Source organism: Cupressus sempervirens, chromosome 2 (genome assembly GCF_028749045.1).
Source record: "Cupressus sempervirens isolate cs-2001-9-10 chromosome 2, ASM2874904v1, whole genome shotgun sequence".
In the NCBI taxonomy this organism is placed as follows: Eukaryota; Viridiplantae; Streptophyta; class Pinopsida; order Cupressales; family Cupressaceae; genus Cupressus; species Cupressus sempervirens.
Window position 1 is genome coordinate 258549178 of NC_143119.1, and position 72089 is coordinate 258621266.

Here is a 72089-nt window from a genome sequence, read left to right on the forward strand (position 1 = left end):
TGCTTACTGAGCTCACTTGGTCAACAAGACAATTTTCCTTGTCTACCAAGCATTCCTGAAGTTTACTCTACGAAGACAGTGTCTACCAAGCTCACTCGAGCGTCGAAGGAAATTATGGCAAAAAATAGTGTTAATTGAGTTCACATGGTTAACAAAGGAAAGTTGGACAAATTTAGTGCTAACCGAGTTCACTCGATTACCAAAGGATTTTTGCAAGTTCGTAGTGTTAACCGAGCTTATGTTGGTTAACATAGGAAATCATCTCAGAACCAATGTTTACCGAGTAGGGTCAACTAATAAAGGATTTTGTTGTTTTGGCATGAGAAGCTTAATTATTTTAAGTATTGGTTCTAGCCGACTGTGCTAATGATTAGTGATCATTCTAATTTGTATTGAGCTGACTTGACAATTTGGATGATATAAATATAAGGTCAAGTTGTGATTTTCAAGTGTGTGCAAGTGTGTTGATTGAATTAAGAAGGAAAGAGTGAGAGTGAACTTGAAGGATAAGCATATATCCTTGTGGAGTAGAAAAGTAATATTCAATCAGGAAGGATCAAGTTTTAAAGCTTAACAGAGATCTGGATTCAACAATTCAGTTGCATATCAAGTCATTTCATTGTTACTCTCTAACCATTGTAGCAGTGATCTAAAATCTCTTAACAGAGTTGGCTTAACATCCAATTGTAAATCCTCTAACAAGGTGGCAGCTCCATTGAATTGTTTTAAGACCCCTCACAAGGCCACTCCTAACAGGGTGATTAAATACTCTAACAAGTTCACACCTAATAGTGTGTTTTGTAACCTTTAACTGGGTTGGCTCCTAACAAGGCTCACTTCAGAAGAGTGAAAAATAGTAACTTGTTACATTGGTGATTTTTCCCAAATTAGGTTTCCACGTTAAATCTTGGTGTCTCACGTGTTCATTTTATTTTTGTTATGCTTGCAAATTAATTATTGTTAATGTTTTAAGATCTGCTAAATGTAATTGACACTCTGCATTTATCGAGTTACAACAATTTTTGTATGTTTACTGAGTTGTAGCAGTAATCAATTTTATCAATTTACTTTTGTTGACATCTAAGGTATCTGAGATTTTTTTTGTGGTAACTGATTCACCCCCCCCCCCTTAGTTACTCATATATTTCCAACAATTGGTATCAGAGCATTTGGTGCTTGCAGGAAAGGTTTCAAGGACCTAAGTTAAAGATCAAGATGTCTTACAAGAGAGAGATTCCAAAGCTAAACAGAGACAAATTTTCAACATGGTAGGGACTCATGAGACTTCATCATGCCACCAGTGTCAAGCTAAAAATACCTTGATGAAGAATAAAAAAATTACTACTGGTACATTATCTATTGGAGATCTTGCTGAGAAAAAGAACCATAACATCATGATGATTGATATTGCATCTGCTCTTAGCTATGATGAATTTGATGAGATCAAAGACTGCGAAACTGCTTTTGATATGTGGAACAAGATAAAGGATATCTATGGTGGTGATGACAATGTAAGGAGAGCCAAATCAGAAAGCCTTAGAGGACAGTTTGATCAGATGAGAATGAGAGAAGATGAAAATGTTGCCAAATATGTGGAAAGAATCAAAGCAAGTGTCAGTGCAATCAGAGTTTCTGGAGGAGAAATCAAGGAAGAAACTGTTGTAAGTAAAGTTCTTAGAACATTGCTTCCTATCTATGCAATTAGAGTATCTATTATTCAAGAAAAGAGGTGTGATCCAAATCACAAGTTAAGTTTGGATGCATTGGTAGGAAGATTGAAAGCTTTTGAGCTAGACAACTTTGACAATTATGTTCCAGCTTCCAAAAATATTGAATCTGCATTTGAGGCCAAACTTTCACTCAAAGAAAAAGGTAAGAAGATAAAGGAAAATTATTATGACAATGAAGAAGAAATCGAGGAAATCTCATATAGTGATCTTGAATTTGTTGAAGCTTTAATTGCAAAGAAATATTCTAGAGGTAGAGGAAAGTAAAAAGGTAAAGTTCCTTTAAGTGAAGAAATTGGTCATATTGTTGCCAAATTCCCAAATAGAGAAAGAAAGGATGAGAAGAAGAGCCACAAGTACAAAGGCAAGAAGGAATCCAAAAGTCACAAATCCTTCAAAGACAAAGGTAAGAAGACTTGTTTTATGGCTAAAGATTCTAATAACAGTGAAGATGAATCTGATAATGAAAGAGATAAGATGACACTTATCTCTCATGTTAGTAAAAATGATACATGGATCATAGATAGTGGATGTTCACATCATATGAATGGAGACAAAACAAAATTTGAACACTTTGAACACTATGATGGAGGTAGTGTAAGGTTTGGAAACAATGAACCTTGTTACATAAAAAGGAAAGGCCAAATCTCATTAACCAATGAACTTGTATGTGACAATGCCTATTGGGTTGAAGGACTGAAACATAATCTGCTAAGTGTGGCATAGCTAATCAACATTGGATTCAAGGTAGAATTCATGTATGGCAAGGCAAGACTGTTGGATGACAAAGGGAATTTGATTGAATCAGGCAAACAAACTAGAGGTAACATATTCTATCTTGATCTTGGTGATTGCTCATGGTTTATTGCTCAAATGGAAGAAATTTGGTTATGGCACAAAAGACTTTGTCATGTAAACTTTGATAATATTGTCAAGATAAGCAAATTCAGAAAATTAAGAGGTATCCCTAGTTTGAAGAAACCAGATGTTGGTTTATGCAAAAATTGTCAGATTGGCAAAATGGGAAAAGACTATTTTTAAGAGAAAAAACTATCAATCTGAAGATGTCTTGGACATTGTACATACTGACCTATGTGGACCCATTCAAATAGAAAGTTATAGTGGAGAAAAATTCTTTATTCTTTTTGTTGATGACTACTCTAGAATGATGATTGTTATGTATCTTAAAGAAAAGTCAGAAGCATTTGAGAAATTCAAATGGTATCTAGCAAGAGTAGAAAAAGAAACTGAAAAAAGATTGAAATGTTTAAGATTAGACAGAGGTGGTGAATTTATCTCTAATGAATTCAATAATTTCTACATTGAAAGAGGAATGAAAAGGCAAGTATCAACCCCTAGTACTCCTGAGTAGAATGGAATAGTTGAAAGAAGAAATAGATCCATCATAGATTGTGCAAGGACTCTAATGATTGAAAAGAATGTTGCTATCAAATACTGAAAGGAATCCATCAGCACTGCAATCCATACTTTGAACCGAGTTCAGTTGAAGAAGGATATTTTATATCTTGAAAGATTCTAGAAAAGGTAAGTTTGATGTAAAAGGTGATGAAGTTATATTTCTAGGATACTCCTACAAAAGCAAAGCATATAAATGTTTGAATTTGTCTACTCACAAAATCATAGAAAGTGCACATGTGAGAATTGATGAGTTTGCAGAAAAGACTGAAGAAGAAAGAAAAAGGGAACCAGAAGATTACAAAAGATTTGTTTATTTCAAACCTGATACATTGCCAGGCACATCTAATGATAAGGAGACTTCACCTCCCGAGTCTTCCACAACTATCGAGTTGCAAGATTGGAAGGTGTTCAAACCTTACTTGCATATGCAGCACACAAAGGATCCAAAGTATATCAGATGAATGTTAAATTTGCATTTCTCAATGGTATTCTTGATGAAGAAGTCTACATTGAACAATAAAAGGTTTTGTTGATCTAGACAAAAGGGACATGGTCTACAAATTACACAAAGCAATGTATGGTCTAAAACAAGCTCCTAGAGCATGGTATGAAAGATTACATAAGTACCTTATACAGATTGGTTTTCAGAGAACTAATGATAAAAGTAGTTTGTATATCAAGGAAGGACCAAATAAAAAGATTGTATTAGCAAAGATATTTGTGAATGATACTCTATTTACAGGGAATGATGATCTATGCAAAGAATTTTCAGAACAAATGAACAAAGAGTTTGAAATGTCCATGTTTGGTGAGATAAAATTCTTTGTTGGATTACAAATATAGTAGAACAAGAATGGTATCTACATTACTCAATCTAAGTATATCAAGGAGATACTCAAGAAGTTTGGAATGGAAGATTCAAAACTAGTTGGAACCCCCATGTGTACTGGACTAAAGCTTACAAAATATGATGAATCCAAAGAGGTAGATCAAACCTTATACAGATCAATGATTGGAAAATTATAGTATGTAGTTCATACAAGACCTGACATTGCCTTAGCAGTTGGAATAGTGGCAAGATTCTCGGCACATGATGGCAATCAAAAGAATCTTGAGATATTTGAAAGGCACTAAAGACTATGGTTTATGGTACAAACTTGGCAAAAACTTAGACTTAAAAGCATTCACTGATGCTGATTGGGCAGGAAATCTTGATGACATAAAAAGCACAACAAGCAAGAAGTAAAACTGCACATCCTAATCCACGGTAGAAGCAAAATATGTTGCAGCAACAACAAATTGTTCTAACATTGTTTGGTTTAAACAATTGTTGGAAGTCATGAAGATTGAGATCAAAAAACTAGTTGTCATGTTTTGTGATAACACCAGTGCAATTAACATATCAAAGAACCTAGTGATGCATTCCAAAACTAAGCACATTGCTATAAAATATCATTTTTCAAAGAATTGGTGCAAGACAAAGAAATCAGATTGGAATATGTTCATACAAAAGAATAGATTGCAAACATATTCACCAAGCCATTACCTAAGAATGCATTCCTGTATCTAAGAGGTAAGTTAGGGGTCATTCCCCTATCTGAAGCTAACTAAATGAAGTTTTAGTGATGCATCAACAGGAACCAAGTTAAAGATCAATCAATTGATGTAGCATAGTCAAGAGAATATTGTATATGAATCAGTACTCAAGGTACATTGATACTAATTTGGTATGTGTTGTCTTTGGCATGTGTTGTCAAAGAGGGATAAGATTACTGTCATATCTTTCTAAAATTTTCTTTTGTCATTTCAAGAGGGAGAAGTTATGTAATTCATTCACATAGAGAGATTATTGCATGAAAGAAGAAGTTTTTTTTGTGAAAAATCTAAGAGGGAGAAACTTTCTATCAGAGAAAGTCTTGTTCTCAAATTTTATTGTGCTATGACATGTTGTGTTGCCATCAATGCCAAAGAGGGAGATAGTTGGATACAATTGTCTAATTGTGTGTTGTCTTTGATCTCACACAAATGTCATATCAGTTGTCGGTTAGTGCTTACCAAGCTCACTTGGTTAGCAAGACAGTTTTCCTTGTCTACTGAGCATTTCTGAAGTTTACTCTGTGAAGACAGTGTCTACCAAGCTCACTAGGGTGTCGAAGGAAATTATGATAGAAAACATTGTTAATCGAGTTCACATGGTTAACAAAAGAAATTTGGACAAAGTTAGTGCTAACTGAGTTCACTCGGTTACCAAAGGATTTTTTCAAGTTCGCAATGTTAACCAAGCTCTTGTTGGTTAACACAGGAAATCATCTCAGAACCAGTGTTTACTGAGTAGGGTCGGCTAGTAAAGGATTTTGTTCTTTTGGCATGAGAAGCTTAATTATTTTAAGTATTGGTTATAGTCGACTATGGTAATGATTAGTGGTCATTTTAATTTGTATTGAGCCAACTTGACAATCTAGATGATATAAATATAAGGTCAAGTTGTGATTTTCAAGTGTGTGCAAGTGTGTTGATTGAATTAAGAAGGAAAGAGTGAGAATGAACTTGAAGGATAAGCAGATATCCTTGTGGAGCAGAAAAGTAATATTTGATTAGGAAAGATCAAGTTTTAAAGCTTAACAGAGATCTAGATTCAGCAATTTAGTTGCATCACAATCAAGTCATTTCATTGTTACTCTCTAACCATTGTAGCAGTGATCTAAAATCTTTTAACAGAGTTGGTTTAACAACCATTTGCAAATCCTCTAACAAGGTGACAGTTCCATTGAATTGTTTTAAGGCCTCTCACAAGGCCACTCCTAACAAGGTGATTAAATCCTCTAACAAGGTCACACCTAACAGTTTGTTTTGTAACCTTTACCTAGGTTGGCTCCTAATAGGGCTCACTTCAGAAGAGTGAAAAACAATAACTAGTTACATTGGTGGTTTTTCCCAAATTGGGTTTCCACGTTAAATCCTGGTGTCTCATTTGTTCATGGTATTTCTCTCATGCTTGAAAATTAATTACTGTTAATATTTTAAGATCTACTAAATGTAATTGACACTCTGCATTTACCGAGTTACAGTAATTTATGTATGTTTATCGAGCTATAGCAGTAATCAGTTTTATCAGTTTACTTTTGTTGACATCTAAGGGATCTAGGATTTATTTTTGTGGTAATTGATTCACCCCCCCTCTCAGTTACTCCTATATTTCCAACAATATCAATATAAATTTACCTTAAAAATAGATCCAAAATCTTTTTTTTTTTAAAGAGGGGTAAACGCTTTGACCTGGAGCTATGAACCAGTGAGGCCACAAACGGGGGACCTCATCCCCATGAGATTTGAACCTTGATGGCAAGGATAACAACGCAACAACTTAACCATCACAACATGCCACTATTGGCTAAATAGATCCAAAATCTTGATCTCATACATCTAAGAAATATTTTAGATTTATATGCCATGCAGCTAACAAAGATTCAAAATCTTAATAACATACATGAAATAAAGATCTCAAACTTTGATGTTACTATGTAAAGTATTTCACCTCAATGAACAACAATCTATGCAAGACATAAAAATTTCAAGACGAAAAAAATTAATTAAAATGTTTCAAACAAAAAAATACTAGTCAAATGGCAAAACTTTGAAAGAAGTAACATTCACTACACTTTTACCATTAGACAAATCTATCCTTCTTTTTAGGCAAAAAAGCAGGGACTCCAACTCCACCAGAGCTCTTGTTAATGATTGTTTATTTATTGATTTAGTTATTAGTTAATCAACTAAATCCACATATTGAATCACTTAGTCATTTCATTATATATATATATATATATATATATATATATATATATATATATATATGTACATATATATATGTATATATGTACATATATATATGTATATATGTACATATATATATATGTATATATGTACATATATATATATGTATATATGTACATATATATATGTATATATGTACATATATATATGTATATATGTACATATATATATGTGTATATATATACATATCTATACATATATATATATATATATATATATATATATACATATACATATGTATACATATGTATATGTACATATATATGTATATATATGTATATACATATATATATACATATATATGTACATATATATATATGTATATGTACATATACATATGTATATATATGTATATATGTGTGTGTGTGTGTGTGTGTGTGTGTGTGTGTGTGTATATATATATATATATATATATATAATTGACTTTTTAGTTAAATAGGGGAATCAATTAGATTTCATCATTAGAGGGGGATATTACAGGCACGCTCATCTTGGCAATTCAAGGCAATTTGCATAAAAGCCAAACATGTACATATGCATATATATCTAAACTAAACAAGCAATGGCAGAGAGTGGTACATCGTGTCAATCCCAACTAAAAGGTGACTACAACTCCCTCCCTCAACCACATCATAAATGTCAAACATAAAGAGTAAGACATACATGTACACCATACACATGCAAGTATGGGGTAAGTAACCATAGAAAACTGTATATAAATTGTCCATCTATAATCATGAAACAACTGAAATCACTATATGAGCATACAAAGAATCATCATCAAAAGAATAATCTTTAACACATGAAATAACCAAGTATCAAGTAGCCCATCAAATATATAAACTAAGTATGAAATAATGTCCAATCAAATCAGGCCGTAACCAAGTACCTCTAAATCATAAAACATAACCATAAAGTTGGCCTAAAAGAATTCGGCAATATCACATGAAAAGTAAACTAGGGGTAGGCATTACATACACACACACACATACACACACACACCCACACACACACACACACACACAGACACACACACACACACACACACACACATAATTATATGACTGATGATTTACTAATATATTCTTGATCTAAACTCACTTGATGATATCCCTATAAAGATCAGGCATCCTCAAGATTATCTAGAGTCTTGGAATGTTTGTATCATCTTATGTGTATATCATTGAGAACTTAACTAAACATTAGTTTGTTGTGATTACTTTGTATTTATGTCCATGTAGGGACATGACCCTACATGGAAATAGCCACATAGAGTCATGTCTCTACGTGAACATGACTCTTGCCTTCTTATAAATAGGGATAATTGTTGTAGAAGAAATCATCAATTAAAATGGCATGATAAGTATTCTCAACAACAAGTAATATAATATTGATATAGGCATTCAAACTAGAATTTGTATATTGTATTAAATCATAGTTCCATCTGAAGGTCGTTATATCAATATTAGTATAGTTTTGAATATTTCAAATTGTACAAATCAGTCACAAACATTATCAAATCTAAATTCACAATCTTACATATCAGAATTTCAGAATTATTCACTATGTCACTCTATCAAAGATCCTATAATCCTTTATAGACACCATGTCATCGTAGAAAAATGTGCTAAAAGAAAATCAATGCTACATTGGATGAACCAAGCAGTGAAAAGGAAGCACAGAAAGAGGCACAAAGTGCCATGCTCAAAGAACATTAGATTCCATGCACTTAGGCTAAGGATCAACGATGGGTCCACATTAAGATGCCAGTTGTGCATAACTTGAAACCATGAGCAGCATTTATTACTCTGCCAACAAAAAACTGGTACATAAAATAAAGCAATATTTCTGGTTGATGCAATATTTCTCATTGAACCAAGAAGCTCCTACATCAAAAACTTAGGGCAAATGAAGAATTGATGTCCACATCGAAAAACCCTAATGTTCTATTTTAAATCACAAAGATCCAACTTAGCTTGTGTTATCCATGAACTGTCTTCAACTTGTTTATCCTTCCACTAAACAAGATACTCTATGTAGTCTTTCCCTCTAGTGATCTTACTTGCTCTAGTATCCAAAACCTTCTCAATACCTTCAGTCTTCCTCTTGTGATAATCTAGTGTATCGTTTTATTCCTCATCTGATTAAAAGTACCCAAAGATGTCTGTAATATTGAATATTGGTGAAATATCCATGTCCTTTGGTAATCCAACTTCAAAAGCATTTCCACTATAAAATTTCTTCAAGATCTTACAAGTACCCAACTTCTTCATTTTCAATTTATTATAGGTACCAACTGCAAATTTGTTTTTCTTCAAGTAAACCATAACTTCATCTCCAACCTCAAAAGATTTATATCTTCTTCATTTATCTAACCTCTATTTATACTCTTGATTACAAACTTCTAGATTCTTCTTCACTTCTTCATGCAAATTTTTCATGAAATCCACAATTTTTCCTACTTCGACATTCCTATTCATTTCAGTACTCAAATCTCTCAACTTAGTAGTTTCTTTAGGGTGCATTTTATTTACCATCCCAAAAGGTGTCATCTTAGTACTCATATTTATAGAATTTTCATATAAAAACTCTACTTGTATTAGAATCAAGTCCCAATTAGTAGGATTATCTCCAACCAAACATCTTAGTAAGTTACCCAAACTCCTATTCACAACTTCAGTTTGTCCACTTGTCTGCAAGTGAAATCTAGAACTAAACTTAAGTTTAATATCCAAATTCTTCCAAAGTTTCTTCAAAAAATAACCAGTAAACTTAGTATCTCTATCAGAAACAATAGTCTTCAACAACCCATGGAATCTTACCACTTCCTTAAAGAATAATTTAGCCACATGTACTGTATCAAATGTCTTCTTACAACGTATGAAATGAGTCATCTTAGAAAATCTATCAACCACTAACATAATAGAATCATTAACTCTCTGAGTTCTAGGTAAGCCAAGCACAAAGTTCATATTGATATCTTCTGAAGGTTTATTCAGAATAGGCAATGGTGAATACAAACCCAAATTCTGACTAGTTCATTTTTTTGTTTGACAAGTTCTACAACTCTTAACTATCTTCTGAATATCTTTGTATATTTGAGGCCAATTATATCGTTCATAGATCAACTCCACTATTTTTTCAATTCCAAAATATCCAACAAGTCAGCCACTATGTTTCTCCTTCATGATGTTATCCCTCGTAGATCCTCTAGGTATATTGCACAATTGAATCCCCTTAAACAAAATGTCTTCGTGTATGAAACAATCAATCCACTTATAATGTGATTCTTATAATCCTTCCAAGGTTCTACAAAATTGGGATCAATTTCATACAAGTTTTTCATATCATAAAAACCAAGTACCTCAACTTTCATTTCTGTCAACAAATTCCTTCTTCTCAAAGCATCAGCTTCTTTGTTTGACTATCCACTTTTATGTTTTAACAAAAAATAAAAGCTCTTAAAATACTCTACCCACTTCATTGGTCTTTGATTCAACTTATTTTGACTTACCACATACTATAAAGCTTTATGATCAATGTACACTACAAAATCCTTAGGCATCAAATAATGTGTCTATTTTTTCAAATCTTTAACAATAGCATAAGAATAATTTAACCACATGTACTACATCAGATGTCTTCTTACAAGGAATGAAATGAGATATCTTAGAAAATCTATTGACCACTGACATAATAGAATCATTAACTCTATGAGTTCTAGGTAAGCCAAGCACAAAGTTCATATTGATATCTTTTGAAGGTTTATTCAGAATAGGAAATGGTGAATACAAACCCAAATTCTTACTAGTTTTTTTTTTTTTTTGACAAGTTCTGCAACCCTTAACCATCTTCTGAACATATTTGTATATTTGAGGCCAATTATATCGTTCATAGATCAACTTCACTATTTTTTCAATTCCAAAATATCCAACAAGTCAGCCACTATGTTTCTCCTTCATGATGTTATCCCTCATAGATCCTCTAGGTATATTGCACAATTGAATCCCCTTAAACAAAATGTCTTCCTGTATGAAATAATCAATCCACTTATAATGTGATTCTTATAATCCTTCCAAGGTTCTACAAAATTGGGATCAGTTTCATACAAGTTTTTCATATCATAAAAACCAAGTACCTCAACTTTCATTTCTGTCAACAAATTCCTTCTTCTCAAAGCATCATCTTCTTTGTTTGACTATCTACTTTTATGTTTTAACACAAAATAAAAGCTCTTAAAATACTCTACCCACTTCATGGGTCTTTGATTCAACTTATTTTGACTTACCAAATACTGTAAAGCTTTGTGATCAGTGTACACTACAAAATCCTTAGGCATCAAATAATGTGTCCATTTCTTCAAATCTTTAACAATAGCATAGAATTATTGATCATAAACCAAATACCTTTTCTTACCATCATTCAACTTCTTAATAAAGAAAGCTATAGATCTCCCTTCTTGACTTAAAAAAACTCCAATGGAACTTCCACAAGCATCACAATCAACCTAAAAAACCTTAATGAAATCAAGAAAAAAAAGTGTATGCAATTGTGCCACCTGTTGCTTCACTGTTTCAAAACTCTTATGTGATCCATGTGTCCATTTGAATCCTTTTTATCCTCTCTCATAGTCTTTGTCATGGCATTGCACACTGAACTGAAATGTTTGGTGAATTTCCTATAGAAACTTGTCAATCTATGAAATGATTTAACGCCCCCAATATTCTTAGGTGTAGGCCAATCAAGGATAACTTTTACCTTTTCAAGGTCCAACTTCAAACCACTGGCAGAAATCACAAAACCAAGGTACACAATCTCTTCCTTCAAGAATGAATATTTCTTCAAATTAATCAACAACTTTTCTTCTTTCAATCTTGGTAATACTTGTCTAATATGCTCAAGGTGTTCATCCTTAGTCTTAATAAATATTAGAATATCATCAAGATATACAATCAAAAACTTACCCGAGGATTTTTTATAAACTTCATTCATCAATCTTGTGAAAGTACTAGGTGCATTAGTTAAACCAAAAGGCATAATCAACCATTCATGCAAACCTTCATTTATCTTGAAAGCAGTTTTCTATTCATCTCCTTCTCCAATTCTGATCCGATGATGCCCAATTGTCAAATTAATCTTTGTGAAATATCTTGCTCCACTCAAACAATCCATTATGTCATCCATCCTAAGCAACGAAAACCTATACTTTACTGTTATATTTTTTATAGCTTTAGAATCAATGCATATTCTCCATTCTTTTTGGATGCTAATATAGCAGGTATAACACAATGGGTCCTTATTAAGATGTTGGCTATGCACAGATTAAAACTACAAGAAGCAATGACTACTCCATGAACAACCAATTGGTACAGAAAACAAAGCAATATTTTTGGTTGATGCAAGATTTCTCATTGATCAAAGAAGCTTTTGCATCAGTAGTCGTAGGTTCCAATGAGATCAAACATTAGTCTTATCAATTTAAGTTCCTCATGAGGACATTCATCCCACTCTAAGTCTATCAACTTGCATACCTTAATATCTTGTACACAATGGGCCTCGATGAAAATGAACTCCCTGTAATCTTTCTTCTTGTGTGTGATGTGCTCATAAATTTCATTTGATTGTCTATCTATATCCAACAATACCAACCTAACATGTGGATATCAAGGAAGCTTCTTCAGATTGAGTGTACATCTTGTCGCACTAGTGTATGTCAGAGTTCAAAGATGTATGTAATAATCCCCAATGACCCAGACATATGCAACTACCTCTTATGATAATCTTTTAGCATAACCACCCTCAAAAGATCAAATGATAGAAACAAAGAAAATTGACATTCACAGTCCAATGCTTTGAACTTGTTTCATTAAGTTTCTGCTTCTTTACCAATTCTGGATACACTGAGAATGGCTCTGCATTTGGATCTTGAAAATATCCCCTCTTTGTTAGCTCTAGGTACTCAACCTTTGCTGCAAGTAAATATACTATAAACAAGGTCACATAGAACTTTGAGTTGTCCTAAACCCCTAACTCAATTTATCATCAAGTAATCACTAATAATTATTTTCTAGACTAGCCTTGCCTTCCTATCTTGATACTCTTGATCATATGAACCATCCAAGGCTCTAGATTTTGTGTTGGAGGAAGACCATACACTCTGCTTGAAAGTGTAACTGCATTACCTATATCTTACCAAGTAACCTCTCCTCATATCAATATTTTCCAACCTATCCTATTTTAGTGGCTTGACCAAATACTTCTCATTTATCAATTTATAAGCATTGGCCATATTATCTTTGAACCAGTTGGTTCCTCTTTCTATGGAGATCAAATAAAGGTCTCCACTTGGGGATATGGAAGACTTCCTCTATGATATAAAACTTGAGGTCTAACAAAATGTCTCCAACTTATTTTTCATCACCTTCTCATGCCTCACATAATGGTTTGCTAATGTCATTATGAAATCTAGAGACACAACTAACACTTGATATCAAATCGGTCATGCACATTGTTGTAGAAATGCATCCTAGTCCACTTAGTCTATGTGACTAATGTATGTATAATTGATTTCACTATATCTATTCCCCATTTTGGAAAGGGGGGTTTTTGTGTACATGTACTCAACCAGTTGTGAGATAGACATCTTGATAATTTCTACATGTAAACATGGTTTTTAGTAACATTTTATTGAAAGCATAAGAATAAAACACTACTAATCTATCAAACCTATTTAAACTAGCAAAAATAAACCCAAAAAACTTAAAACACTAAGACAAAACACACAAAAAATGGCAAAAACACTAAGAGAATCCATTTTTTGGCATTTCAACGCTTCAGAATATTAAAGTCAAAAAATGGTCTTTAGATGCAATTGAGCTTCATGACAACTTAAAGGGATATTTTGTCTATAGTTCAGTGTTGTGATGTTTTGTGGTTTATTCCAAGTCTGAAACTCTAAAGATGTGATGTTGTAACCTTACATCTCATTCAAATTGTGTTTTAGCCTTTCAGAGTTCCATGGCATCAAAGAAGTGTGAAACACTAAAATGTCAAAGGATCTCATAGTTAAGTCTGCACTTTCATAGTAGGAAGGGGTTTCATAATTTTGGAGAATTTTAATTTTTAAACTCCAAAGGATCGCCACTTGATCGATCAATGAACTTTGAATCATAATCACAAACTAGAAACCCAGACTTGATAAAATGAATGGACAAAAAATGTCAAAGACGAAAAAAAAAAATCTACCTCAAAAGAAGAAAAAAGTTGATAAGATCTATGATAGAATGACTTGTGTACTCAAAATGACAACCATGTAGCAAGACATGTTGATAAATCAAAGCTTGCTACAAAGCTATAGAGTCCATACGCAAGAATTATCTCTCAAAGCTCACAACTTATCGATCAAAGAATAAAACCAAATTTCCCTTATGTAGCCAATCGGGGTGCATGACATTGGGACACACACATTGATTCTTTCAATTTTTAGACTTTAAAAGTCTTTTGAAGCTTCAACGGGTGACAAGTTACACACATGTTGATTCTTTCAATTTTTTAGATTGTGAAACTCTTTTGAAGCTTCAGCAGGTGGCAAGTTTCATACTTTTGAACCTAACAAAGTTTCAGACGTTAAGAGACCTCCAATATGCTCAAAGGATTAAAAAATGGGCAAAAGAGCCAAAGAGAACGGAAAATAAGGAAAAAAAAAATTAAAATTCTCAAAACATACTCTAGAACCAAAAGACTCAAAAGATTTCAAAGGCTACTAGAGACCACTAAAAACATATCTAACTATTAGAAGCACCAAGTGCCCACAATCTAACACATTAGGTATCTGATTCAACAAGACCTCAAAGACTCAAAACCATAAATAAAGCCAAAAGTCCTTAGCAAAAGGGGTTTGATTTTTCAAGCGTGTGTTGCAGAACATAACAAACAGCCCTAACAAAAGGAAGAAATGACCAAGGCATTTTTACATCAACAAAAATCATCCAAGCTATGTCTTGTGATAAACTGAATACAAGTGTCATTCATGGAAATGATATGTGACCAATTCTTAGATTTGAAATCCCTTGTTTTCATGCCCAGTGTATGTGCTTGTGTATTCATTTCTTTGATACTCGGATGAAGATCACCTGGATAAACAACACTAACTTAATCTTGTTGACACAATTTTCCAAAATCTCATTCTAACCTTGCTATATTGTCATCCAAATGTTCATAGCCCTGGTAGAGGTTTCCAAAGTCACCATCCCTATCTTCTAACAAGATTTGAGATCATTTTATTACTTGAAGCACTCTTTCAGAGTCAACATTATTTTCATGGAAGGTGACTTGCTTGATCTATTGTGCTCTGAATATGTCACTCCCTTGTCTTTATCTCATCATTTTTTATAAGCTAGTGCTATGCTTAGGCTATGCTCCCTTAGCACTTGCATTATTTATTTATTTATTTATTTTCAACTTTTCTCTTTTTTTATTCTTTCTTTTTAAAACCTAAGTAGTCATTAGATTGTATCACCATGCATTTGAAATTTGAATCATTCTTTCTTTACCTTATCTTGTATGTTCCTCCTTTTGAATTTGTCTCTTCAAGTAAAGATGGAGACATGCCTTTGAGATCTGAGGTCACCCATTACAACAAGCTCCAACGAACTCTAGTTGATACTTACCCAAGAAACCAACAATTCTAGTATCATACTTAAACTGTGTAATGTGTTTAGGATGATCAATTTTGAACTCCAACCTAATAGTCAACAACACGCATTCACATACCAAATTCTTGTTTACGCCTTCTTGTAAAAGATCCTTTTAGACATTTTGACTGAGAAATACATCTTTCTTCCATCGAAGACTAGTTGCGATGTAGACTACTTGGCACTACAGCCCCGAATATAACACAAACTTCCCAACACAAAAAACAAATGCAAAATAAAACAAACCAAACCAAAGACTAACTGTTGTGATACATGGGTGAAATTTTCACTATTCAGGATCCAAAGTAATGTTTGAAGAATTGACCATTGACTAGAACCAACTCTCCATCTAAGGAATTGTTCCTAAAATTGTTCTCTCCCAAGATTGTTGCTATCTGATACAGGTCAATCCATAACCATTTAAACTTGGTATGGTTGCTCAGTTTTTCATTTTCCTTGACCCATATGAGGACTAAGCTGTATATGTTGATAGGTTTGAAAATAGCTTGATTCTTGGACATCTGCTCTAAGACCATTGTCTCCTTGTTTAAATCAAGCAAATTCATTAACCTAACCTACAACATATCCTCGTCTTTGACATAACCTTTCATGAATCTCAACATAGGAATTTTAAGTCCATCAAGAAGACCAATTCTTAGCCATAAACTAACAAGTAAGGAAAGGTGCCTAAGGCATTTTTTAATCCTCACCCATGCATGCTAGTTTTATTTTATTATTTTATTTTTCATAATCATTTTATTAAAGCATGCACCTTTAACTTGTATAATTAATATTTGAATTAATAGTTAATAGTTTTAGCATGCTAATATTATACAAACTCATAATTAATTATTATTACTAGTTATACATTAAATTCCAAATTATTTTTATCATTTAATTAGATTCTCTAATTACATAATTTGACTCTTTAACTAAATCTCCAAATTACATATCTCTATATTTACTATCCAACAATTAATTTTATTATTTAATCATATAATCAATCTTAATTAATTTGTTGTTCTATTTAACATAAAAACCACATCAAACAACATGATACACAAGGAAAATCTATTGAAACACAAGGTGATGGGCTCACAAATTCACATCGCCTTGATGAATTTGAATTGCTAGTCAATTAGATATTGTTCCACTATTCCAAGACAACGAATAATTAAGTTAAGATTTGGATCTGAACATTGTCTCCCCTCTCTTACCATTGAGATATTGCGATAAGACATGCTCACCCTAACAATTCACGAAAGTCGATGTTTGATACCTACATTCCTACATGAAAAACAAGTATGTATGTTTGCATAGATATATTATAGACAATGACAGAACAATACACCAAGAGAGCAGTACATTGTGTAAATGAAAAACATACAAGATATCAATACACATAAGTATAGAGTTGGTAACCAATAAGTCCATATATATACATGACATCATAACATATAAATCTATCGCCATAAACATAACCAGAAATATCAACTAAAAGCATATAAATCCAATCATAAAGTAATGTCATACAACCATATCCTTTCAATAAAGCAACACACACACACGCACATGAAAACTAACCTAAAAGAATTTGGCAAATATGAATTGAAAAACAAACTACACGTCTGCACTACAAAACCCATATACAAGTCATAAATGTGTACTATTATTGAATTCCAAATACTACACATTGAAAATGGAACATACTGACTTGTGTCAAGGGCACGCCTAGTTTTCAAAATTAACAATTTCCATTTAAATTATGGTAGCATTGGGTGTTACATCAAGTGCCCTTTCATTTATTGATGAAGTTAGATTTTTTTATAAAAGCTTACTAAAAAGTCAGAACATCAATAGACTAGACAAAAAGAGGGGCATGTAGGCCCAAACCTAGCTCAAACAAAGCTCGCAAGCCAAAGCTCACCATTAAACTATTATTATAACAATGGCATGATGGTTGATATTAAACCATAAATGTTAATGAAGGGGGGCATCATGAGGAAGTGATGACTTCCAAATGATTATCACTTGTATCTACAAAAGTTATTGGAAGCTTGTCATCTTACAATAACTTAAATCATGATATTCATTTTATATAATGTTGAAACATATTGTGATAAATTATATCTTGTAAATCAACAACTAGGTGTTAAATGTCATTCACTTGATGATCTATGAGTTGTTTGATGGTATTATAATAAATATCATGTGTTGATATTCTACAGGCCATCACCTTATTGAATACTTCATGAATTGTTGAATACTTCATGAATATCATGTGTTGATATTTTGTAGACCATTAGTATTTGGTGATTATCATATGCTAATATTCATGACATCAAAATGGTGAGCATCTTCAGACTAAAGATGTCCTTAAAATTGTGTCATTCTTAATTTTACCAATGATGTAATATTTACCAAATTTTTTATCCTCGCTAGCTAAGAGTGAATATTAATTTTGATAGATTTTGTCAAATAAAACTTGAAACAATACTGGTGTGTGTGTGTGAGAGAGAGATATTATAACTATAATGAATACATACTATTACATTAGTTACATAAAATAGACATGTCTCTTCTGACTTATTCTCAATATATAAATTCAAGAATTTGTTGTCCTTGAAAAACACATTGTAAAGAGGCATTGTCATTACATTTGCAGCAGTACTTTAAAATCCATATTCTATGCTCAAAATTCTTATTTCCTATTGGCCTGTGGCCAAATTCCTTAGGAATTCAACGAGGTGTCAGAATTACAGACCTTTGCAATGCCATTAAAATAGATAAAAATGGGGAGTATCATATTAACAAAGTATTTGAAACAAATGTGAAGCGGGATTAAACCCTATTAAACATTAAGACTTTTCACTATGTAGTGAGGCAGACGTGTGCACAATCATGCAAGGCGTGTGAGCAGGCACACACAGAAGTCGCTTGCAAGACCAACCCCACCCATCCTTTCCTCACCTGCGTGGCCACCATACATTTGCAGACCCTCCGTTGCCAATGAAAGTGCCTCATTAAACCTAGAATCGCTCATTTACAGGTCAACAACTCAAAAAAAAATTCTAACCCCAATACAACGATAACCAAGTCTGATTCCAAAAGTAATCATACCCATACCTAGGTGACAAAAATGTTGGAATATTTATTGCAGATGTCCGTTTGTCCCCGGAGCCAAACGCCCACCTACCACCCTGAACGTTCAGAAAATTTATTACAGGCAGGTGAGTTTTTGAAATCGAAAATGAGAGGGAAAATAATTTTGCTGAGGACAAAAGGAATGTTTTATCATTCATTCGATCAGTTAGTTGAGACAGAGAAAGAGCTCAGAAGTTGCAGAGAAGAAAGAAGGAAAAGTGATCAACAGATCCATTGGTGCAGAGACAGGAGGAAGTGTTATTCGTGCCTGTAGTAGCACGTGCTCCTTTGTGTCATTCTGTAAGTTTATAGCTTATTGTTTTCATTCGTCTTGTTGAAGCAGTGATTGCTCCAGGCATTATTATAGGCAGCCATTAGAGCTGCAAGTTTAAAGTTTATGAAGTTTGAAGTTTTAGGGTTATATTAGGGTTTTTTTTGGTTGAAGCCGAATGCTCCCAGATTTGTAATATATTTTGAATCAGAGTTGAATAGAAAGTAAGCAGGCATACGTGATTCCATTGCTTCTTGTTCATTGTATTTGTGAATTTTATTGTTGAATATTTCAAGCTTTGGGTCTCTGGTTTTAATGGTGAAATCATTCACGTTGGAAGTCTATCACTCGGTTTGCTCTTTAGTTTGAGTTTTTAATTTTATAGTCTTTACCGAGTTTAGTCGGTGCCTTCATCTACCGAGCTCCTCTCTGCAGTGTCTACCGAGTTCACTCGTTTTCTTCATCTACCGAGCTCCACTCTCATGTGGCTACCGAGTTCACTTGGTAATCGCTTTGTTTACCGAGTTCACTCGGTAATCGCTTTGTTTACCGAGTTCACTTGGTAATCGCACCCTCTTTGGTTACCGAGTTGTGAGCTCTTCATTTACCAAGCTCGCTCGGTATCCTTTGGTTACTGAGTTGTGTGTTTACCAAGCTCACTCGGTAACCTCTCCTGCCATCTACTTTTCTTTGGTTACCGAGAAAAATTTTTGGCACTCGGTAATAGTTGCTCCTAAGCAGTTTTTAGGGTTAGGTTGTGAGTTTTGTTTTGTTTTAATATTTCCCACATGGTATCAGAGCTTTGAGGCCCCACATCCAAAGTGAGTTAGGGCATTTGTTTTCTTGGGATATTTATCACGACAGGAGATGCAGGAAAGATTTGTCAGCAACCACCATCATTTAATGGACAGAATTATGATACATTTGCAAAGAAGATGAAGATCATTATGGTTGCAAATGATTTGTGGGAGTTTGTAGTCAATGGATTCAATGATGTGACTGATCCAACTCAGTATGCTGCTCTCACAAATGCACAAAAGACTCATTTGAAAGAGTCAAGAAGGAAGGATGCTAAGGCATTAAGCCTTATTGAAGCAGCAATGACAGAGACGGTATTTCCAAAGATTGCAGCAGAAAATTATGCAAAGGAAGCATGGGATATCCTTGAGACAAACTTCAAGGGGACTGATAAAGTTCGTACAGTAAAGCTACAGAATATAAGGAGGGAGTTTGAGAACGTTCAGATGAAGGAGAATGAATCAGTTGCAGACTTCAGTTCAAGAACCTCCAATGTGATTAACCAGCTGAAATCAAATGGAGAAGACTATCAAGAGCAAAGGATAGTGGAAAAGATATTGAGGAGTTTACCTCATAAATATGACCATTTGGTCATGACAATAGAAGAGGCGAAAAACCTCACTATTTTGACAATGGATGAGTTGATGGGTTCTCTTCAAACCCATGAACATAGGATCAACAGATCTACTTCTTCTACTTCCCAAGAGCAAGCATTCAAGGCTCAATCAAATCCAAGAGGAAGGGGTGTTGAGATAATAGGTGTTGCACACATTGCATAATATTGTTATTTTATTATTTTATTTTATTATGTAATGTTGTGCCTAGATGGACGTGCAACATGTAAAGATTCCCATGGAATATTCTTGATGAGTTGTATTGTAACATTGTGATAATATTTTATGTAATTATTTAATATTGGGGAAAAGAATTAAATGCCCAATATTAAATGTGGGGTCAGTGGGTTAGGTAGCACATGGTTTTAGCACATGGTTTATGTAATACCACTTAGTGGTTTTGTGAGACTTGCTACTATATAAGCAGCCACAAGGGTAGTTGTTGTAGTGAGAGAGTGACAAGGAGAAGAGAAAGGTAATAGTCGAGCGGGACAAGGCTTGACAGGTTAGCCAAGGGAGTATTTGTGAAGGTTGAAAGCATGGCATGAGATGTGTGGATTCATGCTTGTTCACATAGTTTGCTCGGTTGTGGCTATGGCCATGAAGGCTTCCATAGTTGTATGGCAATGGTATTTTTTGCTGAATAATACATGGTGATGGATGCTTTTGGAGGCTGTGTTTTTCCCTCTATGAGGGTTTCTCAGGGTATATCTTGTGTCACATTTTGTGAGTATGTTGTCTATTCTCTTGCATGTGGATTTTAATTCCGTGTTTATTTCAGATCTATTATGGGTTATGTGGAAACGGTTATATTCTTTGTTGCCAAGTTTCCTTACAAGTGGTATCAGAGCTATGGTTTTATTATTGTAACCCTAGATTGAATCCATGGGAATGCATGAGAGGATTATGAAAAAAAATAAAAAATAAAAAAAATCGTACTAAAAATGGTAAAAGACTGTCTTAGTAAAACAGCCATAACTTTCTCTCAAAATATCAGATTTCAGAGTTCTTACAGGCGTTGGAAAGCTAATTCAGAGCACTACAAGATGGTGTAGGTTTGGTTCTATGATTTTGAAATTTTGTCAGGTTTTAAGAGCCCTAAAGTTAGACGTTATTTATTTTGAGCACGAATTGGGGCATAACTTGGGCATACGGAGTCGGATTTTGGACTTCGAGTAGTCAACGGAAAGCTCTTGGAGAGCTCTACACATTGGTTCATATTTGGTGCAGGTTTGGCATGATTTATTTGTTGATATATTGATCTGAACAGTTTATAGATATATTTCGACTATGGTAACATTGTGAGTTTATGGCATTGGAGATTTAAGTTTTGATGTCATTGTATACTCAGTTCATATTTCAGATTGGTCTCATGATGATATGGTTATCAGTGTTTGGTTTGGATATGCATGATGACTTGTTGGGTCTACAAGTTGTGCAGTGTTGTAAGCGGTCTATACTTACAAGTTGCATTTATAGCTTAGTTATGGGTTGTCTTTGCCCATTGATCTTTCATTATTGATGCATATTCAGATTGGTGGCTTGGATTTAAATTGTCTATGCCCTAAGTCACATGATTTACTATTTTCTTCATGTAGAAGGGTTGAGATGTTGTTACCAGGTACAATCATGGTGGAGGATTGTGGTTGACTATTTTATGCTGACAAGTTGGACATATTGAGAGCCTGATGCTCGGTTCATGGATGTGATCATGGTGTCATGGATTTTGGCATGACATGATTGGATATACATGTACATCTTTGATGTTCATTAGCTTGGATTTTCTGATTTAGTTATGGTGGTATATCTTCTTGGTTGATGATCGTGGTTATTTAGTTTTCTTTTGAGGAGCTCATGATGTGCACTTTGAGTTCTTTGATGGTTTGATGCCTTAGTTGATTCTCATGGTTAGAGGATAGGTTTTTCATCATGATGTCATGGATAGCTTGGATACATGGTTTAGTGGGAGTTTGTGACAGTGATGAGGTGACAGTGTAGGATTAGTTCCTAGTTTGGTTTATATCTTCTTGGTTTGGAGAGGATGGATTTTATGATGCCATAGGTGACTTGGTACCACAGTGGAGTGGGAGTTGTTGGCATTGATATATTTATTGAGTGTTTGCAGATGTTGGAGGTTTGTCTTAGATCCTATTGCTGCAGAAGCGTCTTTGACATTTGCATGGTGCACTTATTATCTTCATGGTGTGTGAAGATGGTTAGATCTTAAGGACTCATGGAGTTCTTGGTTATCTTTATGGTGTGTGGAGATGGTTCTTCATGGTATGTGGAGATGGTTTTCTTCATGGTGTGTGGAGATGGTTGCATCTTGAGGACTCACAGGGTTCTTGGTAAAAGTGTGGTTTATGTTTTTATTTGGCATGTTATCCTTGGTATGAGGATGGTTTCTTTATTATGTCATGGTATAGTCCTTATACGCATTTAGAGTTGTGAAATGTTATGGTGTGTTCATATGGAGCATGTTATCTCTTTGGTTGAGATGGTTTAGATCATGTTGTCATGTTTATGTTCCTGAGGCCATGGTTGGAGCTTTGACATTGATCTTGGTTTAGTTTCTTGGTATTGAGTACACTAATCATAAGCTGGATACTTCATGATATTGCTATGTTGCATTTGGAGTTGGCATGGATTGATTGGTTATAGGTGCTCATGGATACTTAGAGACGGTGGTGACGCTGATTTCTCTTGGATTAGAGAAGTATTTGTTGGGACGGTTGATGGTTTCAGCAGGAAGTCCGAGGGGCAGTCATCTGATATGGACTTGAGAGGAGATTGTTCTTAGATGAGTCTTGATTGGAGACTTGGGTATCTTGATGAGCATTCTCATTCCCCACTCTTGGTCTTCTCGGTGGTTTGCTACTTGAGAGGTATAGCCTATTGTTTCTCTCAATTGCATTATATTTATGCTTGTCTTTCATGGATATGGATCTTGAGCTATGGTACATGAGTTAGTTCTGGAGGGTTCATTTGAGAGATAGTTTAGCATTGGTTATCTCCATGTGCATATGTTGTTATGCTGGTTGAGTTTGGGAGATGGTTTTATATTGGGCATTTCCCTTGGATTAGGAATGGTTATTCGTTGGTTTAAGAATGGTTTTATTGAGTTTGATATTCTTATGAGAGGCTTACATCCATGATTAGTTATATGGTATGGTTTGGGTGTTGTTGAGGCTTCTTGTTGGGGTTTTATGGAGGAGATCATACTTACACAGTTTACATCTAAAGGTGTGTGTAGAAGGACATGATACAGGTTATGATTTGCATGGTTTCTCTGGTCTTGATTATCTTTCTGGATGTTCAATTTTTCCTACATTGGATTTGAGATTGGTCAGAAATTGTGATCACTAGTTTGTGCTCATGTATGTCATGTGAGAGATGACATGGTTATTTCTTTCTCTTTCCTTTGTTGGTTGTGGTGAACTTGGGAGAGCATTGGAGACTTGTTATGAGAGTTGTTCTTGCAGGATATCAGTTTATGTATTGTGGATGTTCTTGATACTACATGGATTCACTTCTTTGAGATGTTGTGAGTGGATTGGTTATAGATTTGACATTATCTTTTGCAGTGGGAGCTTCTTGGTATATAGGTGGCAGGTATTGCTCTTGAGGCTTGTGATTGCAGGTTGCAGATTGGATATGTCGGTGATATAAGATTCACTTGTTATACATTTGAGGTATGGATAGTTGGATGGGTTTGACACTTTGTTGTGGGTGCTATTTCAGCTATGGATATTTTGACAACTACGGATACATGTGATTACCTTTGGATCAGGTTTTTGTGCTTGAAATTTCAGTTGGTACAGGATTTTATGATCTTCTAATGCTACAGGTTGGGTGGTTTTCTCTTTGGATGGCTTCTATGTATGTCCAGTGGGAGTGGCATAATAGGAGGTGAGATCATTCATGTTCGAGATGCTAGATACTTTGATTTTGTTGCGGGTACCAGGATGGAGCACTTGGTGTATTTTGATCCATGATGGTGGATGTGCTGGGAGGGATTGTTCCCTTGTGCATTTATGTGGCTACGGATTGACTCTATGCAATGTATACAACAAGTGGGAGATTGTTGAGATAATGGGTGTTGCACACATTGCATAATATTGTTATTTTATTATTTTATTTTATTATGTAATGTTGTGCCTAGATGGATGTGCAACATGTAAAGATTCTCATAGAATATTCTCGATGAGTTGTATTGTAACATTGTGATAATATTTTATGTAATTATTTAATATTGGGGAAAAGAATTAAATGCCCAATATTAAATGTGGGGTCAGTGGGTTAGGTAGCACATGGTTTTAGCACATGGTTTATGTAATACCACTTAGTGGTTTTGTGGGACTTGCTACTATATAAGCAGCCGCAAAGGTAGTTGTAGTGAGAGAGTGACAAGGAGAAGAGAAAGGCAAGAGTCGAGCGGGACAAGGCTTGACAGGTTAGCCAAGGGAGCATTTGTGAAGGTTGGAAGCATGGCATGGGATGTGTGGATTCATGCTTGTTCACATAGTTTGCTCGGTTGTGGCTATGGCCATGAAGGCTTCCATAGTTGTATGACAATGGTATTTTTTGCTGAATAATACATGGTGATGGATGCTTTTGGAGGCTGGGTTTTTCCCTCAATGAGGGTTTCTCAGGGTATATCTTGTGTCACATTTTATGGGTATGTTGTCTATTCTCTTGCATGTGAATTTTAATTCCGTGTTTATTTCAGATCTATTATGGGTTATGTGGAAACGGTTATATTCTTTGTTGTCAAGTTTCCTTACAAGGGGGAGAGGAAGAAATGGCTCAGGCAAAAACTCCAGAGGTAGAGGCCGAGGTAATGGAGGACAAAAGAATGCTGCAGCAGAAAGCTCAGGAAGAGCAGATGGAGCAAGTAGCTCACAAAATTTTTCAAGAAGAGGTAAGAAAAACTACAACTCAAATAAGAGTAATGTAGAATGCTACTACTGTCATAAATATGGGCATTATGCAAATGAATGCTGGAAGAAGCAGAGTGATCAGTCAGGACAAACAAATGTGGCTGATGTGAATATGGGAAGTGGACTCAATGTTGCTGCCTTCATCATGTGTAACATTGGTGAAGAGGGAAGCCCTGAGGTTTGGTACCTCGATAGTGGATGTAGCAACCACATGAGTGGTAATGAAACCTTGTTTTCATTCATTGACAAGAGTTTCAAATCAGAAATTAATATGGGTAACAATGGAACCCTACCAGTTGTGGGCAAAGGATCTATTATGGTCTGCACCAAGAAAGGTGAGAAAAGGAAAATACAAAATGTGTATTTCGCCCTTGGTATGAAGCACAATTTGGTGAGCATTGGTCAGCTCATTCAAAATGGATACAAAGTGTTGATGGAGAATGACATGTGTGTCATTCAAGAAAAGGATGGGAGCAAGAATTTACTTGAAGCAGTTCAAATGACCAAGAACAGAATGTTTCCCTTGAGAATTGAGACATGTTTCTCATCTCAAGTTAGTGTTGCACCTCCCACACAATTAGCTCTAAGGAGTGTGATTGAAGACCCCTCACGGCTATGGCACCTCAGGTATGGTCATCTTGGCTATGTTGGTTTAAATTTGTTATCAAATAAAAGAATGGTAGAAGGTTTGCCACGTGTAGGAAATTCTTGTGACAAGTGTGAGGCTTGTATTTTGGGTAAGCAACATAGGCTTCCCTTTAATTCTGAAAATTCTAGGAGGGCTAGATATCCATTAGAGTTAGTGCATACTGACCTAGTCGGTCCTATGCAAGTTACTTCCATTGGGGGGAGTACTTATTTTATGACATTCATTGATGATTTCAGTCGTAGGACATGGGTGTATTTCTTAAAGAATAAATCTGAAGCATTTGATAAATTTGTAGAATTTAAAACCCAAGCTGAAAGAAAATGTGGACACTATATCAAAGTCCTAAGATCAGATAGAGGAGGGGAGTATACCTCCAATTCTTTTGTAAATTTTTGCAGGAAATATGGTATAAAGAAAGAGCTCACAGCCAGCTATACACCACAGCAGAATGGAGTGGCTGAAAGGAAGAACAGAACCATTGTTGAAATGGCAAGTAGCATGATGAAAGAGAAAGATCTCCCAACTGAATTTTGGGGAGAGGCTGTGGCTACAGCAGTTTACCTAATTAATAGGTGTCCTACAAAGGCAGTCCGTGACAGAATTCCAATGAAAGCATGGTTACGAAGAAGATGGACAGTTGAACACATAAGGGTGTTTGGATGTGTGGCATATGCACATGTGCCTAAAGAGCAAAGGCAACAATTTGATGACAAAGGTGTGAAATGCATTTTCACAGGGTACAGCCCAGAATCAAAGGCATACAAATTGTATGACCCATTGAACAACAAGATGATGCTTTCAAGAGATGTGAAATTTTTTGAAAATCAATCTTGGTATGGTTTAACTGATGAGTCACCGAGCACTTCAAGTAAAGTGTCAATTATGACTGAAGAGGATGCTAATGAACAGCAAAAAAGAGCAGATAGAAGAAAAGGCAAGCAGCCTCAGTCATTACCGAGCTCCTCTAGGCATGACCGAGTGTCAGGGCCAAGCAGCAGTAGTGAAGATTCTAATCCCACACTCTCCTCCCTGTTACCAAGAAAGACCAAGAGTCTTAGGGAGATATACCAAGATGAAAGGTACGAAGATTATGATGAGAGTGTTAATTTTGCATTATTTTCTCATAGTGATCCAATATATTTTGAAAAAGCTGTTAAGGAGAAGAAATGGTGTAAGGTCATGGATGAAGAAATAGATGCTATACAAAGGAATGAGACATAAGAGCTAACTGATTTGCCTCCCAAGAAGCAAGTGATTGGAGTGAAATGGGTTTACAAGACCAAATGTAATGCTGGAGGCAAGATTGATAGGCATAAGGCAAGGCTAGTAGTCAAGGGCTACAAACAACAGTATGGAAGAGACTATGATGAGACCTATGCCCCTGTTGCAAGAATGGAAACCGTGCGTGCTGTCATAGCAATTGCAGCTCAACACAAGTGGAAAGTATTTCAAATGAATGTGAAGTCCGCCTTCCTTAATGGTGTATTGAAAGAAGAAATGTATGTGGAGCAGCCACCTGGTTATGAAGTTGCAGGTGAAGAGAACAAGGTATATAGATTGAAGAGAGCTTTTTATGGGCTCAAGCAAGCTCCAAAAGCATGGTACAGCAGGATTGACTCATATTTGATGAGCAATGGCTTTAGCAAAAGCAATGGTGAGCCTACTCTCTACATCAAGGCATCAAATGAAAATGTGTTGATTGTTATCTTGTATGTAGATGACTTAATTTTTGCTGGAAATGACAAGGCTCTAATTGGTGAGTTCAAAGAGGTCATGAAAAGTGAATTTGAAATGACAGACCTAGGTCTCTTGAAGTACTTTCTAGGCATAGAAGTAAAACAAATGCATGATGGCATCTTCATCTCTCAAGAAAAGTATGCAGGGCAGATCTTGGAGAGATTCAAAATGCAGAACAGTAAGGCAACCCCCACACCAACAGCAGTAGGTCTGAAGTTGAGCAAGGAAGACTCTAGCAAGAGAGTGGATCCAACACTATACAAGAGTATGGTTGGAAGCCTAATGTATTTGACTGCAACTCAGCCAGACCTAATGCATGCAGTAAGTCTGATTTCCAGATTTATGGAAACCCCAAGGGATTCCCATTGGCAAGCGGGAAAAAGGATCCTAAGGTATGTGAAAGGTACGAAGGGATTTGGGATTTTGTATACTGCAAATGATGAATTCAAGTTGGTGGTGTTGGGTGATGCGATGTGCTCCCCTGCCCACAGGTGGTTAATTATGTGGTGTTCCATGTTCACTAACAATCATGGCTTTTGGTGCAACGGTAAATGGGCCCTACAAGTGGTATCAGAGCCTAGTTTTGGCCTGGTCATGGATTCAAATCTCCCCGATGCCTTCCCGATCTGCGTAAGCACCTGGTATGCGCGTCGAAGGGGAGATTGTTGGGTGATGCGACGCGCTCCCTTGCCCACAGGTGGTTAATTATGTGGTGTTCCATGTTCACTAACAATCATGGCTTTTGATGCAACGGTAAATGGGCCTTACAGGTGGGTTACACAGATAGTGATTGGGCTGGAAGTATAGATGATAGGAAGAGCACTTCCGGATACATGTTTCATATGGGATCAGGTGCAATTTCATGGGCATCCAAGAAGCAACCTATTGTTGCTCAATCTACAGCAGAGGCTGAATATATAGCAGCAAATGCAGCAGCATGTCAGGCTATTTGGCTAAGGAGGATCTTAACAGATTTGAATGAAAGGCAAAAGGATGGAACCACAATTTATTGTGACAACATCTCATCAATTGCATTGTCCAAGAATCCAGTCTTCCATGAGAGAAGCAAACACATAGAAATCAGATATCACTTCATCAGAGAGTTGGTGGAGAATGGGGATATCAAAATGAATTTTTGCAAGTCTGAGCAGCAGCTAGCAGACATTTTCACAAAGCCATTAGGCATTGAATCTTTTGTACACCTAAGAGAGTGTCTTGGTGTAGTTGATTTGGATCAGCTGTGATCCTTGTTTGTTTGGCTCAGGACAAAGGGGGAGTGTTGGAATATTTATTGCAGATGTCTGTTTGTCCCTAGAGCCAAACGCCCACCTACCACCCTAAACATTCAGAAAATTTATTACGAGCAGGTGAGTTTTTGAAATCGAAAATGAGAGGGAAAATAATTTTGCTGAAGACAAAATGAATGTTTTATCATTCATTCAATCAGCTAGTTGAGACAGAGAAAGAGCTCAGAAGTTGCAGAGAAGAAAGAAGGAAAAGTGATCAGCAGATCCATTGGTGCAGAAACAGGAAGAAGTGTTATTCGTGCCTGTAGTAGCACGTGCTCCTTTGTGTCATTCTGTAAGTTTATAGCTTATTGTTTTCATTCGTCCTGTTAAAGCAGTGATTGCTCCAGGTGTTATTGTAAGCAACCATTAGAGCTGCAAGTTTAAAATTTATAAAGTTTGAAGTTTTAGGGTTATATTAAAGTTTTTTTTGGTTGAAGCCGAATGCTCTCAAATTTGTAATATATTTTGAATCAGAGTTGAATAGAAAGCAGGCATACATGATTCCATTGCTTCTTGTTCATTGTATTTGTGAAGTTTATTGTTGAATATTTCAAGCTTTGGGTCTCTGGTTTTAATGGTGAAATCATTCACGTTGAAAGTCTGTCACTCGGTTTGCTCTTTAGTTTGAGTTTTTAATTTTATAGTCTTTACCGAGTTCAGTTGGTGCCTTCATCTACCAAGCTCCTCTCTGCAGTGTCTACCGAGTTCACTCGGTGTCTTCATCTACCGAGCTCCACTCTCCTGTGGCTACCGAGTTCACTCGGTAATCGCTTTGTCTACCGAGTTCACTCGGTAATCACACCATCTTTGGTTACCGAGTTGTGAGCTCTTCATTTACCGAGCTCACTCGATATCCTTTGGTTACCGAGTTGTGTGTTTACCGAGCTCACTCGGTAACCTCTCCTGCCATCTACTTTTCTTTGGTTACCGAGCAAAATTTTTGGCACTCGGTAATAGTTGCTCCCGAGCAGTTTTTCAGGTTAGGTTGTGAGTTTTGTTTTGTTTTAATATTTCTCACAAAAAAGAGGCCATTAACATATCACTTGTTACAACATTCTAAATCGCAGCTTTAGCCATCTGAAAAATGACCATCCAACATAACATCATATAACTCATAAGCAATAGGACAATACCTTAAATAATTATGTCCCGACCCAAAACATCAAGATAAAATGAAGAACCTTGAATAATGCATGTAATCTAGCCAATGTATTCATTCTTAACTCTAGGAATCCTGATAATATTATGTATAAATATTAAATCTGAAAAAACTGTGAACAAAACTCCTGGATAAGACTCGTTAATCTCAAATGAAATGCAGAAGGTTAAAAAGGATGCCTCCAGTTATTCATATGAAGCTTATTTATATAAGTTATTATTATTTATAAAATACACAAAAATAACTAGTGCAACTCTGGTGTCTGTAAGTCATTTGCTTATTGAAATCATATTTGTGTCAGATAAAAATTAACCCTTTAACGATTTAAATCTTTAGTGGGTACAAAAAAATGGGGACAAATTTCAAATAGTCACCCCCACATCCAATGAAAATAAATACTTTTTCATCGATGATGAACATTGTCAATAACATTAAATCATACTGCCAGTAAATAAAAACCACTGTTCAACAATGAAAACTCACTTTATCCAAAAACAAGACCGTAGACATACAATTGGCAATTCTACAGTTGAAGGCCTAAATAGTCCAAAACTCTAGACTTTAATTGCATACTTTCGCATAGGGAAATATTTGTCCTTTTTCTTCTCTCTCTCTGTCTTCAAGGAAGCCTGAAACAAAAACGGAAAAAATCTCAAATTTAGTATGTAATTATGTTGGAACTTCTTGTAACAAATATCCTGTCAAATCAAGGTTTTGTCAAAAAAACATTGTTATTAAAGCACATTTGAATTCCTTGTTTTCAAAATGAATGCAATGTCCCCTTTTGCATATAAACATGATTTCGCTCAAAAATAACAAACAAATCCAATAATACAATTTATTTACAGGAGTGATCTTTTCACCAAATTAAACATTAGCAATTGAATTTAGGAAGGGAGGAAAGCACTGTAGGATGCCGGCTAACTGTCCACAACTAGGCCCAAAAGTGATGAACAACCAACCAAGTCACTCCAACACAAAGGGCAATCTACTTAAATGGGCGATCCCTACTGCTGCATCTCCCTATTATGTTTCCTTGTCAATACCAACTATGATTGCTTTATGAAAATCAAATGAATAACTAATCCTACGATCCTTGATGGATTGGCCAATAAATTAAATAACAAAATGTGTTCTTTACTAAATTTACAAACTAAAAAATAATGGATTCAAATATGTGACATACCAACTACTGCAGAAATATCTTACAAACTTCATAATTTCAGATTATTACAGCTTAATGATCCCAGTTTCTTTCTTGATCCATTTCAACATCCAACCATATTAGGAATGTGATGAGAAAGTTTGATGTGACGCCAGGAGATTCTTCTCCACAGCTAAGCCCAAGCATGCAGAACATCCATCCAAGAGAGTTTGACCACTTGACCCACAAGCAAACCAACTTGGGGTGGTCTACTTAATTGAGGGAACTGAGACTACTGCTTGGACTACTGCATTTCACTACCACATCATCCGCATTGCTTCCAGAAATAATTGCTTAATAGCAATCAGATATTTATGCTACAATTCTTGTTAGGTCACCTGGATACTATCTTCCACAGTTAAGCCCACGGCCATGAAACAACCATCCAAATCAATTCGACCCCTTGGCCCACAAGCAAACCCACTTGGGTTGAGCTTCTCGATGAGGGGTGAGCAGTACTACTGCATCTTCATAACAGATTTATACATATATAGTAAATACAACAATATTGCATACCTATCACTTTCCTTCATATTTTAGAGAGCTGTATTTTTCTGAAATCTATTCAAATCAGACTTGGTGATTCAACTGTTGTTGAATGATTGATATTTGTATTAAAAAGTGATGAAAGTATTCCTTTCATTGTATGATTTGAGGTGTTGGTGAGTGATGATTAACTGATTGTTGAAAATCGTCATTGATGTCAAAATTAAGATCCCAAAGCATATTGAGAATTAGTCAAAGGGTATTTATTTTACTGATGGACTATTGTCTCATCCCAGTCATTTGTACTTTAAAGATTCAGGAATGAATATCATCAGATAATACAATGGGAAACTCACCAGCCGGAAAATAAAATATCCAGCGCATTCACATGCCTGAATTATGGATGGTTGAACATTTTGGCATAATATTGTGTAAGAATCCAAATACTCATACAACGGATAAAGTAAGCACAGAAAATAGAACTGCTGTCACCATTTATTGCTTGGAGGGAATCAAGTATGAAAGTGCTAAGATAAAAGATTTTCTGACTTCTGATATGTGTTATAAAGAACTATTCTACAGTGGTATAAGGCTTGGAAATGGAATTTCCTAGCCCAACATGAATATAAATTTATATTTCTAAAGGGAGCTGATAGAAATTTGCTGAGAGAGGAGCAACAAAATAATGATAGGAAAGTTAATTCTCAGAGATTTGAAAGTCTTTACCATTCTGGACTTAAGTTTTCTAAAAACTTGAATATTCTCTATGTTACCCGGGGATGCGTTTCCACCCCTAAACCTGAAGTTTCAGGGACGGGGGGACGGCAGGGGACGTTTCCCAAACGTCCCCACCTAGAGAAGAAAATAGGAAACCCGTCCCCAAAACTTCGGAAACAGTCAATGAGTTTTCAAACCACGTTGACCATTCTGAGGACTGTTTTTCCATTTCCTAATGTCCCGGGGACTGCATAAAAAGTTTCCTATTAAAATTTATTAAACTCAAAAAAACCATTACAAAATGATTTTCCAGTCATCTGCGGACCCGGACTTGTGGAAATCAATTGTTTTATAAAATATATTATAAAATAAATGATTAAGGGCAGCTGTCATTTTCATTTTGAGGCTCCGGATGATAGTGATAGTGACTTTGATATAGATGATTTTGTTTTCATTTTGACTTTGATGTTTCAGACTTTCGAGTGTTTTGTCTTGACATTATAATATTATATGATCATTGATAGTTGATACATTGATGGAATGGTTATATATCAATATGATCACTGATACTCTATAGTTGATACTTTAAAACTTTAAAGTTTGAGTCTTTATCTATTCAAAGTATCCATTTTATTGAGAGTTGATGTCTTTCATTCTCTTATTTGATTCATTTCATTATGTACTAACAGTATTTTAAGTACTTAAATGATGATTGAAAATGATGCTATTTAGAATTTTCTATGATTATTTGATTAGATGCTGATTGCTATGCTCTATGATCATTGATGAATCAGTATTTGATGAATGGAATTGATAATTTTAAACCATGTTGCTGTGATGAATGTAGAATTGATGAATATATTTGAAAATTCAGCTATATATATATATATATAAAGCCGTCCCCTGCCGTCCCCTATTTTGGCAAAAACAAAAAAGTCCCGGAAACCCATTTCCCCGTCCCCTCGTCCCAAAAACTTGGGGTAACATAGAATATTCTTCAATGTGATACATTCTGAATTGAAGTTTGGAGGATTTGGACAGTTAGTCACCAGAAGCATCAGTTGTGATATTATTATCTTCTACAAATTCTTTTACCGCTCCAAGAGGATGAAGCCAATTTTATGCCGGATAGTTATCCTGAGCATCTATAATGATGTTATACTTTGAATTCTTCTATCTTCCTCAATGTAAAGGCTTGTAGAGGCAATGATTCTGCCAAAATATGGAAGTTCCTTTATGCTCAACTTTGTATCTGGATGTAAAAAACAGGAAATGGAAAGGAAGTTGAACAGTCAGCAAATGTCGGATTGAACTCATCATAACAGATATTTTTAGATTTGGAAGTAATCATTGGCACCATGGAAAACATTAAAAAAAAAAAGAGAGTATTGTATTAACACATATCAAATATGATATCAGCATTAATCTCTATTATGACTAACAAACACTCCAGAATTCGTAACCAACATCAAGACTGAACCTGCACAGAAGTTGCTATGTCAAGAGCCCCGACAAAATCAATGTGAGACTGTCGGAAAGCACCCTGTTTTAGAGTGTCTTGAAGTGCATCAGCACCATAGTTAGTGTTATTCAGAACAATATGCACGATAGCAGAGATATTAATTCTAACTACAAACAGGAGCATATGAGCATCAAATTCATATTTCTATTGCCCATTATTTATATCTAACAATTTTTGGTGTAGGTATATGGGATGTGCGCTAAAGGAGAAGCTTCTTGTCACTCCATTTTTTTGTTTACGGTGAAGAAAGTATTGAGGAAAAATATGAGGTTGACCTCAAAGCAATTTTCCAGATGGTGGCATCGGCTCAAGCATAACAAGCGATGACTTGTTTTTGTAAAAGGAACATTGGACGCTTCAATTTTACAGTCAAAATTATTTAGCGATAATACTCATGGGCAGGGGATCTATGTTGCCAATCATTTTTATTTATTTTTTAGATTTTAATCTAATGATATTTGATGTTTATCGCAAATCTCTAAGATGCACAATAAAGAAGAAGAGGATTGGACAGATATATATCAACTATTATGCATCATGCATGTTATTTGAGAACGAAGGGCTGAGAACAATTGAGGTTCTCAAACCAAAGTGCTGGCATCTGCATTGCCACAATTGGAATCATATTCTGTACATTACAGGTTTTGATCATGGGTGAATTAAGATTAAGCGGCACCATTTGTTCGGACAGTGCTGGTCTTATTCACATATGTAGCACCAACTTTGTACACTCTGACCTCCGTGCACAATAACAGGATCATGTTTTGCCACAACTGATGCAAATTATCGAGGAGTTCACACGCGAAAGACAAAGGATCTGCCCAGTTTATTGAACACAAGCAGAAGACAAAGGATCTGTGCATATATATGGAGTTTGGGATTCTTGAGCGAAAGTTTTGAATTAAGTTTTGGTTACCACTTATAGCAAAAGATGTGAAATTTGAATTTCCGGTTGCAATTACTTAAGATCGTGTTAAGAATTTTAGATGTAGTCAGTTATTTGTTACAAACAGGTGCAATATTTTGAAAATGGCTCCTGATACCTCTTGCCAGTATATAAATATAGACTACTAAGGAATCAAGGATACAGTTCATATTCAGATAGAATTTCCTAAAATGTTTACATATCCAAGTTATTACACATTTGATATAGTACATTCTTTCATTGGCAAAGAAATGGACTTTTGAACTAAGCCCATGGATGTTGGATTATTGAATAAATTTTTTATGCAATTATGGAGTCTAACTGCATTGGATGGATCATCCGTAAGGAGTGTCTGTAGTGCACTTTTACTTCTGGCATAATCTGTACGCATAATTATTTATTTTAAACTCTAAGAGTCTAAAATATCATTAAGTTGCGTCCTATATAAATTTTTTTGAGTTCTATAAATAATTTATATGACAGATAAGTGGATGAGATCATTTATAGCATTTTAAACTTGATTATCAGAGATATTGTGAAATATTTAATTATTTCCAAATCTATGTTTAGTTTGTCTCCTTGCCATGGGAGTTAAAGCACATTCTAGACTAGTTTGAAATTTCATCTACTTATTTGATCCGTCGCATCTTGATTACTAAATTATTTATAGTTAAGGTGCATAGAATTTTAAAAAGTTGTACGTAGAACTTATAATATTGATTCTGTTTGCCCTTTCAATTCTAACACTGGTCTTATTTTATTCATAATTCATAATCCATACGATCGCAATTATTTCATATTTTTCCTTTGAAGAATTGATATATTCATTTGTTATAATCATCCATAATAAATCTTTTTGTTTAAAAACACCTTCACATTTATACATTCATTTATTATTCTCAATTCATAATTTTCAAGTTTAAAAGTTTTCTATAATTTTGCCATTTGGGAAACTTTCGTTGCATTCAAATTCTAATCGATCTGCTATAAGTATCTTGTAATGTCCTCATCTTTTTAGCCTCTTAATGGAGTTCTTAGCCTTTACACTCTCCGAAGGCTAAGTGAAGGAATAAGGAAAAATTGATTAAATTAATTTCTTATAAAATCATTAAATAAATTAAAATTAAAAGATGATTTTATATTTAATTAATTTAATTATGAGTGACTAAAGTTAATTAAATAAATTAAAAGAATCTTCTAAAAGGTGGAATTAAATATTATTTTACTTCTTCCGGAAGGAGGTCCATCTATTGGAGGAAAAGAATAAATAGGGATGGCAGTCTCATTGTTGATCATCGAATGTGTTGCCATCTACTCTACCGAACAACTTGTGAAGCCAAGGATTTCTGCAATTGCTACATTGATCGTTGGGAACGAATGCTCCAATTGATTTGCATAACTAAGGTGGTGAAATATCTTTCGAAGGGTTGTCGCTGTTGGAGAAGACAAATTAGTCTTTTCATTGTGTCAAATTTGTGGCCTAGGGCCAAATTTGTGGAGTAAGATCGAAGGAATAAGTCGGATATTGCTACAATACAAATTTGCTACAGTACCGATTTGCTACACTATCGCTACTACAGTACGCTGCTACAATAACACTGCTATAGTGTCATTGCTATAGTGATTTGCTACAATATAATTCAGATTTTTGGAGCAATTCCAAGTTTTTATCTACTACATTTTGCATTGTTTGAGGGTTAGATATTTAGGGCATTGGTAGGGTTTTCAAAATCTGTTGCAGACTGATTTATATTAGAATTTCATTTCAGGAGCTGTCAAAGGGAATTAGAATATCATTTAAATCATAGTATGCATTGCCTTAAGTCTCATTGTTGAAGATTTATATGTTCCAATAAAATACGAAAAAATATATTTGCATTGCCATTGTTAGTCATGCGGAGTTTGCAAGCATATCTCTTTTAGTCATTTGGAGTTTGCCAGCATATCTCTTTTAGTTTGGCATTAAGGAACAATCAGCATTCAAGTCAGCGTTATATTCCTTGTGTCCAAAGTGTTTGACGAAATGTCAAATGACTGAATTATTAAGGAATTTGGTATTTGTTGAAGTTATAACCGGTTGAGGTTATTACATATCTTGGACTTGAGTGATTTGTTTAGGATCAGGTACACTCACCTTGGCCTTGCAAAGCCACAAGTGCAGAAGACTTGGATCGATTTGATCGGTCTTGTCAAGTTGGCCATAACCAGTTGGCTATCCTAGTATCGAGTTGGCAAGACTTGAAGGATTCCAATCTGCGGTTTTGGGAACCAATAGATTGGCAACTATTTTGAAACAAGTTGCAAAATACTCCTTAAGAGTTTCTAATTTCAGACTAGTAAGAGTTAGAATTCTATTTGATTTATTAAAGTATTTTGATATATTTAAAATTCTAAGTTAACAGGTTCCCTTGAAGATTTTGATCTCTAATGATTTTGTTTCGTAAATTCTAAATTGCTTGTTAGAGATTTCATCTTCTAGAGGAATTGCATATTTTTCTTTAAGCTTTTGCTGCAAATTTGATCTTTGATGAGAAGTATTCTACTGGAGAGAAGAACTTAGATTCTTGGCGACAATTCATTTCCTCCATTTTGAGGTGGCATGTTTCGGTAAAATTTTGATTGGTACTTCAAGAAAAGGGAGTGTACCCAGATCATCAATGACTCTACTGAGGGAGAAGACTCAGAAGGAAATGGTAGATAGTCTTTCAAATGTATCGATCATTCGAAAGGAAGCCTTTATTCCGGATGACATCAGGCCATTCGATTTCAAAAAGTTCAATTATGAGCCTAGCAAGTCATCCCCAAAACTTTCACAACTTGTACCAAAATTCCACGAAGAATGGGATGACTCAAACCATTCAGCATTTGGATGCATTTTATACATTCATAGAAGACTATGAGGTCAATGCAGAAGATCAAGTGTTGAAGATGTTTGTTAGAACATTAAAGGACAATGCGAGATAGACGTATGAATCATTACCCACACAATGTATCTCGTCTTGAAAAGAGTTTGAACAATGGTTCCTATATGAATTTCATGATGCAAGCAATGAAGAGGATGTGTTATGAATGGTGTGAAGACCAAAGCTGCAACATGGAAGAGGACCCTAACATGTCTCTACTCAGTGCCCTTTTTTAATTTAGAAAGATACGAAGGCGAGACTTCAGCACATTTGTTTTTGAGAATGATAAACACTTATCATGACATTCCATCAAACCTCAAGCCTCCTTACAAGAAATTTCTAAACAAAATTCTCGAGTTGAGAATCTCGCCGAAGGACCCTAATGTGAAGCTTCTTCTTCAAATATTGGAAGAAGCTATTAAGGATGAAGAAAAAGATACCGAAGTAATAGAAGAACATAATGATGTTTCAGATTCGAATGAAGAAGAAATCTTTTGACAGTCTGAGGAAGAACCCATCAATGATGAAAATTACATGAAAGTATCTAATACCAATGATTATAGGGAAGATGATCTTCTTAGTGTAGAAGAGATCTCTGATTTACTTTAAGTAAAATATCACAGGTATATTGAGAAACATGTTCAAAAAAGATCTTTGTTCCATCAAAGTAAACAAACAAATGATTTAGTTTTTGATGAAGCTCCAAATCAACCTCAAGCAGACTCATTGTAAAGACAAGTTCAAGAAGTCTCCTCTAAGCATGAATCATGTTATCTAGACGAGACAGATGGTGAGTATCAAAATGATCATAATATGCTATTTACTAATATTATATGTAATGGAGCATCTGTGGACCCGGATGAAGATTCTCCTAGAAAGATGGTTGGGTTCTCTGTGTTCGTGAAGCCGTCTTTTAGGGAGGATCTTTTATGCAATCAATTCCATCAGCATCATGATGAAGATAGCAGGCCTAATGATAATGTTGAAGTCGATAAAATTCATGGTATGCATTCACGAGGCGAGATATTTTTAAGTTCATCCTATGAGCCAAAATTATATCAGATATATGAGGATGATATGAAATCAGACAAGCACGATGGGGGAGTGTGTTGAATTTGAAACATAGTTCTAAATATTTTCCAAGTTTCATATCTGATCAGATTCTTGGTAAAAGAAAAGTTGGATTCCTTGAAGATGAGTAATTTTCAAAACCTTTATGTGGGAAGAATAACCATTTGGAGTGCGAAAGTAGAGAAAATTGTATACAAGAGGACAATCAAGCAAAGAACATTTGTTATGATACTTTTATGATTGATCAAAAGCATTATGCTGGACATCTTTCATTTAATAAGGACTATAATGTACTTGATGATTTCTCGAAAGCTAAACATGAGACACATACCAGAATTTGCACAGATGAAATAGCAGCAATAAGTATTGCTCATAAGTGTGACGCATTTGATATAGGTATGAAGTATGAGCAGCATACCAAGGTAAGTATCCCTGAAAACTCTATGATAATATAATTCTTTTGAGGATTTTTCTTCCATGTATACTAATCAAATGAGTGAAGCAAGTGATCAAATTTATTCGTTTTCAGATTATCCTTTTGATAAGGAAAAGGTAAATGCTAATCCTAAACAAATGATGAAAGGAAAGCACATGTCATGTGATGATTATGTTTTACTTTTATTTGCTAATGGATCAGATCTTACTAAGGAATGATATGATATAATATCCAGGAGATCTGAAGTATTACATGATCAGAATTATGTATTCAATAGAGGAAAGAAGCAGTGTTAAATTTGGGGGAGCCTGGTGCCACCGAATTTTGCCTTACATCATGTGAGGCACAGATGCAGTCTGCTCCTCCAGAGATAGCTGGAATCTCATGACACCCACAAGGGGCATATGTCCCCAATAAGAGCCACTGATACAGCCCATTTTTTTGCAAATTAAGAGTATCCATTTGAGAAATAATGATGAAGATTCTTGAGATTGTTGAAATTGGTCATCGATGTCAAAATTAAGATCCCAAAGCATATTGAGGAATTAGTCAAAGAGTATTTCTTTTACTGATGGACTATTGCCTCGTCCCAGTCATTTGTACTTCAAATATTCAGGAATGAATATTATCAGATAATACAATGGGAAACTCACCAGCAGGAAAATAAAACATCCAACACATTCACATGCCTAAACTATGGATGGTTGAATCATGTTGGCATAATATTGTGTAAGAATCCAAATACTCATACAACGGACAAAGTAGGCACAGAAAAGGGAACTGCCGTCACCAATTATTGCTTGGAGGGAATCAAGTATGAAAGTGCAAAGATAAAAGATTTTCTGACTTCTGCTATATGTTATACAGAACTGTTCTACAGTGGTATAAGGCTTGGAAATGGAGTTTCTTAGCCCAACATGAATAAAAATTGATATCTCTAAATGGAGCTGATAGAAATTTGCTGATAGAGGAGCAACAAAATAATGATAGAAAAGTTAATTCTCAGAGATTTGAAAGTCTTTACAATTCTGGTCTTAAGTTTTCTAAAAACTTGAATATTATTCAATATGATAATATTCTGAATTGAAGTTTGGAGGACTCGGACAGTTAGTCACCAGAAGCATCAGTTGTGATATTATTATCTTCTACAAATTCTTATACCGCTCCAGGACGATGAAGCCAATTTTATGCCGGATAGTTATCCTGAGCATCTATAATGATGTTATACTTTTAATTCTTCTCTCTTCCTCCATGTAAAGGCTTGTAGAGGCAATGATTCTGCCAAAATATGGAAGTTCCTTTATGTCCAACTTTGCATCTGGATGGAAAAAACAGGCAATGGAAAGGAAGTTGAACAGTCAGCAAATGTTGGATCGAACAAATCATATCAGAGATTTTTAGATTTGAAAGTAATCATTGGCACCATGGAAAATGTACAAAAGAAAAGAGAGAGTATTGTATTAAAACATATCAAATATGGTATCAGCATTAGTCTCTATTATGATTAATGAGCACTCCAGAATTCTTACCCAGCATCAAGACTGAACCTGCACAGAAGTTGCTATGTCAAGAGCCCCAACAAAATCAATATGAGACAGAAAGCACTCTGTTTTAGAGTGTCTTGAAGCGCATCATCACCATGTTGAGTGCTATTCAAAACAATATGCACGATAGCATAGATATTAGTTCTGACTACAAACAGGAGCATATGAGCGTCAAATTCATGTTCCTATTGCCATTTATTTATATCTAACAATTTTTGGTGCAGGTATATGGGATGTGCGATAGAAGGAGAAGCTTCTTGCTGCTCCATTTTTTGGTTTTCAGCATAATCTGTAAGCATATTTATTTATTTTGAATTCTAGAGTCTAAAATATTATTAAGTTGTGTCCCTTATAACTATTTTTCAAGTTCTATAAATAATTTATATGACAGACAAGTGGACGAGATCATTTATAGCATTTTAAACTTTATTATCATAGATATTGTGAAATATTTAATTATTTCCGAATCTGTGTCTAGTTTGTCTCCCTTGCATAGGAGTTAAAGCGCATTCTAGACTAGTTTAAAATTGCATCTATATATTTGATCCGTCACGTCTTGATTACTAAATTATCTAAGGTTAAGGTGCATGGAATTTTATAAAGTTGTATGTAGTAAACAAACAAATGATTTAGTTTTTGATCAAGCTCCAGATCAACCTTGAACAGATTCGTTGTACAGGCAAGTTCAGGAAGTCTCCTCCAAGCATGAATCATGTTATCTAGACAAAACAGATGGTGAGTATCAGAATGATCATAATATGCTATTTACTCATATTATATGTAATGGAGCATCTGTGGAACCGGATGAAGATTCTCCTAGAAGGATGTCCGAGTTCTCTGTGTTCTTGAAGCCGTCTTTCGAAGAGGATCTTCTATGCAATCAATTCCATCAGCATCATGATGAAGATAGCAGGCCTGATGATAATATTGAACTCGATAAAATTCATGGTATGCATTCATAAGGCGAGATATTTTTTAGTTCATCCTGTGAGCCAAAATATATCTGATATATGAGGATGATATGAAATCAGACAAGCACAATGAGGGGAGTCTGTTGAATTTGAAACATAGTTCTAAATATTTTCCAAGTTTCATATCCGATCAGATTCTTGGTAAAAGAAAAGTTGCATTCCTTGAAGATGAGTCATTTTCAAAACTTTTTTGTGGGAAGAATCAACATTTGGAGTGTGAAGGTAGAGAAAATTGTATATAAGAGGAAATCAAGCAAAGAACATTTATTATGATACTTTTATGATTGATCAAATGCATGACGTTGACATCTTTCATTTAATATAGACTATAATGTACTTGACGATTTCTTGAAAGCTAAACATGAGAGGAGTCAAAGGAGATTGCAGAGGAGGCAGTTGGAGGACGATCAAGACAGTTGTAAGCTAATGCAAGCAGGATGACGGAGCATTAATGTTGGGGCCGAGGTACCCATTTGTGGCCTCACATGGAGAAAGGGTCTGGCTAAGAATCCTTACACTTTACCAATAAAAAAAAAACAAATACAGTTCACGCCTAAATGATTTGAAATTTTTTTGATCTCTGATTACTTGTCTCATTGTTATAACTTTAAGGTCTAAAGGAAAGGCATAGTGATGGTGAAATCCTAATTATTTGATTCTTGTTACCATCCAAGTGTTGACAGAGTATTATTAAAGTGCAAAAGAAGTAATAGTGTCATGTAGATTTTCTAGGACTGCCGTAAGTTCTTTAAAAACAAGTCAGACATTATTATGAAAATTCATGATAAAAAGATAAGGAAGCGACATTAAACACTATGAGAATGCGTAAAAATGCTCCGAGGACTTGTTTGGGGATGTTATTCAGGTTTGACAAGAGAGGGCTAAGCCTTTGCAAGAAATGGTTATATAAAATATCAAAAGAACATTATGCACAATTCAGTAACATTTGGCTGTGCTACAATAAGATGACAGCGTGTACAGTCATTGAAAATGTGAAATGTTGATGATTCTCTAAACACCTCAATGGTAGGAGACACGACTATATGGCAGTCAGAAGTAAACACAATCCTCACAAGCCCATTGAAGACAGACCTAAAAGGGCATGAGAACGATTGAGTTGCAAGAGTCATTGCACCTCATGGTTACAATGTCAGATTGGAATTGACAGAGCAGGGAAGGAGGGTGAAGGGAGGGTGAAGGATACAATGAAGAGTGATTTAATTTGGAGTGATGCAAAATATATTATTGTAATAACCCAAGCCGGTTATAGCTTAAACAAACATCAATTTTCTTTACAAATCAATGGTTTGACATTTCATCAAACACTTGGCGCACAACAATGTTATAATTGTATATGACATTGGAATGTATTTCTTTATTTTTGTGTTTTTAGAATATAAATGCTTTATACTAAAATTCTGAAAACAAATACTGAATTGATCTATTTTTTAACAAAAGCTTGATGCTGCAAGTTAATTTGCTCAAATCATGTACTGAAAATTACATTAAGTGATAAAGAACCTTAATTTGCAATAAAGGTGGATTTTCCTTGACTAGCAACCTGATTGCAAACCACTAGAAATTGAACTAGGCCACCAAGGAAACAATCGCAGGCCTCCACATTTATAACAGCAGGCTGTATAGAGGTCTTCGCGGATTATAAACAAGCCAATTGCTGCTCTAGATATGAATGAATGGCAGCCTCTGAAATATGCACAGACATCTCCAAACCCCCACACACAAGTGTACTTTGATCACAACAGCTCCAATTAGCTCACGCGTGGATCAAGGAATGACTGCAATTTTGCACAAATTAATATCCACACTAGAACTGGCTGAACTTAGGTAATGATGCCACAAACCCTCCTTCCCAATTCGCAGGCTGAAATGCAATTAAGTTCCCACACAACAATGTCTCCCAGCTACAGTCAAAACAGAAGGAAGACTCCACAATTCAGACTATAACAACTCTCAGAATTAATTCACAATACCTCAGCTGTGAATTACCAGGGGCTTCTCAAATCCAAACCCTTATACTTCAGCAAGGGCAAATTACAAACAACTCAAAAACTCTTCACAGGCAACAAAAGCAAATAATGAATTGAATAATCGAATGCTTTTCTCATCAAATGTCCTTATAATTACAATCTCCAAATGGCACCAGTTTACCAAAAGAACTCCACTTAAACAACATTAAAATATAATTAAGTGTCATTAATATAATGTATTAATTGCTTTTGGCTCCAAAAATGACCTTTTCCAGCATAACTTAATATTTTGACACACAAGGCCACTGTTTCTTATTCACACGATTTAGAACTTCTCATCCTGGTTCCAACAAGCTATGATACTAAGGTGACCAACCAACAACACCAACAAAAATAGCAACCTCAACGTATTTAGATGAATAATAATAATAATTCACCTGTCTTGCGAAAACAATTGAAGAAGCATCAGAATCGAAATCTGACAATACCAAAGTGATCATGATGATGAACGACGATGAATGAACCTAATGGGGTGACTTATTATAAATAGACGCTCCCTCACAGATTCTTTGAGCCCAAACTGGAAGCCCGAAATAAAAACCGAGAGCATACACAACTCCTCTAACTCAACTGATCTCATCGGACCCAACAGCATGACTTACTATAAATAGTAAGCCAAGTTGCAGAAAAGCCTATAACCACACATTTGAGACCCTCAAATCCCACTATCAGCTCACGAGGGTTGTGATGGTGAACTAACCAAGCCAACTACAGGAACCTGCTAAAAATGGGGACATTACAATTATCCATCATTGTTCCAACTTTCCAATTCATCAAATATGGAGATGCAAATACACCTAGCTTTGGAAAGGTGTATTAGTGCATTGATTCTATACTTGACCAAATGGGGGTTGTCATATGAGAGGACCCACATTAGCATTCTATAATGAGCACATTCAGCCTATCATTCATCGTAACTGGGAAAGGCTCAACACTCCCTTGCACACAGTTGCCTATTCATTGAATCCTAAATGGTACAAGACTAGGCCTGATTCAACTACACTAATACAAAGTGTGGAGGTGAAGGCAGAGCTATTTAGGGCCATTTAGAAGGTGTGTGATTCCAAAGATACCAATACAATTCACTGAGTAGACCAAATTTGCCACTCTTACGGGGTTATTCTAAGGAAGCCAATATTGATATGGAAACTTCGGCACAGGAGGACCCAATTTAGTGGTGGATCTACCATTGACCAATAATCAAATGCAAGGCTGGTAAGTGTTAGTTTGGTAGAGGCCGACCATGAGGAGTCTACTAGTTCCAATGGCAAAGAGTTTGAGGATGAATAGAGGCCTCAATTTACTACATTTGAATTTTGTAATTATTATGATATCATACTACTCAATGTAATCATCTTGTGTTATTTTCACTATAATTGAAATCTCCAATTCAACATTTTCATTTGTCAAATTTTATTTAGTATTCAAGCATTTAAAAGTTTAGTATTTAGTATTTGTGATTTCACTATTTTACGAACTTGCCAAAGTTTGATTTGAACTGTAATTCTTATACATCTTTTTATAACTAGAATTTCAAGAATTAATTTTTACAACTAATCTACCAAAGGTTACAGTATGAAGAACATTGACCCAAAATGCCCTGGTGTAACAAGGAAAAAATAGCATAAAGAGAAAACTCGGACCATAACAGAGGTGACAGTGAATGGGGTCTTGAGAGAACAAAACATGTTAGTGGACAGCCAAGCCTTCAAAGCAGAGGGAAGAAAAGGTCAGGTGACTGTTGAAACGTGATAGTGTTGACTTCAATGATAATGACCAAGCCCTGTGACAGCTGTATAATGAAGAGTTTTGCTATACTGTAAGGTAAACTCCACTTATTCGCGTGTGGACTACTACTTGAAAGTGCAGAATACAAGAGGGTTTCCATGTACAAGGTGTACAAGCAAGATCCCACTTAAGTTCTCCAACAAAATAAAAGGTAATAAACTTAAGAGGTGGCAAGGTGTAGATGTAAATTGCTGGGCTACAGTGTGCATTAGAGCATGACCCATGTTTTACGTAAGCTTGTGTACAGTGTCTACATAGCTCCAAAAATTATATTGCATAAAATGCATGTTGAATCATCATACAGGATCACTGGATGATCACATTACCTGGTGCTTGGTAAGACGTCGTCTAATGGCACGAGTCTTCTTTGGGCGCAGGTCAAGTGGCATGTACTTCTTCTTCTTGAATGCCTCTCTCAACGCAGATTTCTGAGTTTGGGAAATAACCGTCAAAACCTGAGCTATCGATTTCCTTACGACTTTGCTGAAAAAAAAAAGTTCTCCATAAATATTAATAGCGATTTTTATAAGAACCAAAACAAGATAAAATGAAACCTCAAACAAAAATAACATGTACAAAGTTTTAAATTACCTCAAAACAGAATGGCGATGCAAATCAAAACCCACAAAGACATTAAAAAACCCCTAATAACTGCACTAAACCCTAACAACCACAAATATTTATAAAATAGCACCTATCTCAACATTATATGGAAAACCCGAAAAACCTCAATATTAAAGAAAAGACACGGACATCTTTGAAAGCTTGTTGGGGGCTCCTCCCGTAACCTTAGCTACCCTAAGCAGTGCCAACTCGGCCTTCAGTTCCTTCAGCTGATTAAGTAGATCTGACTTGCTCTTTGTGCGCAACTCGTGAACCTTGATCCTCGCTGTCCAAAACCAAAAGTAAGCACCCACAATTTTCAGTCCAAAAACAATGCATCAGACTACTGATGGATGTGACAAAGAATGCAGATATATGAACCACGTCGAAACATTTTCAAATGAAAAACATTAAAGATTTCTTACCCATTAGTTATCCGGACAGTCGAAATCCGAAACCCTGCGTTAACAATCCGGACTGTTACAAATGAACACCTATGAGGAAAAATTGCAGGCGCAATTGTATGCCTTCGAATCCACAACGGGCGCTTACGATGCTTTAGGCCCGTTTGGTTGCTGGAATACAATCAGAATAGGAATAGAAAATTAGAATTCGTTTTTAATTTTCGGTTTGTTGCGTCAAATAGGATTTTTGGGAATGGGAATACATATTCCCATTTTGCTCAAAAATGAGCATTTGTCCATTCTCCAAAACACTTATAATTGGAATTGCTATTCTCATTCTCATTTTCTGGCAAGCGCAAAAATAATATTTTTCGACAAAATCATGGGCAACAAAGGTTTCGAACTGCTAAACTTTGGCCCACAATCAGAAATTATTTGATTTCTACGGAACTACACATTTCCTTTCAGGTGTCCCAGCAGCTCCATTCCAAATCATTGTTCTTTGAGTTCTGGTTGTGTGATATTAACAGTATCTACCAATGAAAAACCTAAGCATTGCCATTGTTGCAAATTCATTACCATAAGATTATAATTTATTTGTAGGGATATAAATTGTGCTTGTCGTGTTTACTTAAAAGCCAATCGAATGCTATACGTTCTCTGTAGCTATTGTGCCATGGATGAATATGGGCAAGAAATGATGTCTGACCAAAGATTGAATGTGTCATGGTTTTTTTTCTTGTTAATCATTGCTTTTAAATATTCGTTGTTGGATTGCAGTTCAAGGATGCTGAGATGATCAAGGCGGCCAAGTGGGTCAATGTGTCCTCATAAATTTTAATTGCTCTGTGAAACAAAGAAAACTCTTATCGTTTTTGCATATTATTTCCTGCAGTTTGTGGTTCAAAACTTTCTTCAATTCCAATTTGTAATTTGTCTGACCAAACAGAGAATTCAAATTCTTATTCCAAAATAACAATTCTAGAATAGCAATTCTCAATTATCTATTCCTATGCCCGCAACCAAACGGGCCCTTAGGGTTTGTCTCTATCCCATGTCTTAATAAACAATAGGCAAAGATTTCTATCTTTTTTTTGTGAAAGGGTGTTTTAGTTTAATCGCAAACTCTCACGACTAGCTTTGTCTACTATTTCTATGGTATACCATGAGTTTCAGTTTCTTTTTCTTTTTCATTTTATTTTATAAAAAAATTATCAATTTTTTTTTTTGCTTTTTTGGTTTGGTTTAGTACATGTTGCGAAATGGCTGCTATGCAGCCGATAGAATGGATGTTTCCTGGAATTTATTAGTTCCTGTGGAAGGGAGGATACTATAGCATTCAATGAAATGCTACTTTCCAATTAAAGTATTCAATTATATTCTTTTATTTTTCAAAAACTTTTAACTCTATATAGTTCTAAAATATATTTATATTTTACTAATTTGCAAAAAAGTATTTATTTCTAATCTTATTGGTTGCATCCTTGCTACAGTCATGAGTTAGCTTTTGTTTTTTCACTTTAATTTTTGTTTGGTTGAAACTTTATAGCTACCATTAATATGATAGACAACTCACTCAAATGAAATAAATAAGTTTGATAATATGTAAGAATATCTTTGCTACCATTAATAAGACAACTCACTAAATGAAATAAATAAGTTTGACAATATGTAAGAATATCTTCTTCATGTTTTGACATATGTTTTCTTTAAAAATTAAATTAAAATATATTTCTCCTTAACTTTTTAGACTTTTCTAAAATTTAAATATTGGAAAATCTAGTTTTATAATGTGAATTAGTTTAACAAATAAAGGAATAAAGCTTTATATCATTTTTTTCTATCTTTATATTTTTTAATTACAAAAATTAAAAATAACATTTAATAAAAGCCATAAAATAGTAATATAAACATATAAGTCTTAGAATAAAATTATTTTGTAAAAGTTGCAAATTGAACATTGTAGATTACAATTTAATTTTGGTTAAAGGAGAATATAAATACTTGAATTATATAAGACTTAAGCTAAACATACATAAGTAAAAAATCAATTGACATTCTACTAACATAGCTATATTGCATACATTCTTAATATTTTAATACTTTGATCTTATAAGCTTTCGGCAAGAACTTGACGCTATGTGTCCTTGTTTATTAAATATCTGGTTTAAACATTATTTATATTTTAAATTTTACTTTATGTTTATTCATCACACCTCTCTTTTGAAAAAAATAATATAGATACCTCTCTTTTCAATTAAATAATATATATACCTCTCTTTTAAACAAAATAATATAGATAAAGAAATTCTTGAAGCTCATGCTAACCATATAATTAGACCCACAAATATTACATGTTTTATTTTATGATTCTTATCAATTCTTTAAGTTATCATGTAAATAAAAAGTATATAGAGGAAAAAACTTTATAATTTTTTTTTTTTTTTGAAGAAAAAGTACATCTAAATCACTACAATTAGAAAAAGTCAAAGGACAATAAGAGGAACCCATTGTTGTTACATGGAAATTAATCAAACTTAAGGGTTAATTTTGTGGAGTCTATTAAGTCTTCAAGTGAGAAATTGTTGTTATGTGGAGCTTAATCGAACTTAGAGGTTAATTTTTCCCTACTTTGTTCGGTGCAGTTTCCCCCCAGTTCTACTTACAGAGATTTGGGGGGAGTGCCCCTTGTGGGGTCTAAGAGCAATGCCCTCAAAGCCAAAAATGAATTTACTATTGTAAAAGGTGTCAAGAGTTATTTTTTTCATTGGACAACTTATTCTAGCCCTAATTTTGTAAGCGATGTAAGTTTTGTATAAAATGGCTAAGGGCCCGTTTGGCAGCGGGCATAGGAATTGGAATTAGGCATCTATTATTCTGGATTCACTATTCATGCATTTGTTTTATGGATTCGCTATTCTTGGTCTGTTTGGTTCACCCAGAATTCAGTAGGGAATATGTCTATCCTGCATTTGGTTCACCAAGAATAGACTGTTTTTTCCTAGTTTACCCACGGAAAAAAATTAGATCATGTTTACTTTCTCTCACAAGGAGGGATAGAAGGCTAAGCAAGAGACTACATAGACCAACAACCAATCTAGCGGACATTTGTAGGGCCAGCTGTGAGGGATAAAGACATCACCAAAATGCTGAGAAAATTAAATGCTGCCAAACAGAGGCTTACCATTGAAAGCTAATTGAAAAGAGGCTTTGTTATATGGGAAGAACCCATCTTTTTCAAGCCAAGATTCTATTTGTTCATGCCTGACTCACTCATGCAAACGGCCAAAACGTAGACTCACTCCTTCTCGCCATTAAAAATGCCCAAATAAAATGAGCACCAGTTTGCCAAAAAATTGAGCACCATACTTTTTACGGACCCGAAATATTATGTTTTGTAGAAAAGTAAATATGGAATAGGAATGGACATTTGCTATTCCACCTATTTAGGTGGAATAGCAAATGCCTATTTTTTGGACAAAAGTGGCATATATATTCTTATTCTGAATTCCCATTGGACACACCCAAACAAGGAATTGAATTTTTTTAGAATTTACCAATCCCTATTCCACTCTAATTTCGAGCGCCAAACGGGCCCTAAGGGTTCAGGATTTGATGATGTATGATGATTTAGTAGCTTCTTGCAGCGATATTAAGTTACAAGGAATTGTAGATTGTAATCAAGTTGCAATCATTAGACAATGATATTAGACGTGTTGTTTGGTGGATGTAGCTCAATGATTGGGTGAACCACATTAAATCTTTCTCTCTTCTATTTGCTTATGTGTGTTTTATTCCTTTGTGATATTGGTTATATTTGCATGTAATTATTATTTCTATATCTCTACATCCTAACACCTATAACTAGATCAATTGGAGCCCAAAATAAAAAGGAAATGGAATAAAACACTATTCCAAATAAAATATTTCTTTCAAGTGACAAAATAAACATCCAAGAAAAGTAAATTGTGTAAAAGTAAAAACTCAACTTCTATTATAATACAAAGTTTCGTGTGTGGTAGAATATGTTCACATGCATAGAAGTAGAGGGAACCCAATATCTATAAATTAAGTGTTAACCACTAGGGTTGTCATTGCACCTAAAGATCGACCTGTAATGTCTTACACAACCAGTAGACTTGTAGAAGACATAGGAAGTTGTCAAAACATGTCGTGAATCCAATGAGGGACATTGGCCTATTACAAACAATCCCTCTCCCTACATAACTCATTTCAGATTTGAACCTTTGGTTGAGCTCTAATACCACTTGTTAACAACTAGGGTTGTCATTGTACAAAAAGATCAATCTATTAATGTATGGTACAACCACTAGACTTATAGAAGACACAAAAAGCTATTAAATTGTATTCCAAATCCAGTGAGGGATGTTGGTTCATTGCAAACATTAAGAACTTAGACCTTGAAGCTTCACATCTTCACACAACAATCACAATATAAAAATAAAGTGTCTAATATATTTGTCTATGTCACTAAAAACATTAGTTAGGATTTGATCAATTCCTACTACATGATATGTGTACTTTCCACTCACCAATCTCACTTCCCATATTCATTTCATCATTTACCATAAGGAGATAGGAAGTACGTCACACGAGTTGATTTTATTAGCATAATCCTTGGGAATTATTGTCTCAAAGGAATATAAACATCCAGTCATCAAATCATTGCAATATTAATGAGAATTATAAGATATCCAAATCAAAATGTGATTCCATGAGTCAAATAGTTTACATATCCTTTGAACTAGATAACAAGTGTTCTATTTACCATAATCAAGATATTTGTCTCTCAAGAAGATGTGTAATATTCGGCTATGGAGATATTTACTTAATATCACTAGGAATGATGAAAAGTTTTAAAGACTTTGAATATTATTATGAAAAGAATAAATTTCATACTTATCATAGAATACAAATTTGATAAGATCTGTAACGCCCCGCTCGGGAACCCAAGAGAATTAAACCTAACATGTTACAATGTTTACTAAACTATTTTTTTTTTTGAAGTTTAAACAACATCAAGATAACATTAATGTGGAAGCAATAAGAACATACATATCAAATACACATTTGCAATTACAGATACAGTTTCAATTCCTCAAGGATTCCTTTACGTTGAGTCACATTTAATAATTTTTTTAAAATTAATTAGTTTAAGTTCCAAGTACAATGTCTCAAGATCATAAAGAAATAATAGATACATAATTGCATAAGCAAAGCATAAGTATATCTAATACAATGAAAGTACATCCACTGCACATGTCGCAGGGTATGTGAAAATAGATACAATACACCAGGATATATGATAACATATATACATCATCGAAAAAGAAGTCTCTGAGATAAGAAATAAGAATGATAAAGGTACATCTTCTGCAACGAACATCCAATAGCTAGCAATGTGAAGGGGGACCCATATGGTAAGAAGACACTACCTCCCGACCGTGTGGTTACCTAGTCAGGTTTCCACTCCCACCATGCAGGGAAGATAATGAACGATCCACATACGGCAAATCAAACATAAAACATTCCTAGGCAAGGTACCCCTAATAGCCAAAACTACCTCAAAGGTAACACATGTTACTCAAGAAGATAAAATAATCCAAAAGTAAGAACACTCACTCCAATACCGACACCACATAATCAAACATCATACATGAACCAAGTATAAACCAAATACCAAGGTCATAAGATAAAGTCAACAAAAGATAATCACCTCAAGCCAAAAGCCACACGTCAAAAGTACAACATAATGAAACACCAATCATCATCAATGAAAGTAAGTAACCACAATAAACACATCCAACAATAGATACACCACCAGAGGTACACAAATTCTACAGAGGAGACTCAGGCTACATACTAGGGAGTGTCATCACATGGCTGCTTGAGTTACCCTGGACTGATCTCTTAATAGACCCCAGACCCTCAAGCGTTGAGTTACCCTGGACTGGTTACTCTGAACCCCGGACCCTCAACATCACACATATGGAAATTAGAAAGCCCTCTCAAGAAGATGAGGCACTCATCTCATTCCCATCCTTAGTCTATACAAGCACTCAAGGCATGGGTAGATAAAAAATCTCTAACTTATCTTTTTAGTGCGTTTCCCCCCATAAATTTTAATTACTAGATTATCACTTATTACATAACTTGCATTAGGTTACCCTGGTATTGACCACTTTGGGTCCCGGACCCCTATGCAAGCCACTCCCAAGTCATGTACCTAGACAACCTCTCCTAAGCACATAAAAAACACAGTTGCGTCCCATACCACAACACCCATAAAGATCAAACTCGGTTCCTTAATAGGCAACCTGATAATAGGATGGTTCTCGCACCCAAGTACACATAAATGCTCCACAAGTAAATCTCACAAATACAATCTCAATTTGAATCACATAACACATCATGACATCTAGTCCCATAAATAGTATACAAGAAATCTCACAAAACCTCTGGTGTACATCCTAGACTGGTCAACACCTAATCAACAGCAAAATCCCAAAGCATAGACAGTATAAGCAAAATAGTATAGTTTCATAGTTTGCGTTTGATTTACAATAATACACAATAAGGTAAAGAGTAAAGTTTCAGTTTTGTGTTCAATGTATGTTTCAAGTGAATGAATTCTCAGTTTATTCCACAAGTCAACTCTATAAAATTACCCCCATTTATTTATTTGACTTAAATATGTAAAATTACCTTCATAATAATAGTCATTTTCCCAAAAGCATTATCTGAAGATAATCGATTATTTATTTAAGTTATAAAAATAACAATTGCTAAATTTAATAACATCATTACAATCTTATTAAATTTACACATTTAATAAAATTATACATTGTTATATAATTTTTGTATTAATCATTCCTAATTAAATCAAAATTTAATTAGCTTAATTAATACTCATTTACTATGTCCGACTCATTAATAATCCTTAATTAGATCCAATTTAATTAAGTCAATTATTAATTATTTTTTAAAAATATCTCTCAGTTATTAATACAAATTAATGATAATATAATTTTTAAAATTTAATAATTAAAGTTTTATATAATTTAAAATTTAATAACTTAAAAAAAATCCAACACAATTTAAATTTATTAAATTATAATTAAATTACAATTAAAAAAGAAAATGCATAAATTAAAAGAGACGTTTAAAGCCCGTCGGCTTTTGGCCGCAGCCTTTGTTGGGCCGGCGGCAGCTCTGCCATAGCAGGCTGCTGCCGCAGGAGCAGTACATAGTACTGTTGCTGTTGCAGCAGTCCTTGCTGTGGCAGCAGTTATGCCGCCCAACAAAAAGGTAAGGGGGGGTAAGTTTGTATTATATATATATATATTTTTTTAAATTTTTTTTTATTTTTAATTAAAACATTAAACAATCCTCCCCCATAGTATGTAAAAAGATATATATACTATTTTATTATTTTAAATTTTATTTACTACAAAAAAACTTTTAAACAAATTCCCCTCTATAAAATAAAAGTGTGTTTTATTTTATTTTAAATTTCTATAATAATAATATTTTAAATAAAGAAATAATTTTTCTTTACTTTATTTTATTACTTTTAAAAAAAAATATTAACAAATGTAATCTGATAGAGAGAATACTATCAACCAATCAAATTTCACATTTTAGAATTTTCTTTTCTTTCGAAACGCTACCCAGATTAAATTTCTCAATTCCATTTTAATTCAAACCCAGATCTTGATTTAATACTAATTTCTTTCAATTATAGAACGAGGTTTTCTAAATAGTTTTTTTTTAATGTAGATTCACAAATGAAATCGAATAGCAAAAGATTTAGAACGGAAGGTGGCAAAATTCATACAACGAAATTTGAGAAAACAATTTTCAACAAGCACGAAGAAAACAAAGATCCGAAAATATTTCTACAATGGTTCACAAACCCTACCTTGATCTGATGCTAACAACTTGTTGAAACCTTTGCTAATCCAAACCCTTCAAAGCTTTCAAAGCTTTCTTTGTTCCCCTTCCAAAAGTGTGTTCCCTGAAACCTGTGTCTAAAAAACTTCCCTCCAAATAATGACCCCAAAACCCTCTAATATAGAATCTAATTACCCTTTAGGGTTTCTATCTCCACAACTCTAAAATAATAATTACTTTATTTAATTAATTCATTCATGCACAATTAATTTTCTTTTAATTAAAATATTCTTTTATTATTCCTTCATGCACTTTAAGTGAATTATTAAATTACTTTATTTAACTTCCACTCAACTTCTATTTTAAATCAATTTATAACTTTTTAAATCTCATGTGCACATTATTAAAATATCTTTATTCGAGTTCACATGTTTTTATCTTTTAAATTAATTTCTTTTATTTTCAACTCATGCATAAATCATGCGAACTATAATCTTTATGATAATTAAATATCTTTTCACTTTTAATTTCATTTTTTAGAAACTTAATTGATACAATATTTATTAACTTAAATAATAATAATATTGAGCATTTATTTAAAAATGAACTCTAAATATATTATTATTAAATTAAATAAATATTATCATGTTCTAAATTTAATCTTAAAACTTTTATCTTCAATTTAATTCTTTATATTTAATTAATTTCTCAATTAATTAAATATTCATAATATCATAATAATTTGTTAGAATCTGATAAGATTAATAACCCAGAAAACTAGTGCAAAGAATAAATATCTAAACTATGAATGCAAATGATACAAAATCAAAATAGCATCATAGAGTTAGTCTCCAAGAGAGTAATGCAAATGCTGGAAGCAAAATAGCATTAAGAGGATGCAAAAACAAGAGATGAATCCTTATAAAGGAATCATGAAACCCGAAAAGAGAAACTAAAGCCTAAAAAAGTTAGGGTTGCACAATATAATTAATAAAATATTAATTATATGCACCTACAAGATAGCTTAAGAAAACTAGAGTAATAGGCAACTTAATTAATTAAATCAAAGTGATTTAATTAATAAGTTAGAACAAATAATTACTCTAACACCCCCCCTTAAGCGAAGCTTGGGAGGAAGCTAACCTAGCACAGCTATGAAAGAGAATTGGGTCCCAGCAACAAGGCTAGATCAGGTACCCAATCACAACAAAATCTCTATAAAGAGGAGAAATAGAGAAAACCACAAGGGAAAAACCCTACTCCAAAAAGAGATTGCAAAGAATGTTCCAGAAGAAGGAACAAAGAGATCAGAAGAGAATCATTGAAGCATAAAGAACTGCAAAACTCTGTCAAAATGCTGATCTGTAGAACCTCCATGGAAATAGAAGGCACGAACCATCAACCAAAGGAACCTCCATGGAAATAGAAGGCACAAACCATCAACCAAAGAAGCATAGAACAACAATATAACCTCCCCTTAAGGTAGGTGAGGTGACAGGCAGCTGAAAAGATGGGCCAAGAATCTCCTACAACACAGGAGCCAAACACATCGAGAGTGAGGTACAAAACACCAATAAAGGCACGTGTCATCGATACTGCATGAGGAATTAGAGAAAGAGGGCCTATAAGCAGCAAACAACTATCCCCCCCATGGCACTTTATAAAATAGTGCGAGTACAACGAATCACAATGATGAAAAGGATCCCAAAACGCAAGAGTGGCACTTTATCTCAGTGCGTTGCATAAAGATGCTTACAATGAATATCAACAATGATCATAAAAAACATAAGGCTGAAACAACAGAAGTTAAAGCCCAAAACGAAGCAACTGAAGCAACAAAATCGATCTCCGGACCTGAAACAAACAGAATATCCACCAGAATGCTAAAACGCAAAAGACTGAATAGGATGTGCCTGGAACAGAATCTGGAACAACAACTAGCATCACTGGAAAGATCACATAAAGAGCTTTCCAGCAATATAAAGAAGTCCAAAATCGGATATCGAAAGCTCAGGATTCACCTCTTTGTATTTTATTGATTCACTTATTGGATTATATGAGATATTGCTCTTTGCATGTCCATAAGATGGATCTGGCTTTTTGGCCTCCTTGATTTTTCCTTGCCTCTGTTCTTTGCTTCATCCATGTGACAGGGTTATGCATGCAGGTGTTCTTGGGAGATTAGTTTATCACCTACTTCTAACATGGTATCAGAGCTAGCTTGCTGCTCGCTGTTCGTGGTTTGTTGGAGCATTTCAGAAGCTGCATTTTTTCGGAGCAGTGGGAGGCTGTATGGACAACTTTCTTAAAAAAAATTTTTGGGGCACTTTGGGCTCAAACAGACACTTCCATTGGATCCGAAAGGCTGTTTGCAGTCAAAATCCATATAAAATTTGTCGATTTTGGACACCGTTGGTCTAGGAGGCAAATTTTTTTGTCCGACAGGGCCGTACGGCCCCCTACATGTAGTACGAGGCAAAAATCAAAAAAAAATTGCAAAATTTTTTTATCTGCAACTGTTTTAAGCCGCCACGGTTAAGAAACTGCAGCGGAGCTGCTAGCGGCCCGCAGCGGCTCTGCCGGCGGTTCCCACCGCGGCCCCGCCGCAGCCCCGCCTGTGGTGGCCTCTGCTCCGCCCTCCCACCACCCGGCCTCCGCTCCGCCGGCGGTGCGGTGGTGGTGGAGGTTCTTTGTTTTTTTATAATTTTTTGCATTTTCAGAGGCCTTAGAGGTTTTTTCTCCGTAACTTGAGCATACGGACGTATTTTTTCAATCCAAAAAATGCGCCGGAAAGCTGGTTCCGAGACGGAGATGTTGGTATAGATGTTTTTGGATTTTGGTGTAGTTTGGTTGCTTATTTTGGCAGTCAAAGCTAGATGTTCTATTTTGCACTCCGGGAGGCGTATCTTGAGCTTCCGATCTCCGATTTTGGACTTCTTTATATTGCTGGAAAGCTCTTTCTGTGATCTTTCCAGTGATGCTAGTTGTTATTCTAGATTCTGTTCCAGGCACATACTATTCAGTCTTTTGTGTTTTAGCATTCTGGTGGATATTCTGTTTGTTTCAGGTCCGAAGATCGATTTTGTTGCTTCAGTTGCTTCGTTTTGGGCTTTAACTTCTATTGTTTCAGCCTTATGTTTTTTATGATCATTGTTGATATTCATTGTAAGCATCTTTATGCAACGCACTGAGATAAAGTGCCACTCTTGCGTTTCGGGATCCTTTTCATCACTGTGATTCGTTGTACTCGCACTATTTTATAAAGTGCCATGGGGGGGATAGTTGTTTTTCGCTTATAGGCCCTCTTTCTCTAATTCCTCATGCAGTGTCGATGACACGTGCCTTTATTGGTGTTTTGTACCTCACTCTCAATGTGTTTGGCTCCTGTGTTGTAGGAGATTCTTGGCCCATCTTTTCAGCTGCCTGTCACCTCACCTGCCTTAAGGGGAGGTTATATTGTTGTTCTATGCTTCTTTGGTTGATGGTTCGTGCATTCTATTTCCATGGAGGTTCTACAGATCAGCATTTTGACAGAGTTTTGCGGTTCTTTATGCTTCAATGATTCTCTTCTGATCTCTTTGTTCCTTCTTCTAGAACATTCTTTGCAATCTCTTATCAGATTCTAACATAATTCTCCATTAAATTAAATTATTAATTTAATCTATTAATTAGACTTAATTAATAGAAATTCATCAAAGATTCACAAAACAACATACGCACAAAATACTCACGGATTTAAAAAGGATAGACAGTCTGTTACGAGTCCTCCTTGCAGGACAAATATTATAGGCTATGGCTAGGATTGGACCTGATCATTATCTTCCCATTCTCACCATTTGAGTATTTGTAATAGGGCACGCTCATCCTGGAAATTTAGGGAAGTCGATGCCCGGTACCTACATCCTGCATAAAAGACGAGCATGTACATGTATATAATATATCTAAACTAAACAGACAATGGCGGGGAGTGGTTCATCGTGTAGATCCCGACTAGCAAGTGACTACGACTCCCTCCCTTAACCACATCAAACACTTCAGACAAAAAGATAAAATAAGCACGCGCACCATACACATGCAAGTATGGGGTAAGTATTGTAAAAATCACAAGTCTAACATCAAATGCGTACATATAATACTGCATCTCTATCAATACAACATAATCATCATTAAAGACATCATGTTAACATTTTTATTAAAGAAACCACACTTACTAACTAGGATCATCAAAATATCATTAACAACACATGAATGAAATCTACTAAGCAATAATAACTGATACATTTGTAATCAAAGTCATGAAATAATATCATATTATTACAAATCTAGTATCTCTAAAGCTAATCAATGCATAAAATCAACCTAAAAGAATTTGACAATGATAACAAAAATGCGATCTAGGGGCAGACACTACATCCAACCCCCCTAGAATTAGGCTTACTCCTGGAAGCCCATTACAAAGAAACATAAATCAAACTTAGAAAACTCAAAACTAAGGTCTACGATCGGGGCAATTGGTCGCTCTATGACCATATTGTCCACAAAAGTAGCAATCTCCACTAAAGCCTTCCTGAGCTCCAGGTGCATGTGACTGATCACAACTACCAACACTAGCATCCTCACTAAGAGCTCGAGGAACTCGATCCAACCTATTGCGCATACTACGCTTCCAGTTGCGATAGTTCCCTGATTGTGAACCACCACTGTTACCATGGAAGAACTTTCTTCCCGGCTTCTTCTGATTACCCTTAGAGAAGTTAGGAGAATTTCTAGAACTTCCAGCCCCTTGAGACTGGTTATCCCTCAATGCTCCTGAATAAAGTGCCTCTCTAGCCTGAACACTTGGTAGGCCACCTTGGCCTGAAGTCACACTCACCTCAACCAAAGTAGCTTGCAATATAGCATCCTTAAGGGTTTTAGGTTGGAAAACCTTAACACCCCTAATGATGTTAGCATTAAGTCCTCTAATGAAATGTTGGACCATCAATGGTGAACTATCACTAACTCCTGCATAAGACATAAGCTCGAAGAACTTACGCTCATACTCCACCACGGTCTTGGTACCCTGTCTCAAATCATGAAACTCATCTGCCCTCTGAAGTTGCCACTGCTCTGATAGAAATCGCTCATGGAAGTGTTCAAGGAACAACTCCCATGTAACAGTCTGCATATTTATCCCAAGTTTCTTCTCCTCTATATTCCACCAATTCGCTGCGAAGAGCTCTAAGTGGGTGATGGCATATCTTGCTTTGACATTGGAGTCAAAGTCTTGCATGGAAAAACATTTATCTAGAGTAATCAACCAATTCTCAACATCATATCCAGTACCTTCTCCATTGAAAGGTTTGATCTTGACCCGTAATAGGTCCTTCATCTGGATGGACTGACTAGACCGCCTGTTGCTCTCTAGGATCCTCCCTCTGGGACTCATGGACCTATCTCTATCTCCATGCTCTAAATGATGAGCTCTATCCTGCAAGGGTAGGCGTGCTAGGATCTCCTTGACGAAGTCTCTAGTAATTGGTCCTTCTATCTCAGCATCTTGGTTAACACTATCATCCTCTCTAGCCTCTTCCTGAATAGGGTCCCCTAAATGGACCAAGGAAGGAATACAGTGACTAACTCTCCCATGACTTCTACCACGTCCTGAGCTATGACCCCTAGCAATGGATCTAGAATCAGAAGTCATCTCTCTTACAACACCCAAACACAACAATGACATCTAAGAATCCATCATAACCATAGGGTCATAACTTACCGACATAAAGCAATGATCCGAAAAGTTTTATAAGTTTTCTAGTTCCATGTTCAGAATTTGTATCATTTCAGAGTTTAATGTTCAACTGTTTGGTTTCAAGTTTGATGTCAATATAAGTTTGTCATTTAAATAAGTTGCAAGTTTACTAATTGCTCAAGTGATGGCGCACATAATGCCCAGAGTTCCCAATGTTGAAACTCAGGCTCTAATACCATATGTAACGCCCCGCTCGGGAACCCAAGAGAATTAAACCTAACATGTTACAATGTTTACTAAACTATTTTTTTTTTTGAAGTTTAAACAACATCAAGATAACATTAATGCGGAAGCAATAAGAACATACATATCAAATACACATTTGCAATTACAGATACAGTTTCAATTCCTCAAGGATTCCTTTACGTTGAGTCACATTTAATAATTTTTTTTAAATTAATTAGTTTAAGTTCCAAGTACAATGTCTCAAGATCATAAAGAAATAACAGATACATAATCGCATAAGCAAAGCATAAGTATATCTAATACAATGAAAGTACATCCACTGCACATGTCGCAGGGTATGTGAAAATAGATACAATACACCAGGATATATGATAACATATATACATCATCGGAAAAGAAGTCTCTGAGATAAGAAATAAGAATGATAAAGGTACATCTTCTGCAACGAACATCCAACAACTAGCAATGTGAAGGGGGACCCATATGGTAAGAAGACACTACCTCCCGACCGCGTGGTTACCTAGTCAGGCTTCCACTCCCACCGTGCAGGGAAGATAATGAACGATCCACATACGGCAAATCAAACATAAAACATTCCTAGGCAAGGTACCCCTAATAGCCAAAACTACCTCAAAGGTAACACATGTTACTCAAGAAGATAAAATAATCCAAAAGTAAGAACACTCACTCCAATACCGACACCACATAATCAAACATCATACATGAACCAAGTATAAACCAAATACCAAGGTCATAAGATAAAGTCAACAAAAGATAATCACCTCAAGCCAAAAGCCACACGTCAAAAGTACAACATAATGAAACACCAATCATCATCAATGAAAGTAAGTAACCACAATAAACACATCCAACAATAGATACACCACCAGAGGTACACAAATTCTACAGAGGAGACTTAGGCTACATACTAGGGAGTGTCATCACATGGCTGCTTGAGTTACCCTGGACTGATCTCTTAATAGACCCCAGACTCTCAAGCGTTGAGTTACCTTGGACTGGTTACTCTGAACCCCGGACCCTCAACATCACACATATGGAAATCAGAAAGCCCTCTCAAGAAGACGAGGCACTCATCTCATTCCCATCCTTAGTCTATACAAGCACTCAAGGCATGGGTAGATAAAAAATCTCTAACTTATCTTTTTAGTGCGTTTCCCCCCATAAATTTTAATTACTAGATTATCACTTATTACATAACTTGCATTAGGTTACCCTGGTACTGACCACTTTGGGTCCCGGACCCCTATGCAAGCCACTCCCAAGTCATGTACCTAGACAACCTCTCCTAAGCACATAAAAAATACAGTTGTGTCCCATACCACAACACCCATAAAGATCAAACTCGGTTACTTAACAGGCAACTTGATAATAGGATGGTTCTCGCACCCAAGTACACATAAATGCTCCACAAGTAAATCTCACAAATACAATCTCAATTTGAATCACATAACACATCATGACATCTAGTCCCATAAATAGTATACAAGAAATCTCACAAAACCTCTGGTGTACATCCTAGACTGGTCAACAGCTAATCAACACCAAAATCCCAAAGCATAGACAGTATAAGCAAAACAGTATAGTTTCATAGTTTGCGTTTGATTTACAATAATACACAATAAGGTAAAGAGTAAAGTTTCAGTTTTGTGTTCAATGTATGTTTCAAATGAATGAATTCTCAGTTTATTCCACAAGTCAACTCTATAAAATTACCCCCGTTTATTTATTTGACTTAAATATGTAAAATTACCTTCATAATAATAGTCATTTTCCCAAAAGCATTATCTGAAGATAATCGATTATTTATTTAAGTTATAAAAATAACAATTGCTAAATTTAATAACATCATTACAATCTTATTAAATTTACACATTTAATAAAATTATACTTTGTTATATAATTTTCGTATTAATCATTTCTAATTAAATCAAAATTTAATTAGCTTAATTAATACTCATTTACTGTGTCCGACTCATTAATAATCCTTAATTAGATCCAATTTAATTAAGTCAATTATTAATTATTATTTTTAAAATATCTCTCAGTTATTAATAATTAATTTAGTTATTAATACAAATTAATGATAATATAATTTTTAAAATTTAATAATTAAAGTTTTATATAATTTAAAATTTAATAACTTAAAAAAAATCTAACACAATTTAAATTTATTAAATTATAATTAAATTACAATTAAAAAAGAAAATGCATAAATTAAAAGAGACATTTAAAGCCCGCTGGCTTTTGGCCGCAGCCTTTGCTGGGCCGACGGCAGCTCTGCCGTAGCAGGCTGCTGCCGCAGCAGTCCTTGCTGCGGCAGCAGTTATGCCGCCCAACAAAAAGGTTGGGGGGGGGGGGGGGGTAAGTTTGTAATATATATATATATATTTTTTAAATTTTATTTATTTTTAATTAAAACATTAAACAATCCTCCCCCATAGTATGTAAAAAGATATATATACTATTTTATTATTTTAAATTTTATTTACTACAAAAAAACTTTTTAAAAAATTCCCCTATATAAAATAAAAGTGTGTTTTATTTTATTTTAAATTTCTATAATAATAATATTTTAAATAAAGAAATAATTTTTCTTTACTTTATTTTATTACTTTTTTAAAAAAATATTAACAAATATAATCTGATAGAGAGAATACTATCAACCAATCAAATTTCACATTTTAGAATTTTCTTTTCTTTCGAAACGCTACCCAGATTAAATTTCTCAATTCCATTTTAATTCAAACCCAGATCTTGATTTAATACTAATTTCTTTCAATTGTAGAACGAGGTTTTCTAAATAGTTTTTTTTTAATGTAGATTCACAAATGAAATCGAATAGCAAAAGATTTAGAACGGAAGGTGGCAAAATTCATACAACGAAATTTGAGAAAACAATTTTCAACAAGCACGAAGAAAACAAAGATCCGAAAATATTTCTACAATGGTTCACAAACCCTACTTTGATCTGATGCTAACAACTTGTTGAAACCTTTGCTAATCCAAACCCTTTAAAGCTTTCAAAGCTTTCTTTGTTCCCCTTCCAAAAGTGTGTTCCCTGAAACCCGTGTCTAAAAAACTTCCCCCCAAATAATGACCCCAAAACCCTCTAATATAGAATCTAATTACCCTTTAGGGTTTCTATCTCCACAACTCTAAAATAATAATTACTTTATTTAATTAATTCATGCACAATTAATTTTCTTTTAATTAAATTTTTTTTTTATTATTCCTTCATGCACTTTAAGTGAATTATTAAATTACTTTATTTAACTTCCACTCAACTTCTATTTTAAATCAATTTATAACTTTTTAAATCTCATGTGCACATTATTAAAATATCTTTATTCGAGTTCACATGTTTTTATCTTTTAAATTAATTTTTTATATTTTCAACTCATGCATAAATCATGCGAACTATAATCTTTATGATAGTTAAATATCTTTTCACTTTTAATTTTATTTTTTTAGAAACTTAATTGATACAATATTTATTAACTTAAATAACAATAATATTGAGCATTTATTTAAAAATTAACTCTAAATATATTATTATTAAATTAAATAAATATTATCATGTTCTAAATTTAATCTTAAAACTTTTATCTTCAATTTAATTCTTTATATTTAATTAATTTCTCAATTAATTAAATATAATTAAATATTCATAATATCATAATAATTCTCCATTAAATTAAATTATTAATTTAATCTATTAATTAGACTTAATTAATAGAAATTCATCAAAGATTCACAAAACAACATACACACAAAATACTCACGGGTTTAAAAAGGATAGACAGTCTGTTACGAGTCCTCCTTGCAGGACAAGTATTATAGGCTATGGCTAGGATTGGACTTGATCATTATCTTCCCATTCTCACCATTTGAGTATTTGTAATAGGGCACGCTCATCCTGGCAATTCAGGAAAGTTGATGCCCGGTACCTACATCCTGCATAAAAGACGAGCATGTACATGTATATAATATATCTAAACTAAACAGACAATGGCGGGGAGTGGTTCATCGTGTAGATTCCGACTAGTAGGTGACTACGACTCCCTCCCTTAACCACATCAAACACTTCAGACAGAAAGATAAAATAAGCACGCGCACCATGCACATGCAAGTATGGGGTAAGTATTGTAAAAATCACAAGTCTAACATCAAATGCGTACATATAATACTGCATCTCTATCAATACAACATAATCATCATTAAAGACATCATGTTAACATTTTTATGAAAGAAACCACACTTACTAACTAGGATCATCAAAATATCATTAACAACACATGAATGAAATCTACTAAGCAATAATAAATGATACATTTGTAATCAAAGTCATGAAATAATATCATAATATTACAAATCTAGTATCTCTAAAGCTAATCAATGCATAAAATCAACCTAAAAGAATTTGACAATGATAACAGAAATGCGATCTAGGGGCAGGCACTACAAGATCAATATTTGTATGTTATGAATGAGAGACCTTTGGTTATATAGCACAATGTGAGACATGGACAGTGTAGATTTATGATAAATGTCATAATCATATTATAGGAGACATAAAATTAAAGTGTAGTAATGGATTCCTATGTAAACTTAAGTTACACAGTGTGAGAAGGATCCCATTATGTAACCAATTAGATAAATAAGCTTTTTTATACTAATACCCTTACTTACAAGAAAATGTGGATCGTATATACAAGGCTTAACGAGATATCTATACATAAATAATCTCTCACATGTGAAGAAGGGGACAAAGCTAATAGGAGGAAAAATCCTCTCCAAAAGAGGGAAAAGAAATCTAAAAGATGAGGAGGACAAAACCTCATGTAAGGAAAAAGTAACCATATAAGAGAAAATGGAGAGAAATTTTATATGATTACCCATATGAAATGTCCCATGACAATAGTGGATGCTCTACACAGAATACTAAAGATGATTAAAGATTATCAATTAAAAATCTCCACTTAGAAAGAGACAAAGCAAAGGATGTACACAATATGTCTTTCTACCTAAAGAAACGCGAAGAAAGAAGACAAGTCAGTAGGAGTTCAAAATGTCAATAATCACGTTTTTAATAGAATAAATTGACAATATAGAAACTATAATTCTTTGTCAAGGAACCCTCAAAATGAAGAGCAAAACACACACTAAACATACATAATTATTTTCCTATTATATATTAACATGCATAACTTAACATCAATACATATATTTAAGAGATAATTGATAGCATAATACACAAAATGCATAAGAAAAAGACTACCAATTGCTTCCAAGCATTCCATGACATCTAACTCTAGATTCATTTAAAGCACCAAACAAATTTCCCCATGATTACCAATCATGCATTTTCTATTAAATAGTTAAACATTTGATAAGGAACCAATCATTAACAAGGGTTGTGTGCAACTCTAGTACCTGCCTTCGGTGGGCTTGGCTAGAGGTCTCTGTTAATTAGGCAAATTGAATTGATAGAAGAGAGGGAAAGTTCTATAGTAGAGGATATGGAACTACAGTACAAGATATGGAAGGACTATTGGAGTATGTGATTTAGTGCAACAAAACTAATATAGGTTTCTAGACAATACTTGATCTCATGCATACCATGAATCGAGTATTTCTCTAGAAACTTAAGTGTAATCATTGTAAACTCTCTTTCTAGCTTAGACTTAAGTAATAGAAAATCAAAGTGCTAGAACATTTCTCTTCAGAAGAAAGCCAAAGAAATTCATCTAAGAGAGGTGAAGAAAAAAAAATCTATAGAAGAAGGGTAGTGTAAAGTAAAAGAAGATTAATTTTCAATGCAAAAAAGTAGCGAGTTGGAGAGTAGTGTTAACAACATGGAAGTAATGTATTACATACAAATAACAACACATCAAGGAGTGGATACAAGACAAAAAACTTCCACTAGCCTCTCTCCTTGCATTCTTAGCAATCCATGATAGTTGCAAGACACTTGAGAAGGGCAATTCAAAGTTTAGGAATGAGAATGTTTGTGTCCATCATAGGAATGGTCGCTACAGGCATTTAGTACAAGCAAAGAGATTAAATGTAGCCAACAATGACGACCTGTAGTAGATAACATAAATAACAATCCATGATATTAAAGTAGACAATCACTAAATCACTTATTCTACTTTTATGAAAAAATGAATGACTCTCCCTATCTTGAGTACTAAAACATAGCAACAACGAAACAGAAGGTTTGAACACCAAGAGTAATTTTTGTATAAAAAATTTAACTTTACCCCTAACAAAGGTCAAACTATCCTATAAGAACTTCAGAAGTTTTTCTACAATTTTTTTTATTTTAAAAATATTCTTTAGAATCTCACATTCAAATATTGAAAAAATTAATTAGTAGGGGTAAAAAATATATATTAGTTATGCACTACTAATAATTGCACTCAAAATTTTCTCTAAACATTAAAGTTTCTACATTTTCTTTACCTTGTATATATTCATTATATACATGTAACCCATAACTTCAATCAGAAAACTCAAACGTGATAGAACAAAAGTAAATCTAGATTTTGGACACGTTGTAGCCGGCTACTCAAGAATTTGTAGAATTTTCTAGTTATTTTAGTAATTAGTTTGGTAAGTTATAGATATAGTGCTCCAATCATATCAATGACCTAAAATTGAAAAATAAGTGTACTTCTTGTGTTTTGTCTTGGTCTTTTGTCCATCTATACCCCATTTTCCCTTGCACAAAAAAAACAAAGGGTAAGAATAAGTTGTATTAACTAAGAAGTTGTAACAAAGGATGTTGGAAAAGCCATTATTCCTCAAGGATGAAAAAACATGGATCACCTAAAAAACTAAATTACTTAGAAATCATACCCATAATTTTTGAAGGCATCCCTAAATTCTAGCCTATTGCACACAATGACAATAAAATGATCTTCCAAAAGTACTCCAAGCAACATTGGTAGTCCCTAAAAGCCCACATGTGTAGTAGTAAAGGGTCTAAATGATAATGTACAAAAAAATTCAATATGTGTGGTAATTAATGCAACCCTAAAAAATCGATGTTAAAAACAAAATGACATAGAATAATATGATTTTGTGGAAATCTTTGCATATGAGTTCTAATCCTTGACTTAGGAGTTCAATATTCATACTAGTGTCTTCACAATGATAGAATAGAGGTACTTTAGGAGATAGAGAACATACATCTGAAAACTCTTGTTCTGCCTCTAACTCGCCATATTGTTTGGCTTCCAAATATTTGACGTATCAATCACTTTTAATAATATCGTGTTGGAAATATTAGGTACAGGCAAATAGTTCCCCTACCTATAAATTGTACAATATATTTGACGGTCTCTATCTCCAAAGCCATGGTATACTCCACTTCATCTGAGGTAATCAATTTCACCTTTCCTTACTTAGCCATGGCCAATTGATTGTCCATGACATAAAACTACAACTAGAAATCAACATTTAGCTCCCTAAGAAAGCTCTAGATAGATTATGTCCAAAATTGTTTAATAATGATAGCCAATTGCCAAGGGAAAAACCTAACTTTGTTATGATGACGAGCATTGTATTTTTTGCTTATGAAAAAAGTTCTCCCATTAACTGAGCCAAAACCAACATTATTGCCTCCAAAATTAAGAAATAAAATGTGATTATTCCATGGCTAACAATTGAAAGGCTAATCTTATGATTTTCACTAGCCTAGCATTGTGTTGTTAAATTGAAGAAATTTTCCTACTACGTGACTTGAGATATCCACTAGAAAAGGGGAAAATAGAGAGGAAAAGTGGAAAGAATGGGAAATAACTTGGGAGAAAAACACATTTGAAAGACACAAATTTGGGAAAACCCGTCAAATAGAATATGAAACACAAGGAGTTAAAACACAGATTATGATTTCCATTTACTGTAAGCAAAGCTAATAAAAGTAAACTAAATCTCATTGAAGAAGAAAACCAGAAACCCATACTTGTTGATTTGAAGCTGAAGACTAGAATAATATCATATTTTACAAAAGGGAGTCACTTGTCATAATAAAAAAACCCAAACTGATAACATGAATATCAAGAAACCATGTTGAAACCACCAAAATAATGAGATAGAGGTCTGTCAGGAAAGAAGTCATGTACTATGCAAAGAACACGTTGACCCACAAGAAAGGATATTTTTGGGCTCAATTTTATTGAAAGGAAACTAAAAGACTACCAAGAAAATCATTTCCAACCAATGAAAATGTATTTAAGTGCCAAAATAATATTGAACTTAAAATGGTAAACATAAGGTAATTATGTGGGATTTTTTTATTGTTTACCCGACTCCCGAGACATGATTTGATGTCAAAGTTAAGTGGAAACATTAGTCCCCACCTATGGGTGGAAGGGACTAATAATCATAAAACCAAGCCCACTTTAAAATCAAACAAATATTCATAATATTTTGCCTAGCAAGGCATGTGTATTAAAAGATAATTAGATGCACTAAAGAACATTGGCACCAAAGTGCAAGCATGTGCACTAATCCATAGAAATGTGTGTAGTGCAATGACTACACAATGTTAAGAACAAGGATAAGTACCAAAGTGTGCATGTGTTAAACTACAAGATCTAGTGCCAAAATATAGAATTGTCCATCACAGTGACTAAAGTAGTCTTAGACCAATAAGGGCATTAGTGTTGAAAGCTAGGCAGAGACTTGTAATTGTCACATAGTAAAACATAGTCTTTGTCTACAAGTCTAAGGCTAATCAACAAGAAACTCTGCCAAAAAAAACAACATGATAAAATACATAATTTCAGTCTATTATACATCCATCAATATGCATCCTATCGAGGTTTAATTCACTTGATACCAATATAACAAAGACACAAAGTGTCTAGTTCCTGTGAGTGCAACAAATACTATTGCATTAGTTTCTTTTTCCAACTTTTTTGTTTAATGTAGTTGTTTCAACTTAAGAACGCTTGTTATTTTATTTCTAATTTTGTTTTGGAGGACAAAATTGTTTATATTAATGCCATTTTAATCCATTTTCAACAAGGAGCCACTAAGTTAAAAAGTGGAGTTCCATGTGGAAAGTTGCAATGAGGATGCAGGAACAATTGGTAAATATTACAAGTTGACAAATTCTCCTCACATTTTTTTTTGTTTCTTTCTCTGTCTATAGAAAGAGTCGATTGGACATGTGAAGCAAACCTTGTAGACAAGATCAATGAGCCTTTTCGGTGGCACATTGACATTTAGAGGGGTCATAGTTGTCGTGGCCATTATCGTTGCAGCCTATCAAAAGTAATACAAGATCATTTTCGATCACATCTTAGAAAAATAATGTCTTTGAGAACCATGGGAAGCAAGGAATGAATCATTAGTAGAAATAGAAAAAGAAGGGAGTACAATAAGTTTTCTATGATAAGTTGTTATTTCTAAGATGAGCAAAGTAGCAAATTGATAATAAGGTAGTTTTTCCTTGCCCTACATGAACACCTACTAAATGGGACCCATTAAATGGAATCAAGGGAATATCATTGTCACTATGGACATATTGGACAAAATGAATTATATCAAGGTGGCATTCCTACAACCTAGGGGTAACAACCCGTAGCATTCCAATGGGAAGATACAGACAATAAAATAAAGACCCTTTAGCGTAGGTTCATTGAGAGGAAAAAATTACATCTAATTGACATCAAAGGACTGTAATGTGGAGCAGCTAACACATATGTATTAAGATGATTGACCAAGGTTTGGCACACTGCAAAATGTATCTCACTTTCCATCAAAGGAATATGTGCTCTAGAAAAGAAGGGAATGATATGGTGTGCGTCCTCCTTGTTCTCCAAAATATGCTATCATCAGGTGCTATGGAAGTTCATTTTGTGTATGTGGACCACAAATAAAGAGATTTTTCTTATATTTTATCCACTATCAATGACAAAGCCATTGAAGTTGGAAAGACTAATCAAAATTAGTAAATCTAAAGAGCCCCACATATCCACAAGGGAGATGTCAATAAATGTACAAGAATACACTCTATTCATTGTTTAAGCATGTTAGCAATTAATATATACCTAATATGAAATGCCCGTTAGAACAATTGATTAATTGTGTATTGTCTTTTATGTTACACAAAATGTCATATCATTATCAATCACTGTATGTTGAGCTCACTTGAGCATTGAAGACAGTTTTTTGTGGCTACCAAGCATTCCAAAGTTTGTTTAGTTCAGAAGGCAATGTCTACCAAGTTCACTTGGGCGTTAAAAGAAAGTTTGTAGAAGTTGAGTGTTAACTGAGCTCACTCAGTTAATGAAGGAATGTTGGATGGAACCAGTGCTAACCAAGCTCATTCGGTTACCAAAGGATTTGTGTAAATATGCAGTGTTAATCAAGCTCACTTGATTAACACAGGAATATCATTTTTGAGTTATTGTCTAGCGAGTAGGGTCGGCTAATGAAGGATTTTCTTATTTCATCATATTGAGTTTAATTGATTTATCTATTGGTTCTGGCTGACTAAGAAGATGAATACTAGTTATTCTAAGTTGTATTTGAGTCGACTTGATAAAATGACAGATATAAATCAAAGGTCAAGTTGAGGGTTAGAATGTGTGAAAGTGTGGTGCATGTGAATGCATGGAAGATTTTGAAGATCTAATGATGCAAAGAGGAAGCAAATTAGAAGGATAAACAGAATATCCTTGTGAAGCTAAAAAGATATATTCGATCAGGAAGGATCAAGTATACAAGCCAAAATTGAGATCTATAATCAACAATTTAGTTGCATCCAAATCAAATCATGTCATTGTTACTCTCTAACCATTGTAGTAGTGATCTAAATCACTTAACAAAGTTGGCTTAACAATGATTGGTAAATCCTCTAACAAGGTGGCAATTCAATTGAATTGTCTAAAGACCTCTAACAAGGCCACTCCTAACAGGGTGATTAAATCCTCTAATAGGGTCACACCTAACAGTGTGTTTTGTAACTTTTAATAGGGTTGGCTCCTAATAGGGCTCACTTTAGAAGAGTAAAAATCAGTAACTAGTTGTAATTGGTGGTTTTTCCCAAATTGAGTTTCCACGTTAAATCTTGGTGTCAAATGTGTTCATGCTATTTCTTTTATGTGTTTGCAACTAAGTTAAAGTAATGGTAATCATAGATAACATCTTAAGATTTGCATGTTAAGTGTTTGCCAAGCAATTACAATATTTATCAAGTTACAACATTTCTTTGTTTGTCAAGCATCAACAAAGTTAAATTTTCACATAATTGTTTTTTACTAAC

At 34.4% G+C, this 72089-nt stretch overlaps 1 protein-coding gene across 1 annotated transcript; it reads right to left on the minus strand.

The window, feature by feature from the left end:
- Window positions 1-30655: 30655 nt before the first annotated feature.
- On the minus strand, window positions 30656-47042 carry LOC149572037 (large ribosomal subunit protein uL29z). Its single transcript, XM_089813375.1, has 4 exons — window positions 46918-47042; window positions 46643-46778; window positions 46216-46372; window positions 30656-30903 (listed from the first exon to the last, which is right to left on the minus strand). Exons 1-4 carry the CDS (start codon window positions 46919-46921, stop codon window positions 30829-30831), a joined length of 372 nt encoding a protein of 123 aa, XP_089669501.1. The 5' UTR covers window positions 46922-47042; the 3' UTR covers window positions 30656-30828.
- Between the last annotated feature and the right edge of the window lie 25047 nt (window positions 47043-72089).

Coding starts and splice junctions, on each gene's coding strand:
- LOC149572037 (XM_089813375.1), bottom strand. Junction 46,373..46,642: donor CCCAACAAGCTTTCAAAGAT/GTCCGTGTCTTT, acceptor TTTTTTTTTCAG/CAAAGTCGTAAGGAAATCGA. Junction 30,904..46,215: donor GACGTCTTACCAAGCACCAG/GTAATGTGATCA, acceptor TTTTTGTTTCAG/GCTTCCTTGAAGACAGAGAG.